This window comes from Hibiscus syriacus, unplaced genomic scaffold (assembly GCF_006381635.1).
Source record: "Hibiscus syriacus cultivar Baekdansim isolate YM2019G1 unplaced genomic scaffold, ASM638163v2 tig00110332_pilon, whole genome shotgun sequence".
Lineage (NCBI taxonomy): Eukaryota > Viridiplantae > Streptophyta > Magnoliopsida > Malvales > Malvaceae > Hibiscus > Hibiscus syriacus.
Genome location: NW_024062688.1, coordinates 869,142 through 941,230, shown reverse-complemented (window position 1 = coordinate 941,230; position 72,089 = coordinate 869,142). Strand labels below are relative to the sequence as shown.

Here is a 72,089-nt window from a genome sequence, read left to right as displayed (position 1 = left end):
ACCTCAAAGTCTGCAGGCTCTTCTTGAGGATTCTGAAATTATAAAAGTAATGTCTTTATTTTAAGTCCTTTTATTGGCAGCCTAAAGTCCTGAACTTCTATGTTGGAATCTATATTTACTTTTAGTATTTTGAAATAATGCTTGTAAATGAACAGACTCGAGTTGCAATTGATGGTGTTGCTGTCAAGATGTTTAGTGACTATAATGTATCTGTTAAAGCTCTGGAAGATCTTTCAGATCTAGCAAATCAAAAGTTTGACAGGGATCATCGAAATTGGAGTCTTGCAGCTCTCGCCAAGGAGCTTATATGCAAAAGAGGTACCATCTAATTTAGCTATTTGAAATCCTGGAGAACACTAAAGTAGGCTTCCATCTTACATACTCGTAGGATATTAGTTCTCAACCCGTAAATAGTATGAGCATTTCAACTTCCACCAAGATATTTGGTTTTGGTTTTGCTTCGAGCACCGAGGCTGAATGCTTCCATTGGGAAGTCTTATTAAAATTCTTAGTATTGCAGCTTCCGAAGCCCAAGAAAATTAGGCTAGGGAACTGGGAGTTGTATCCTTTATCCAAGGAGCAACTACAGTATGCAGCAACTGATGCATTTGCTTCATGGCACCTATACCAGATAACAACCGTAACATTACAATTACAATATTCTACTTCCATCATAAATGTAGATAGGCTTGGGTATTGTTTCGGACTTCATTTTCAGTTTTTGTTCTTAATACTGTTACAATTGCTATTATTTATGATACTTGGGCTTGGATGTTTCTCCAACTCATGTGTCCACTCCAGCACTATTTTTTATTCTTTCTTTTACTTGTAAGTAGTTTAATGTTGCACTGGAAATGCAGGTTTTAAAGAGCCTACCAGATGCAGTAAACGATCCGGCAGATAGAAGCGAAAACATTCCAAAGCAATGATTTTCGTAGCAGGTTTGATATAATTTTCTGTATAATGTCATTATTAATAAGTTAAAAGATTTGGTGCTTGCCATTGTTTGATTTTAACTCGAGGTAGAGTCTTTTTAGGATAGAGTGAGCGTGTGCCAATTGCCAACGGCCAAGAAACAAAGAGGTCAAGTTTTTTCTTAGTTGTGAATTGCATGTGTTTAGATGCAGCTGTTGTATATGATTTTAATTTATATAGCTTGAATTCATGTTAGGTTCCAGAAAAGATGCTCGGAACCTAATATACATTTATATGAAACAAATATTGTATTTTGTTAATTCAATATGACCTAATCATGTACTTGTCATGTGCCTAAGGGAGTGAGATACACATGCTTGTATGCTACTTGGGTTTGGCTCCGTTACTTGTAGAATGGAGCTCTAGTTAATTCAATAATTTACTCTAAGGTTGCCTTGGATCAAGGAAAATATCATTATTAAGGGAATAATCTTTTCCGGAATTATATAATCAAGTTTGGTTTAAAAGCATTCCCAATAGTAGGTAATGAAAAATTATCTACATTGATTTTTTTACCTTGCATTCCCGGGAATCCTATTCCCCTTTTTCTTAGGTATTAGATAATTTTCTCCCCTTTAGACATAATACCCCTAAATAATATAATTATTTCAAAACGATTATTTCTTTTGTATATATATAATACACGAGTATAAATCTGTTTTATTTATTTTTAATGGTTTATGAATATTTAGTACTTATTATAAAATAATTTGATGCATATAAAATATAAAGTAAAATAAAAATATATCAATTTTTTAATTTTATTTTGATTACTTTTACGTACGCATTTGATTCAAATTTTATTTTTTGTATATGTTTTATTACATGTATTATTTATGATTAATTTTCATAAAAGTTTTCATATTATATTTTTTAATATTTTCTATTAATTTTGTCATATAATTTGATATGATATTTTCTTGTATAACTCATACATAGAGGCGGACGTAGACCTTGGCCCCATGCCTAAGAGAATTTTTTCTATACTTTTATTATATTAAATTTTAATTAATCAAAATTAAGTTAATTAGAGTCCTATTTTATTTCAATTTAACTATAAATCTACCTCTTTAAAATTTTAAATTAAGAGTTGTTTGCTTCTAATTTATATGATATGATATTATCTTTGTCTTATTTATTTATTTTCACTATGTGCTTTTTAAATTCAAAGAATTCTTTGAAGAGCATGAAAGTAATCGAATATCTTTACTGAGATTTTGAGTTTTTTTATCTTCTTCTACATTTTTTTTAATTATTTTGCTTTATTAATATTTTTTCTTTAATTACTTATGAACTTGTGATGTTATTAGTTGTTTGTTTAACAATTTTTCAATATTACCTATAAGATTATAATAAAAAATTTAAAATACTTCTCAAATCGTATTTTATTCAATTAAAATTATTTAGTATATTTTATCTCGATCATAGATGAGTTTGATTCTATGGAAATGAGAGTTCATTTTAATTGATGAAAATATTATATTTTGAACTATGTATTTTTTACATAAATTTTAAAGTTTTTTAGGACTTTTAGTTATACCAGTTTTAATTGTTACTAAATTTTTAAATTGAAAGATTATATATGTAATTGGCCCAGTCAATAATAATTTTCTGGATTTGCCACTGCTCATACATGTGTTATAAATAAAACAGTTATAAATAAAACAGTGTAACAATTAACATATAATTACACTAGTGTAAGTATGTACATCTCCTAACCTAAAAATAAATACATAATTATATTGGTGTAAATATGTTTTAATATTTTAAAGAAATAAATAATTAAAAATAAAAAATATTGAGTTATTTGTGTACAAATTTTATTATAAAATATTAAAATTTAGAAATAAAAAAATTTATATTTTCTATGAATTTTAATATTAAAAATTCATTTTGTTAACAAAATATATCTCAAGGATAATTTGATAAAACATATATTTTTCATATATTATATTCTTCAGACAAACATATAATCTTATATTCCTACCAAACAAATCAAATGAGGTAATACAATATTCTCATAAATATATTAAGTGATGTAATATTTCGGTAATGTCATTCTCAAAATTAATCTTATCTTCCATGAATCAAATTATTCCTAAAAACAAACATTAAATAATATTTCTTCGGAAGATACATATATTTAAAAAAAATTAAATCATATTTCTTACTCCATTCTTAAATATAATAATAATAATAATAATAATAACCTCTTCAGACATTGTAATCTGCATGCTGGTAGAAAGGGTTAAAATTCCAATGAATTATCATCACAAATTCCTCGTTTTTCATGAAATCATTAAAGAAATGTCGCAATTTAAACACGATATTATGTGGGGGCTTAGGAGCTTTGATAAGTGGAGGGCTTAAAACAGAAATCTCATCTTCAAAGACCTTAAAAAAAAGCAAAAATATCACCACCAATGTAATCATTATCAACCAAGCTCACCAAATAATAGCTGCTCTGGATCTGCAAAAATGGAAATGAAAAATTTATTAATTATATTATATGAATCTTTAACGTAATCCTATGAAAAATGAAATTGCATGAGTGCTCAATTTGGGTTGCCAACAGGATGGGACGGCTTTTACTTTCCCAGAAAACCTGCTTTTATAACATCGGATCAGGTGAAACCCAACAGATTTAAGTTCTTTTGCTAACCGTAGTGATAATCAAAGTTATCAACCACTATTCGATATTGGTCGAGTTCATTAGCTAACCTCTTCAAGCAATTTTTTTGATGGATCGCCTTCTGGGTAGAATGCAGCCCATGTTCTTGACCAGATTTCGAATGCTTCGTCCTTCCACACCATAAAGCTGGCTGGATTATTTCTTTGGCTGGGAAAACTCCCCAAGTCACGGCATTAACATTTGTAGTGCCGGTGTTTGATAACAAATTCCCGCTTTTGTTGACGGCAATGTAGGTAATAGAAGACAAGGGCTTGCACTTATTGACAAGTGCATCTAGTTTTTCTTTTGAGCAGAAAAATTCAAGATAAGCCTTCTGGTAAACATACCCTCCGGGGCCGCCCCAACCTGTGAACAGCCATGCCCAAACGAGTTGTAGCAGACATAGCACCAATTTTTCGATATAGCTCCCTGTTATAATCTTCCACAACTTGTACTTACCAAGAGCTAGAGAATCAGAGTGTTCTCCATTGACGGCTGGTTGACTATTGATGGTAAGGAAACCCTTCAAATTGATCTTTCCCAGCTGTTCATGTAAGATCTTTGTCTCTGGCTGAAGTGAATCCAATTCTGACCAAGGACTACCTCTCAACTTACCCAGACAATAACTTTTAAATTTCTGATAAATACCAGTTCCAGAAGAACAATGTCATTATTATATTCGATTGAGATAAAAGGATAAAAGACCATACAGATTCCAAGCTATAAATTCTGCTACCTCTTGGATATCATCAACGCTTTTCAATGGGGTAGCCCATTCTTCTTCAAGTTTCTTGTCACGTGATCGGGGCTTCATGAACTGTTAAGAAATTAATCACTTTCGTCATACAAATGAAGTAATGACTCACGAGAGTTCCCCGACAAAACAATATTTCTTGACATGTCAACATTCAAGCCATAAAACTTTATGTACGTATTTTGACCAAAATGAAAACTTTAGGTATTTATTTCGACAAAAAAAAAATTTAGGTACTTAGATAAAAAAGATGATATACTTTAGGTACTTATTTGTTATATAAGCCAATTAATAATAATAAACACAAAAACAGGGTAAAGATGTTCAAACATTTTGTATACCTGATAGTCAGTTATTGCACTATAGGATGGATTTCGAGAATCACCCCATCGTCCATGTGGGTACTGGTCCCAACCACTAGTCCTGGGTATGTAACTCTCTGGACGTTTAGCCCTGTCACCATTAGCTAGAACATCAGATATCCACAAATATTTAACATTATAGTGCAGTAAACTGAAGACATCTAGCCAAAGACGCTAAAGTTCAACATTTATCTCTCACCAAAATATCGGTCGAACATCTTCTTTAACACGAAAAACATTTGCAGGGCGTCTCCAAGGTAAAGGCCTAGAAATTTTGGACTCTTCAATCAGTCCAAGATTCTGCCAGGATAAGCCTATTATTAGTAGTTCAAGATTTCTCATCAACCCTGTAAGTATACAACTTGAGGAAGAAAGATATTTTGAAATGCATAATTTGTTAAAGATTTTTTCTTTTTAAATATAAAAGTTCAAGCAGTCAAATGATATCCAGGTATGATCCGGAAAATCATAAGGATTTTGGGTTGTTTTATAATATAAGAAAAGTTAAGGCTTTTTTATAAATATAATAAATTTTTTAATAACTAAATTTCAAAATTACTAGGTTGTGACACGTGTCACTTAACGGGAAAACCCACGATATTGACGGTCTGGGCACATAAAGTGCTAACGTTTGTAACGTTAGGCATTCGGATGGGCAAAAAAAAGTGTAAGCACTTATTTGACACAAAATGTTATAGTTTGAATACTTATTTGGGCATTAAGCCTAATTTTAAATAATCCGATAACTTTAATATTTTGTATTTTAAAATTGGCTTAAGTATAAAACATGTGCCTAAACTATATCAATTTTCACGAATGGGTGCCTACAATATTTTTCGGCCCATCTAGGTGTCTAACGTTATAAACTTTACCCATTTAAGTGCTCGGGCCGTCAATGACGCTAATTTCCCCCGTTAAGTGACACATGTCACAATCTGATATTTTGAAAATTATTTTTTAAACAAATAATAAAAATATTATTATATTTATATAAAAAACCTAATTTATCTAAAATTATAAAATAACCTCGAATCCTCCAAATCTCCAAATCCTACCCTTAATCTGCCGCCCTTTTCGACCACAACCATCGCCGCTAGCATAGTCCATGCCATCCTTCTAGTCATATGCCACCATATTTGTTGTCGATTGGTTGTAGGAATCGCATGAGATCGCGATTTTCAACCTAGGGTTCGAGGGGTACAAAACATCGATTCGTTGTCGATCGACCACAATTTCATAGGGGTTTTGATCGCTGGGGGAGGTGAGGTCAGGTGAACCTTTGTAACATCCCAAAATACGGGTAAGTGACCAAAATTGTAAAATTTCATAATATGGTGATTAAAGTATAATAGTTTAATAGTTTAATGATTTGTTCAGAAATATTTCCTAAAAGTTTATTGTAATTATCTAAAGAGTTAAAGGGCAAATTGGTCATTAGACTTGAAAATATAATTAAATGATATATATATATGGATAAGGATGGAGAGTTTCCAGAAAAAAAGCTATTCTCTCTTTTCCTTCTTCATTTTCTCTTCACGTGTGAAGCCAAGCAAAAGGTAAGTTGTCTCTTGAGTTGATTATGTGCTGAAATTTAAGTTTTTGATTATTAGATGCTAATAAGATTAAGGAAGGATTAATTTGCTTTAAAACAACAAAATGAAGAGTTTATGAGGATTTAAAGATTAGGAGTTTGGAATGAAATATTGAAATAAAGTGTATATTGAGAATTAAAGGTGAATTTGACTTGTAATCAAGTTAATTAAGGGATAGGAAGTGTTAGAATAGGAATTTGAACATGTTGCAAACTAGTAGAATTTTTAATTACATAGGGATGACTATATTTGAAGTTAAAGAAGTAATTATGGAATAGAAATAAGTTTAAGTATGGTATTAAAGTTAGGAGTATTAAAGGAAGTGAAATAGGAAGGTTTGAGTTGAAAATTGATGATTTTCGAGCTTAGAATGCAATTTCTGGTAGGGGACGATACCCTATGAGGGAATCGATTCCCCTTCTTGAACGAAAAATTTCCAGAATGTTAAGGGGGTACCGATTCCCCTGGGGGGGGTATCGATTCCCCCCCTAAATGAAAATATAAATTCGATTTATTAAATCGTTTAAGTTTACAAGTTTAAAGTTTAGGCTTCTGATAGTTGTTTTTGAAATGATATATTTATGTAGATATTGAGCCTAAACAAGTTCCGGAATAATCGAATCAAAGCAAGGCTAAGGTGAGTGCAATTTAAATTGTACTTATGTGATTGATCAAACATTGGCTTGCGATGAGCAATGATAGAGTTACTATGGTAAGAAGTAACTTATATAATGTTATGTGATTACTCTGTATGCATTAGTACATAGAAATGGATGTATGTTTATATGTTACATGATTTACATGCTTACATGAAAATGCAACATATGATATTAGATATGTGTTTACACATACATATGGTATGTGATAAGAATAGAAGGAACATGTGATTATGAGATCAGGATTACACGTATATGATACGTGACTGAAAAGAAACGGTATGTGTTTATAAGTAAGAATATGAATAAGTAATGTGAACGGTCATAAATGATAATGCCCATGTTATGTGATATGAGAGCTAGGGGTATAGTTGGCATGCCAAGGGTCGAGGGTTACCTATGTTCTTCGGGACATATGGACTGTTTACCTATGTTCTTCGGGACATATGGACTGTTTACCTATGTTTTCGGGACATATGGACTGTTTACCTATGTTCTTCGGAACATATGGACTGTTTACCTAGGTTCTTCGGAATCTATGGACTGGTCCTTCGGGACATTGATCGAGCTGTTGTGACAGCATAGTGGTGCACACCTCAATGTACTCACATACCTTGAGTTCTCAAAGTATACATGGGCTAATACATGGTCTTTACAGAGAGTAAATGGACTAAATATGTTTTGTGAAGTAGTATATGTTCCATGGTATGTAGAGAAATGTTCGATATATGTATTATATGATAAAAGGTACTAAAGGTATTTATATTATCTCAGGTTATCATGTATACTGAATTATATGCGACTCGATTGAATTCATAGATTGAATGTTTATATTTATGAGAAATGCATTTGTTATTATTTTTTTTGCTTCACTAAGTCTATGACTTAGCGTGTAAGTGATTTACACGTAGGTACTGAGAAGCAGAAGGATCAAAGCTAAGTTCAAGTAACAACATATCTCTGCCCAAAGACCAGATCAGAAGTAAATTACACAGTATGTATTATGATAAATAGGTTGGCATGTAAATAAAGTAGGCAAATTAGGTAGTATGCTCTGATCGAGTTTTGTAATCTGTTAAACATATATATATAGTACGAATGAAAAAATGAACTGTTAAATGTTTTACGAGTGTTATGTACAATTTACGAAAAATCACTGTAGCAGGTTACTGTATTACTGTTCATAAACCGTATTTCACCGTTCATAAATACGTTTTATCTCAACTTTTATACACACACAATTGAATATATTGACTGTATTTTCTTAATATAAATTCAAATGTTTCAGTACTTTTACAAGAGTAAAGGTTTTGAAAAATGTCAATGTGACATCTCGGACCGTATTCAAGTCGGGTACGGGTTGGGGTGTTACATTTAATGGTATCAGAGCTACGGTTTAGCCGATTCTCGGCATAAACACGAGTCTAGGGTGTCTTATAATGTATACTGCCAACAAAATAGTGAAAACTTCTGATCTGGTATAGTAATGAGTAGTTGTTTTGCTAATAGAACGATATGTTTATCTTAATAGATGTCCGGACATGATAGTTATAGAAGTCAAGCGGGAGATGATCGACCCGCTGAGAGTAGTAATTCACCTGCCCTGGCCAGGCAAGGTGAAGAACAGACACCTTCTGGAGTGCCTGTAACTGATCAAGATGTGTTCTTTAGAACATTAGATGCGGTATTGACGCGTTATCACCTCCTGTTACTTCAACTCCAAGAATGAATGTTGCAAAGGAGTTGAAGGGTTTAGGAGCTACAGAGTTTAAAGGTGAAGCCGAAGAAGGTCCTGTTGCTGCGGACCTTTGGCTTAATGATGTAAAAATTATGTTAGATGGACTCCGTGTTCTAATGTAGAGAAGTTAGATGGAGTGGTCCTTGCTTCGGGGCAAGCGAGAATTGGTGGACAAATGTCACTTTGAGAATGACCGATGATCAAGTGACATGGTCTTTGTTCTTAGAAGAATTTAAGCATAAGTATATAGGAGACCAATTTATCCGTCAAATGAAGCAAGAATTTTTGAATCTGAACAGATGAATCACACAGTGTATGAGTACGAGTGCGAGTTTAATAAGTTAAGTCGTTTTGCGGCGGAGTTGATTCCAACAGAGAAGGATGTGTGTGAGTGGTTTGTAGAGGGCTTGCACCCAAGGTTGAAAGAAATGTTAATAGTATTGAACTTGTCCTCATTTCAAGAAATAGTAAATCGTGCTAAAGCTCTAGAGAGAGCTCAGAATGAAGGTTTGGGGATCAAAGAACCCAATCATCTAAAAGAACTGGGGCTTTATCGAGTTCTGCACCACCCAAGAGGGTAGAGATTCTGGTACTCAGTCTCAGGCAAGGTCTGGAGGGGTAGAATCCTCCGTTAGAGAATCAAATCAGGGGAAAGTTAGACAGACCCAATCAGTAGGATTTGGTGAGGACAGAACCCAACAGAGACATTGTCAGACTTGTGGAAAATATCATGGTGGAATATGTAGGGTAGAATCCGGAGCTTGTTTCCGATGTGGTGAAATGGGACATTTTGTGAGAGATTGCCCATTGGGGAAAGGAGAATCAGTACAATCGGAACGATCTGTTATGATACCTGGGAGAGGGAGAAGGAGAGGAAGAGGTAGGAGCCAATCTGAATCTTCTACTCAACAAGAAATACGTTCCATGCTCGAATGTATAATATCAATACCAATGAAGATTTTGATGATCCGGAGATAATAGCGGTATCTTTCTATTGTGAAATAAATACATTATGATAATGATGATTTAGGCTTGCATGTTTATATATTAGTAGTAAATTGGTGAAAGAATTGAGAATTCAATTAGAAGTTAATTATAGTAATATGACAGTGACAAATATTAGGGTACAGTGTGGGATAAGTAAGATATATGAAAGTGTCCCATTATAATTCGGAGAATTTAATTCTTACGAAATTGATGAATTGTTATTCAATGAATTTGAAGTAAGATTGGAATAAACCAGTAGTATAATGTTAGAGGATTTATATCGTTCTGAAATAGAATAGTTCTTTGCTGCATTGATAAAATAAGGTATAGGGGATGATTCTTATAAGGAGAATATTAAAAGATCGAATGATGCAGAATATTGTTATAGGAAAGTTTAAGATATGTACGTCAGTGATTTATTATAGATGGATTATTGGTATGGAGTGATGAGACTAGAGGTTACTGTCTATATAATGAGTTACATTATATGGATTTTAAGAAAGGTTAAAGTAAAATGCATTGGAGATGTGTAGACAATATCTTATCTCCTGGTATAATGAAAATTCGAGGACGAATTTTCTTAAGGGGGGAGATTTGTAACATCCCAAAATACGGGTAAGTGACCAAAATTGTAAAATTTCATATATGGTGATTAAGTATAATAGTTTAATAGTTTAATGATTTGTTCAGAAATATTTCCTAAAAGTTTATTGTATTATCTAAAGAGTTAAAGGGCAAATTGGTCATTAGACTTGAAAATATAATTAAATGATATATATATGGATAAGGATGGAGAGTTCCAGAAAAAGCTATTCTCTCTTTTCCTTCTTCATTTTCTCTTCACGTGTGAAGCCAGCAAAGGTAGTTGTCTCTTGAGTTGATTATGTGCTGAAATTTAAGTTTAGTTTTGATTATTAGATGCTAAGTAAGATTAAGGAAGGATTAATTTGCTTTAAAACAACAAAATGAAGAGTTTATGAGGATTAAAGATTAGGAGTTTTGGAATGAAATATTGAAATAAAGTGTATATTGAGAATTAAAAGGTGAATTTGACTTGTAATCAAGTTAATTAAGGGATAGGAAGTGTTAGAATAGGAATTTGAACATGTTGCAAAACTAGTAGAATTTTTGTAATTACATAGGGATGACTATATTTGAAGTTAAAGAAGTAATTATGGAATAGAAATAAGTTTAAGTATGTGTATTAAAGTTAGGAGTATTAAAGGAAGTGAAATAGGAAGGTTTGAGTTGAAAATTGATGATTTTCGAGCTTAGAATGCAATTTCTGGGTAGAGGGAACCGATACCCTATGAAGGGGAATCGATTCCCCTTCTTGAACGAAAAATTTCCAGAATGTTAAGGGGGTACCGATTCCCCTGGGGGGGGTATCGATTCCCCCCCTAAATGAAAATATAGAATTCGATTTATTAAATCGGTTTAAGTTATTAACATCAAGTTTAAAGTTTAGGCTTCTGATAGTTGTTTTGAAATGATATATTTATGTAGATATTGAGCCTAAACAAGTTCCGGAATAATCGAATCAAAGCAAGGCTAAGGTGAGTGCAATTTAAATTGTACTTATGTGATTGATCAAACATTGGCTTGCGATGAGTCAATGATAGAGTTACTATGGTAAGAAGTAACTTATATAATTATGTGATTACTCTGTATGCATTAGTACATAGAAATGGATGTATGTTTATATGTTACATGATTTACATGCTTACATGAAAATGCAACATATGATATTAGATATGTGTTTACACATACATATGGTATGTGATAAGAATAGAAGGAACATGTGATTATGAGATCAAGGATTACACGTATATGTGATACGTGACTGAAAAGAAACGGTATGTGTTTATAAGAGTAAGAATATGAATAAGTAATGTGAACGGTCATAAATGATAATGCCCATGTTATGTGATATGAGCTAGGGTATAGTTGGCATGCCAAGGGTCGAGGGTTACCTATGTTCTTCGGGACATATGGACTTTTACCTATTCTTCGGGACATATGGACTGTTTACCTATGTTCTTCGGGACATATGGACTGTTTACCTATGTTCTTCGGAACATAGGACTGTTACCTAGGTTCTTCGGAATCTAGGACTGGTCCTTCGGGACATTGATCGAGCTGTTGTGACAGCATAGTGGTGCACAACCTCAATGTACTCACATACCTTGAGTTCTCAAAAGTATACATGGCTAATACATGGTCTTTACAGAGAGTAAATGGACTAATATGTTTTGTTGTGAAGTAGTATATGTGTCCATGGTATGTAGAGAAATGTTCGATATATATTTATATATAAAAGGTACTAAAGGTATTTATATTATCTCAGGTTATCATGTATACTGAATTATATGCGACGATTGAATTCATAGATTGAATGTTTATATTTATGAGAAATGCATTATTGTTATTATGTTTTTGCTTCACTAAGTCTATGACTTAGCGTGTAAGTGATTTACACGTAGGTACTGAGAAAGAAGGATCAAAGCTAAGTTCAAAGTAACAACATATCTCTGCCCAAAGACCAGATCAGAAGTAAATTACACAGTATGTATTATTATATAATAGTTGGCATGTAAATAAAGTAGGCAAATTAGGTAGTATGCTCTGATCGAGTTTTGTAATCTGTTAAACATATATATAAGTACGAATGAAAAGAAATGAACTGTTAAATGTTTTACGAGTGTTATGTACAATTTACGAAAAATCACTGTAGCAGGTTACTGTATTACTGTTCATACCGTATTTCACCGTTCATAAATACGTTTTATCTCAAACTTTATACAACACACAATTGAATAATATTTGACTGTATTTTCTTAATATAAATTCAAATGTTTCAGTACTTTTACAAGAGTAAAGGTTTTGAAAAATGTCAATGTGACATCTCGGACCCGTATTCAAGTCGGGTACGGGTTGGGGTGTTACAACCTTCGTCAACAGGAAAGGGTTGTGGCTGATGTGGGTTTATGGGTTGATGTAACACCCCCAACCCGTACCCGACCTGGATTCGAGTCCGAGGTGTCACATTGACTTTTCAAAACATTTACTTGTATAAAATAGTGAGTAATTTAAAAACTTTGATAACATTTAACTTATCAAAACGTTTACAAAATATATCAGAGTTAACAATTTATCCTTAGACTACATGCCAACTACACTCTATAACCAGTACATATATTTCTGATCTGACATTTGGTAAGGAGAACTGACCTGTCTTGCTCTGCATTACTCTTTACTCTTCTCGAAACCTACGTGTGAAACAATCACACGCTAAGTCAAAGACTTAGTGAGGCATAACAACTTATAATGCACTTTATAACATATATCAATACATGCATGTTCTGTTCTATCATGTTATACCAATTCCATGCATTATTCGTATCATATAAAATCATATCAGATTAATTACAGTAAATACATACATACACATAATTCATCATTAACAGTTTATCATGTAATCACATACTTTAACCTTTTCAATCAAACACTATACCACACAACATCATATCATTTCTATAACATTTATCATACCACTAACATATATTTGTTCATATCTCTGGATTAGCCCATGTACATATGTGAGAACTATCGATATGTGAGTCTATAGAGGTTGTGCACTAATGCTGTCACCACAGCTCGTATAATTGCACCGAAGTGCCGCGTAGAATTGCACGTAGTGCCATAATAATGTCCATAAGGACCACATATTATTCCTTAAGAATCATATACATATACTAGGGATCAAGTATGTGTCTTACAAGACTTCACACATGTTCCACAGATATATATATATCCCTAAGGACCGCGTAGAATTGCACGTAGTGCCATATAATAATGTCCATAAGGACCACATATTATTCCTTAAGAATCATATACATATACTAGGATCAAGTATGTGTCTTTCAAGACTTCACACATGTTCCACAGAATATATATATCCCGAAGGACCGCGTAGACCCTCGACTCTTAGCATGCCACTATACCCCTAGCTCTCATGACACATAACATGGCGTTATCATTTATTTCATTTCAAATATTCACATAAACTTGTAATTCACTTTCACATAGCTTCTTTTCATATTATCACATAGTCACATAGTTCACTTACACGTAGATCATTTCCATATAATTCACATGTCACATATATCATGTTTTCATATAATTTCTATCATTTCTCACCCATCACATTTATTCATGTAAACATACTTATCATATCTTGTTCACATAAGATCATACTTCATATAACATATAGAAACACTATACACTTTCACGTAGCTTATATCAATTTTCAGAGTCCTTTCATATTACCTGATGACATATCATATAGATATATAATAACTGATATCATATTATCTACCTTATGCTCCATTTCTTTGTATTCCCTTTTTCATATCAGCATACATTTAAATATTCTTATATGTCCTATCAATATCTATAACTTACTCATATTCTCATATATCATATTTTAATAAATTTGTATAGTAATACTCTATAATTGTATCATATAATGATTTTACCCAGTACTCCTTTATAAAGTTTATATTACATGTTCAATTAGTCTCATGCTATCTTATAACTAATTTCCATTTATTTTATATCATTTTCTTTTTCCACTCACATAAACCATCTATTTATTTAGTTCAATTTCTCATGACTTCCTCAATACTCTTTAATAAAACTTTGTAGCTCTTCACTATAATACATAAACCATAGTTTCCTTTAATTTATCAATCTTCCCTATATTACTTATGTATCCTTATTTATGCCCTCGAATTCATACTATTCTCCTAGAGTCTCCTAACATTTCTCGTATAATCACTTATACCATATCATATAACTTGATTATCTTATTCTCTCATGTTCATTCATTTCATATGACTCTACATATAACTTATTTCATGTTCTTCCCTTATTACATATTAAAGTCTACATACATCATATAGCATATACTAAGCATATCCTTATCTTTAGTCATGCATACATACAATCAATGTAATACAGATAATCACATATTATAACCACATAATCATGTACAAGACTTCATGCATATTACTCTAGGAAATAGACTCATCGCAAGTCTTATTTCCATTAAACACTACATATCACTAGTATGCATTCACCTGGGCCTCGTTGTTTGAATCAATCCTAATCCTTAGTTTGTTCCGGAACAAGCTTTCATTCTATATCTACATAATAATACATTAATACTTATCAGTGTACTGATTGATATATTCGAAACTATCACTCCTTAGTCTCAAAAAAGCCAATTTCATCTTTTAATGAAGGTATGAATCGATGCAATACACCATGCATCGCATAAATCCTATTCGATGTTTGTATTTAATGGGGATGCATCGATGCACTCCTTATGCATCGATGCATAAATCCTATTCGATGTTTTCTATTTAAATTCATGCATCGATGCACTGCATGTGCATCGATGCACCTTAAACAATTTCTGGTATTTATCATCGATGCATCGGTGCACAATGAATGTGCATCGATGCACATTGCCCAGAACTGACATTTTAGCACGTAAATCATCAACTCTTCCCTTAATTCTTCTATTTTAAGCCCCTCTTATTACATTAAACTCAACTACTATAACTTGAACCAACTTATATCCATGTAAATCATCTTTAACCTCAAAATCCTATCTTCCTTATGAGATTCAAGAATCATACCAAAATTTTCACATGTTTCAAATCCAATTCTAACACTTAATACTTCTTAATTAAGCTGATGACAAGTCAAATCCAACTTTAGAACTTCAAAAACCTTTCTATAACAAAAGTTCATTTATAAACCCTTAATAGAAATTCCTTTCTAATTCTATCTCTTTGGTGTTTTAAACTTATATAAGCTTTCCTTAAGCTTATATAACCCTCAAAGACTCAAATCCAACTTAAAACTTTCAAGAAATCATAAGCTAAATCAAACTTACATTTGCTCTTGGCTTCCACGTGAAGAAGAAGAAGAAAGGAGAAGAGAATTCTGGAGAATTCTCTCCCTCTCCACGTGTATATAATTCCATTTTTTTCTTAAATGATCAAATGACCATTTTACCCTTTAATTCCTTTAATAATTACTGAATAACCTTCATCATATTTCCAAGAAGTCATTGAACTATTCAATTATCCTACTTTAGTCACCAAATTCTGAAACTTTACAATTTGGTCACTAACCCGGTATTGCGGATGTTACAGTTGAAATAAAGATTTTCAAAGCTTTGAGTTTATTTTGAAATTTACATTTTATTTTTTAAATTTTATATAAAAAATTTAAAATTATCATATTATGACATGTGTCACTTAATGGGAGAAATTAACATCGTTGACGATCCGAACACCTAAATGAGTAACATTTGTAACTTTAGGTACATGGATACTGTAGGCACTTGGATGGATCGAAAAATATTGTAAGTACCTATTCGTGAAAAATATGTATAGTTTGGACACTTAATTTATACTTAAGCCTTTAAAAATTTACATTTAATCATTTTTATGATATGGTCAAACTAAATAAATACATCAAAGTAAAATAGTAATCAAATAAAACTATATTCTACCATAAAACAACAACATATTACTGTTAAATTGCTATTATGTCAAGAAAGTAACATAAGTATAATATAATATTTTCAATATAAGAACAATTAATTTAATGAATAAATTTCAAATATGAGAAATTAAATTTATCATATTATTTTAAATTAAAACTAAATTAATAAAATATATAAATTTAGAGCCTAAAACTATTATTATACTAAACTATATCAATATGTTTATCTATTATTTAAAAAAAGGTTGACATGTTTATAATAATATCTTAATTAAATAATTAGATTATAATTTTTACAAAAGAAATGACTCGTTTGTAATTGAATTAATATTTGTGCGACCTTGATTGTATTTTACCCAATATTATTTTAAACACCGGCGTTGGTTCATGCTTAGGGTTTTGTCTGGAAGAAGCGGCTGCCTCTTTGCCAAAATTAGGAGCAGAGTACAGTTCTGCTAAACCCTTGTAAAACCCCTGCAAAGAAAAGAAAGAAAGAAAGAAGAAAGATCATAAATTTCTCTGAAAATCCTTCAACTATTCGACTTAGAGGACAAAGAAACGAATACCCTTTTTGTCTTTGTATCTTCAATGGCAACACCGTCGCATGCTCAAGGTGTCAAGTCGCTCAATAAATCTCAGGGTCGTAGGCGCTTTGTTGTATGATGTTTCTCTCTTTCACTTTCCCTTCTTTTTTTCTTTACCTCAGTTTCTTTACGAACTCATACTTTGTTTCTTTCTCTTTGCTAATTGCAGTTCAAGACTTTCTCTCAGAGAATAGATGATATTGATATTAATGTATTTAGAAGCCTTGATAAAATCAAGTCAGAGCCCTCTGAAGGTTCATCTTTCCTTCGGGATTGCCTTATCGAGTGGAGGGTATGTGCTGAATTTCATCAACTCTTTTTTTTCTCTTTGATTTACCTTGTTAGAACCCAATTTTGTTTTACTTGGTTAATTTTATAACTGAATTCTTTTAGTTGTTTTTAATGGAGTCTTTACTGTTTTGCGAATGAGTTATGCCATTTGAAATTAGTAGTTTATCATTATAGAAACAGAGAAAACTTGGGGAGCCCTCTTGTGGGAGGCATAGCTAATTCGTAGGTCATGCAGGAATTTGTTACTGGATAAGATTTCATAGGTGTTCATATTTCGGGTTTTTATTTTTAATGCAGGAATTGAATACGGCGGAGGATTTCATTTCATTTTATGGGGAAACTATGCCATTTGTACAGATCTTACCCTTGGTACTCTTGCACAAGGAATTGATATTTACTAAACTTATATCCGGTTACAAATGAAAGCAAGACTATCTCTTGAGCCTATACTCAGGTGTGCAAATTTATGATGGATATAAGCTTGGATTCGTCTTTGTAATGTTTCCTTCAAATAGAATGACTGACAAATCACTTGTTTATTGGAAGAGATAAATAGTCCTAAAAGATTTTCTAGAATCAGACTAACCTCTCTAAATTTTGTTTAGTGCAACAATACTTTTACAGCATATTGATCTAACTTTTCAGAAAGAATTGCCTCAGTAGCGAGTTTGCCTCTATCATATCAGGCTGCTTTGCTGCTACGTTTAATTGATTCTGCTCAGTGATTTAATAACTACTTGAGTCTGATGTTGCTATGCTATTTTTAGTTGAGTTTGTCCCTTGGTGTGTCAAGTATTATTTAGGCGTGCCTGCACCATGCAATAAAAACATCAGACTTGTATGAGTGATTTTTTTTGATAAGGTGCACATCTTATGTGTCAAGTATTATTATTTAATTTCATGTATTGACCTGCTCTTTCAAAAAATAAAAAATCAACGAAAAGTTTATAGCATTTAGATAGGAAAAATAAAAATTCTAGAATGGTGTAGTTGGTTCATGGCATGCTTTTGTTTGTAGTGTTTTCTGTTCACATTGGTAGGGAGTAACGTTTTTACTGAGGAACCTGGTTAGATTATAGCCTGGATCACTTACTCAGGTTGTTTCCTTGAATGAGTTTTGTTGTTTTCATACTTTGGCTCCTGATGTTTTGGGATCTGACTTATTTGTGGTATCTTCAAATTCCATTTTTCCTCGGGATGTTCTGAATGGATTTTGGGTTGTGTTTGAGGATATCGACAAAGCACCACTGAATACATCTTATGTGCCTAAGCATGCTTTTCTATAAGGAGACAGACTCCGAAAAAACTGACTGACAGAAGTTCTTGTTAATTTCACTTATTTGTAGTTTTTTCATTAGTACTACATAAGGAAGGGATAACTCGAACTTCCCAATGTTTGAGTATTCAACAATAGAAATGGAAAGATAAGAAATTCATGCATATTGGCAGACAAAAAATTGCACAATCTTAGGATAAACTAGAACTCTCTATAGAGTCTAGTACCATAATTATGCATCTTTAGCTTATCACACACACACATAGATACAACTAAAAGTCTAAACACAGACACACACACATACCACGTCTTTAGAAAGATTAAGCAATCACTTTTTTTGTGCCACAGGCAACACAAGGATTCTAGCTCCTAGAGTACCTTACACCCTTGACAACATTGGACTTGTTGGTTGCCAACTTCATACATGGATACTCTATTTGGTTCCTAAAATGAGTCCTTAATAGTTTCACTTGGGATAAAATCTTTTTTCTATGATGTTAGAGCATACTTTGTTATAATATTGGTATCTATATTGTGGTTTATGTTTAAAGGAAAATTGTGTAGGATTCATGTTGTTGGTGCTGAGTATTAAAGTTTTGGTTTCATGTGCTCCACCCAGTGCTCACATTCTTTGCACTAGTTTGAGATAACAAAATTTTTAACTTGTGCAGATTGTTGGCAGCCTTCTCTAGGGATATTCTCGAAGATTTTCGTCCGTGAGTCTCTTCTTTCTTTCATCAAATGCATGCTTGCCCTCCTTTTGGTTGAACTTGCCATAGATGGCTGCATGATGCTTATTGTTGCTCTCATAGCTCATTTTATGGCTATGCTATAAGTACTGCACATATTTGGGTGGGCTTGATACAGTTGTGACTTGTGAGACATTAAATTGTGGTATCCTGTTTTATGCATTGTTGTTTCTGGATTAATAGTTTAATACATAGTTTAGTAAATCAAGTGGAACAACCACAATAAATAGAAGAGAAAAACATCTTCAAAACGTTCATTGTTATGGCAACATCTGGTCTATGATGGAGAGAGGAGATTTGTCTTGCCAAGGAACTTCATAAAGTGGAAAGGGAGCCCACTTTATTGACTGCCGGTGTTTACAACTTATGCTATAGTGGTGCATATTGGGGAGATGTAAACTTATGCAATGCAACACAAGGGCTATTATGAATGTCAGATGGTTGTTTTTTTAAGTCAATAGTTTGTTGCATGCACTGCTGGGGGTAATCTTGGATCTACTGTTAAATTTAAGATGGTTTACACTTTTTCCCCTCACATTATGTCACTTCAGGTTTTATTTGTTAAGGCGGGTCTGGTTCTTAAGGTTTCTTCTGTTGACTTTGTGAAAGGAGAAAATGCTGATAGCATAGAGTTTTTCATCTTTTCACTGAAACAGGTCTTTTTTTTTATATAGGAAATGGAAGTGTCATTAAAAAAACCCTTCATGCTTTTTAGAATACTATCAAGTATCTGAAAAGTAGTGGAAGGAGGAAAAGAGTACCTCGAATTTTATTACCATTCAAATAATTACAGGTGATCCATTACACCACCACCTATAGAGTTCCTTAGACAAATATTCCCACACCCTTAAAGGCCTTATAACATCTCCTAATGTTGCACATCCGCCTTAAGGACAAATTCTTCTACCCTATCCCTTGTTTTGTTAATTCATCTGCTTTGACATTTACACTCCTAACACAACGGAGTACTACTGCCCTATCCTTGATGATTGATACAATATCTTTTATCAACTCCGAGAAGGGAACTGGACACAAATTAGGATCTTTTAACCATTCTGCTGCTATCTTACTATCACTCTCCACTATCAACCTGTTCTTCTTGCTAATTTCCATATCCAGGAACATAGAGATGCCTTGTTTAATGGCTAGTAATTCTGCCAGGATAGGAGGACCTTACCCAACAGCCTTTGAGAACATTGCTAAGCAGAAACCACTCTGATCTCGAAACAATCCTCCTACCCCAGGAGTGTATAGTTGCTCCGTCAACATTAACCTTAATGAAACCAGGCGGTGGTGGCGACCATCTCTCTGATGTCGTAATTAGGCCCGTTGAAACTGTCGAATTATCGGCCAGAGAAAGGTCACTGAAACAGGTTATATTGACATATTTTAACTCATTAACCAAAGAATCTCAAATGGTCTATGTGGCAAAAACAATGTCTCTGGGTGGTTTCTTAATTTGAAGGAACTAGAAGGGGTGGAAGTGTAAACTGGCTTATACTTGTTATTTGTGTTTGCCACTTTGACTCCTAAAAGGTTAGCAATAGGAGCATTTTTTTGATGGCAACCTGTAATTCTCTAGGCTAGTTGTGTTTTGAATTCTATTTCAGTTCTCAACGTTGGGATCTTTTTAAATTTTGCTAGTCACTTTTGTACTGTTGGCGTTTAAGTTCACCATTTGTTATATTTTCTCTTTATTTAATTGCTTACTTTTGTTGCTTGTTATAGATTTCTTCTTCTTCTCTTCCTCCATCATTTTAGATGTGTATAGGTCTGACTTGCATATTTTATTGGTCAGTTTCCTGCCTAGGATTGCTGATTCCTTAGTATCTCTCCTCAAAAGTGGTGCAGATAAGGAGCCAGATATCGTTGAGCAGGTTTTGCTATTCTCTTCTGAGTTGTTCTTCGCGTGTTAGAATTGTTTTTCTTGTTTGATGTTGGCCTTAATCTTGTTAAATATTGATTGGCTCTTGCCTCCTCCTGCTTTTCATGCAGATTTTTACTTCATGGTCGTACATCATGATGTATTTGCAGAAGTATCTCGTAAGGGATGTCATACATGTTCTCAAGTGAGTGTTTTCTCTACTCTTGCTTTTACAAAGCATGTGGGATACATTGGTAGCTTATGTAGTTGGATGTTTATTTTCATTTTCAACTTTCTTTGGAAGCGAAAACATTTTTATTTTATATTCTTTCTGGTTGAGGAGAACAGAATGTTGAATTAAGGAATTTTTACAGTTGAACAGTTTTCTTAAAAATATGATTTCCTCCTTAACGGGGGAAAGAAACCATGTCTGGTTAATGGTAGGGCATAAAGATGGTTTAAGATGATTTTTTATGCTTCATCACAATACTGAGGTAAGTGTTTAAATTCTATGTAGATATTTATATTTTCACTATGCTGAAGCTGAACATTATCTTTTGAACTCTATATCTTTAATGCTGTATGTTTTTGATGTTGCTTGTTGCTTTCTATCTTGACAAGATACCTATTAGTTAAACTGTTTTTCAACGAATTTGACAAGAACACAATGGAAGGTTTTGTTTTCTGGGTTGAAGAGGCCAACTTTTAAATAATGAAAAGTTTGTAGCAAGTTATCTGTCTTATGTTCTTTGTTTATTGTTTATTGTTTTGAAGGGTTACTGCGAGGCTGCGATATTACCCAAGGGATTATGTCCAAGAATTTATGGCAGAGACTACATCATTCTTGCTGCGGAATGCGCCTGTTGAGCAACTTATAAAAGGTATCAGCTTCATGTGATTGAAATTTGAAAATTTGTTTCAGCTTACCTTTTTTTATGACCCTTAGAACATGTTTTTAATGTTGTTATTGTGTTTAATTTTCTTTTGGTAAGATTTTTTTCCAGTTGGGATTACATTCGCCTCTTCATTTTTGACAAAATTTCCTTAAATAATCCAAGGTTAACCAATTAATATTTCTAAGGTCTAGAGCTTTTTTGGACCTGTCCCCTTTTTTCCCTCATAAAAAAATCACAAAGATGACACCAAAATTCCTTTTTTATGTTGGAGTAGTTGATTATTGCATTTTGTGTTTTGGGCTTTTATGGTATATTGTTATGTATCATGATCATAGACATTCTTGATGCAATTTTCTTGCCAGGTACTCTGTGATCCTCCTCCTTTCCACTTAATTTGTTTTTTCTTGCATTTTGCATTTATATGATACAGAACCAAAGAATGAATCCCGTTGAACCAAGAAAGTGTTTATCACATGCGTTTGTTGTTTTATGATGTGGTTGTGTTGCTTTGTTGAATCAGATTTTGATTTTTCTATTTGATGTTGTGGCTTATTCTAATTTTAATTTAAAACAGGTATTAGGAAGACCATGTTTGAAGTTGTGAAGAAACCATTACCTATCCGAAAGTCTGGAGTTAGTGCTTTGTTATGCTACATTATGTTAGGAACCTCATCCAGGTTCCATTCTGGAGCAGAGAGAGTTTTGCGGTTATTGGTGGATAATTCAATATTTGCTATTGGTGATAAGTTCCCTGAAGGTATTTCATTTATTATTGATAATGCTTTTTTATAGTCTGCTGATGTGTGTGCAGATGAGTTTCTGATCATTTTTTCTCTCATGGTGTTAGGGCTTAATTTATCTGTGAAAAATTTGAAGATTGAACTTCTGTGCACGGCTTAAGCTTACATTAACAGATCCCCACACAACCCCAAAAAGCATAACCCACTGCATATATAAAAATGGTGCAGGGGGAGGGGGATACGTGGGACTAAAATAAGCATGACAACAACAAGAAAATCATCATTGCGCTTTTTTTTTTGGATAAAAGTTGGAGGTTTCATTAAAAGCCCCCTTCATAATTGTTCCTTTCCAAGAGATAAGGGACAACTAGCGGAAGGAGGAAAAGAGTACCTCATTTTATTGATATAGAATTCATACAACAATAAGCCTTCGCATTACAATAGATAAGACTAACCCCTCGAAAAGCAAAAGACATCCTCAATAAAACTACCCATTCAACCAACCCCTTCTTTAGCTAACTTATCAGCCTCCCAATCACAACCTCTAGGAATTAACTTTACTATCAATGCCCTAGACAATACAAAAAGCTCAATATCCTTAATTAGATTACTAAAATACATAGGTGCAGAAGATGGCGAATGTATCCAATCAACAGCTGTTTTTTTTTTGGATAGAAGTTGGAGGTCTCATTAAAAACCTCCTTCGTAATTGACCCTTTCGATCAACAGCTGTTTTTATTAGGCATTTTATCTGTAGATGAGATTTGAGCCCTGGACTTTTGTTTGCCTGACAATAATCATTGTAGTTATGATTTCCTTGGTGAATGTAGTTGTAGGAGAAACATGTTTACGCTAGATGGCTGCTCTGCCTTAGTGCCTCTTTCTCCAAGAGTTTATTTTCTACTTTGCATCAAATGGTGTCTTCCAGCTGTGTATCCTGTATCCCTTTTTGCAGACTAAGTAATGACAAGATATGAGCTTCAAAAGTTAAAGAGCAATGCTCTGTTTTCTTTGTTAGCTCACCCATCTATCCAACCTACATATATATGGTTGAATAAGTCTGGTATACTTATGTATTTCTTTGTGGTATGCATTAATGATTATGGTCAAGTTTCTTTGTCTTGTTGACTATTGTTATTTATATGCTGGTAGATCTTTTTAGGCTACAGATTTTGTTGACTTCATGCTATCTTGTTTGGGTTTTGATTGTTTGATCATAAGTCCCATATTTTAGCTTACCTTTGTAGTACTATGGCTTATCTTGTTTCTAGAAGCTATTGCTTATGACTGGTTTACCTTTTTATCTAGTTTTATTTGGTGCTTAGGGTGTGCTGTTCTCTTGCAGGTTCAGATGCTATTCTTGAAGTTGTGACTGTTACCTTTCAAAAATTACCTGAGGAGCTAGAACCTAAGGAGTTGGTTCTAATGTGGGAGTGCTTGTATCAAGAAATAAGCGAATCCCTAGCTAATGAATCTTTCTTGCATCTAAGCCGCGTTTTATCGGTGCTAATATCCTCTATTCAGGTTAACAGTGGGCGTGGTGTATCGGGTGAGTTGATAATGGTCTTCATATACTGGTTTCTTTTTTTTATATGTTTGGTGTTATTTTTGCCATTCTCTTACCATTTACCATTCAATTTTATTGTTAATGCGGTGCAGACTATCAACAGATGCTTGAAGTTGTAGAGTCCTTGGTGCTGAAAGTTGTACTTCCTTCTAGCAAAAGAAATGGTAGTTTGTCTGAAGTTGTTGATAAAGTTCTGCAACTAATGCTACACATTCTTGATGGACTCTATGGATCTAATAATTTGTCTACCATCTCGGGCTGTGTGTCACAGTGGGCTCCTGTATTTGAGTTAAGAAACTCAAGGTAGTGTCTTTTCCAGAATCAATCTGATATGCCCATCTTTTAGCTCAGTTCCTTCTATTTTCTTACATGCTGTTGTTTCAATTTCAGCTTGTTGACTTTTCTTAGAGAGCTACTGCAGAAGGACCAACACATTATATATATTTTCAGAGATTATGCTTTAAGGTAATATTGGCATCTAAGTTGCAATTTGAATCTTCCTTTACTCTTTCTGCTTTAGCTGCAGTTTTTGAAAACATTTTCGTGAATTTTCAGTGCTTTGAATGATCTGTTAGAATCTTCGGAAGAAGAAGTTATATGCCTGTTACTTCCTTTCTTTGAGAGACTGCAAATGCATCCTCAAAGCACTAAATTCTTTGATGAGATGTCCGGAGGGAAATCTTCGAAGATATGTGATTATATGAAAAGGGTCCTCAGTAACTGGATCAGGCTTATAAATGACATAGCAAATGGGAACTCATCAGCTGCTCAAATTGATGGCGCCAAGTTGGCTATCTTGTGGGGAATTATAAGCTGCTATCCATATATGTTTGATGTCCAAGCAAATGAGTGTGTGCTGATAGAATTGATAGATGCACTTCATCGGCTTCTAATGATTGTGGATGGTATGTAATCTTGCATTTCATCTTCCTTTTCCTGTGTGTACTCTGAAACATTGCTGTTTTTTGTTGCCTGGAATATACATATCTGAGTTGTTAAGGAAACACTTCTGTATTTTTATTATTCTTCAATCTGTATCTATATCTTATGCTGTTTTCCTTTGGTTTTCTCGTATTCTTTCAGAAAGTATTGCAGGTGTTTCCAAAAACAGTTTGGAGAGCCTAGTTGGTGCTGCTTTAGGTTCTCAGAACAAATGGCATAATGCAAAAGAGGTTGGATTTGGAGAAATGAGAAAAGTATTAGACCTTTCCAAGGCCTGCAAATCATCCTCACAAGTACTATCTGCTGTCGCTGATTACTTGGATAATGTGTACGGGTATGCTATCATTTCACTCCTCTCTCTCTCTCTCTACACACACATATATATGCACATTTCTCAACAAACCCAGGGTTGTGTATTGGTTTTTCACTCCAGTGGGGTCAAAGCCCATCTGGTGATTTCCTTCTTCCCAACTGGCATTGTAAAAATTTCCAAATGCAGACAGAACACATGAGCATATGTTCGTTCTGGTCTTGTTTGTTTTATTTGTAAAGAACACAGTTACACATGCTCTTTCTGATCATGTCAATCTATTGCACTTGTTGATCACTGGTTATGTCTGAAAACATCGTACAAATTATAGGCCCACATTGCAAGGAGATAGTTGCAAGGAAATATACCATCCCTTGCTTAAAGGGGAGAATATGATGGATGCAGTTGGCATTTTTGCTGATAATTTGTGCCACCAAGATAAAGGGATTCGTCTCCCTACTCTAAGAATTTTGTGCCACTACGAGCATCTCAGTTGCGGAACTTTTGCTAAAGATCAACCTGCTGTGAAGAAAACAAAAACAGAGGATTCTCAGGCTGGTATTGTTGGTACCGATGAAAGCAATGTATGTGCACTATGTTCTGCTGCATTTATTCTTTGGCATGTGCACTTACTGGATAACTTATATGAATATACTTCCTTTTCAAACAGGTTCTTCAGCTATTAATGTCTATCGAGGCTACTACTCTTTCAATTTCTACCAGCAGGAAAGTTACCTTATTGATTTCTAAAATACAAATGAGCCTCTCTGCTGGCAGGATACCTGAAACATATGTACCTCTTGTTTTGAACGGGATAATTGGCATCTTCTATAATCGTTTTAGCTATCTATGGGATGCAACTTCTGAGTGCCTTTCAGTTCTGATTAGCAAGCACACTGGACTTGTATGGGATAAGTTTATTTCTTATTTTGAGCGATGTCCGTCCATGGTACAGGCATCTGATGTTCAACTTGGCAGAAAAAATGCAAATTTATCTAATGCATCTAGTGGTATGTGAAGATTCGGTTATTAACTTGATTTCGATTTGTCGTTTGATTTCTCTTGTCAATGGTAAATTTTCATGATTGAAAGCATGGTACAGGACATGCCATTTGAAAATTTCTATCATTATTAATATGGATTTCTAATTTCCTTCCTGGTTTTGATGGTCAGATCTCGTAAGACAATTCGATTTGTTTGTGAATCCTTCATCTGATAACACGCCAGACACAGCAGTTTTGTCCTTGTTCCTCCAAACTTTGCAAAAGGTTTCTTCTGTCGCCGAGTCTCGGTCCCGTCAAATTATACCCCTGTTTTTAAGGTTTTTGGGCTACGATAGCGATAATCTTGTGAGGTAGTCACCTTCATTGATTTGTTTTTATTATTATGTAAAGCATCAGCACAAATCATCTTATAGGAGTTGGTTTTTTTTCTCTTTTGGATTGCAGCTCAGGTTCATTCAATTCTGACATTTATGAAGGGAAAGAATGGAAGGGTATCCTTAAAGAATGGCTAAGCTTGTTAAAAATGATGAGGAACCCCAGAGCATTCTATCGATGTCAGTTTCTAAAAGATGTTCTGCAATATAGGTCAGCACTTTATAGTGTCTCAGTTCTTGCTTCCTTTTTATTGTTTTAGTCGTCATCTCTGGTACGTGAACTTGATAGTTTAAGGCACCGTACTCATCTCAACATGACACGACAACACATATATGGGTGTTGAATGTGAATCCAAATCCTTGATCAACATCTGGACTTGGCTACTACTTCAGATGAGTCTATTCACAGATCAGAAAATATACTAATTAAGATTAGAGATTATTCTATTAGATTGTTGGCATAAAGGAGATTGCCTCTTGTAGACCTGCAGTTGGATGAAATCAACTTAGATCCAAAAAGATCCTAGCCACGAATTGAACATTAAATTACAGTTAACTGCTATTAAGAAAAAGAGACCGAGATGAAGTACTTGAAAGCATAGTGTATAAATGGAGAAAGAGATAAAATTTTCAAAGAGGAAAAACAGAGAAATAATGAAACAATAAAAGTAAAGAAAGAGATCTAGGAAGCTCGGACACAAAATATTGATATGCATGGGCGTGGCAACCTAATTTTTAAAATAAGGGTATGATAGGTCACAAGTCAACAATAAAAAAGTATTTATTTATTTTATATGCTACACATAAAAAATGTAAAATTTTCAATTTCCTTTATATAACATGCAAAGAGTTTTAAACTTATTTTAAAATTTAAAACTTGAACCTTAAAAACCTGTTTGAATCCATATTTGAGAGGAAGTAGAAACATGTATTTTTAATAAAAATATGGAAGGCCTCGTTAAAACCCCCTTCATAATCTTCAACCTACTTCTGTAGCTTGAAGGACATTGGAAGGAGGAAAAGAGTGCGTCAAATTTATTAATGAAATACTTATACAATACCAGCACAATACAACCAATACCCACACAATACATAACCCGACCAAAACATAAAACACCCAATACAACGACCACCATAAAAACAAAGACTAAACATAAATACCTTGTCCTATGGGATAATATCAACCAATTCCAGCCTCTGCCAACCATCCGCCTCCCAATTGGCAAATCTCAAAATATGCCTAACTACAACACCCTGTTCAACCACTATAGAAGCAATGTCTTTCACCAATGCCTCGAACAACGGAGTGCAGCGACCTGGATTCTTAATCCACACCAAAGCAGTAGAACAATCCGACTCTAAAATAAGCCTCCCCCTTGAAATGCAACCAAACTCCACAAATAAAAGCGACCCCATTTTAATTGCTAATAATTCAGCTAGGATGGGAGGCCAAGAACCAACGCTTTCTGAGAATGAACCAAACATCACAACATCACTATCCCTAAGCAAGCCGCCAATACCTCCTCTTGACCACCCTTTAACCATAGCACCGTCCAAATTTAGTTTGAAGAAGTCCAAGGGAGGAGGAACCCAACACTCCAAAGAGGAAATGTCCTTCTTACTCACTGTGAAATCAACTACTTTTGGATCGCCCACAAGATAATCGAAAGGAATAACCATATCAGGAAATCTAGCTATATACTAGGCTGCAATCCTATACCTTACCCAAAACAACAACAACGTTAAGTCCAACTTACCGTTTTCAAAAATAATTTCATTCCTATACTTTCAAACCGACCATATCACCGCCCTAGGAATGAAAGTCCAAATAGTGGATCGCGGAACTAAATCTGCCCAACTAGAGATCAAAATAGCCATACTCTCCGGAATAACAAAGGAAACATCCCAAAGATGAGGAATCTCGACCATAAGCCCTAAACCACCTCACAATGAACAAATAAGTGAGGAACAGGCTCCAAGAACTTGCCACACAACGGACACAGTGTTTCCTCGATCCCTGCGACACCACGCTTAACCAACTCTTCTTTCACCGCCACCCTTTGATGAACGACCTGCCAGACGAAAGTTTCTACTCGAGGTGGGGCTATCCCTAATCACACATATCTGTCCCAATGAACAATATTACTTGTCCTCTCAAAAAATTTTCTAATACACGACTTTGCTGAAAAACATCCCTCCCCATTCCCTGTCCACACCCAGTAGTCTTCTGACGAAACCGAGAAAAAGAAGTTATTGAACATAGAATTAAGCATAAGCCATTGATCTAGCTCCCAATCAACAAAATTCCTTCTCATTTGTAAACCCCACACCCATCCTGTCGGAGTATTCGCCCTGAATTCAGCTGCTTTGCCCTCTTTATTAATTGAGAGAGCGAATAATCTCGAAAACCTGACTTTTAATGGAATTGAATCCAACCAAAGGTCATGCCAAAACACCACAACTCACCATTACCGACTCTTAAACTCATATTCTCCCTAAGGCAGTCTCCAAAAACATCGCTTGAGTAAAACAAATTCATCACCCATTTCCAAATCCAAGAAGCACGAGCGAAAAACAAGTTATCAGCCCTACTTGCAAGAAGATCCAGACTATTGACACATCATACAACCCTTTTCCACCACTAATCTCTCTCACAAGCAAATTTCCACATCCATTTTCCCAAAAGAGCCCTATTCAGTAAGTCCAGGTTAGGAATACCCAAACGCCCAAATTCTTTGGCCTACACACTGAAGTCCAATTCACCCAATGGATATTTCTCTTATATATCGAACCCCCCAAAGAAAAGCTGCCATAATGGAGTTTAACTTGTTTAAAACACATGTTGGTAATCGAAAAATAGAAAGGAAGTAAATGGGAAGAGCAGACAACACTGATTTCACCAAAACCACTCTTCCTGCTAAGGATAAAGACGAAGCCTTCCAACCAGCCAGCTTTTTATGAAATCTTTGAACAATCAGCTCCCACATAGCTACCGAATTCCTCTTAGTCCCAAGAGGTAACCCTAGATACCGAATTCTGGAACACTGTTGATGCCCAAAATTCTGTTCTTTGTAAGATTTAACTGCATCCCGACCATCATTTCAAAAATTAATAGCACCCTTTTTACATTCTTCAGTTCTCGTAAAGAGGCATTACAGAAAATTATGAGATCGTTCGCAAATTGCGAATGCGACAAAATGAAGGAACGTTCTTGAGAACCTAACTCAAAACCTTTGAATAGCCCAACATTCACTGCTTTAGTAAGTAACAGATTTAACAACTCTCCAACCAAATTAAATAGTAAAGGGATAATGAGCAACCCTAACAAAAGAAGCAAGGGAGGAAGTAGGTTTGGCTTTGTACGTTTCACCAGATTGGAGGACGCAAGGAAGGCTATCAACTGTGTTGACAGATCTAGGATTCGCGGTAATGAAGTTAGAGTTTTTTTGGCCAGATTTCAACCCCGGGAAGCTTTTTGGAGAAAGAAGTTTTCGGGTTTAAAACCAGCCGAGATCAAGAGTAAAAGGGAGGATGTTGGGCATTTAGAGGCTCCCATTGTGGGTTCTGTTGACGAGGACAAACTGCTAACTTGCAGAGGCAGCTTGGTAGGGTGGTGCAGAAATTTTTTAAAGATGAATGAGTTGGCTGCCATAATGCATAAGGAAGGCATTTTAGGCCCGAAAATCATGAGGCTAAGCGGGTTAGCAGTTCTAATCATTTTTGAAGATGATGAGAGTAGGTATTTCATGCTGAATAATCAGATGGGGGCATTGAATAAATGTTTTGGCAAAGTAGAAGTATGGTCGGAAAACTTTCATTGCAGCAGCCGTCGGGCGTGGCTTTCGTGCAAAGGGATCCCACCGTTTTTGTGGAATCCCTCCACCTTCAGAAGCATTGCAGACAAATGGGGAGAACTTATCTCCATTGACGAAGGATCTGTGAATCCAGGTTCTTTTGAAAGGGCTTTGTTTCAAATTATTACAAACCGTCAAACACGTGTGGAAGAATCCGCTGTTTTGAAAGCCGGGGACTTGTTATTTACAGTTTGTATTTCTGAGTTTGAGCCTTGTTTCAATCCCGATTCAGTCTGGGCAGACTCGTTCTTGATGGATGAGGCAGTAGCCTCCCCGTTATCTTTGGTGGAGGAGCTCGTCGGTGTCTCGCCAGTTAATTCTACCGTGGTGGAGGTATGTCTTGAGGGAGCTGGCAGAAACGAGGACTCTTCGGTGGAGAAGATTTCTGAGCGTTGTTCTGTGGATGAAGAAAGTCTATTATGTTATATGGGGGAAAGAGTTAGTGGCTGCTTCTCGTCGGGTGGGGAAGTAGTGGAAAGGAACATAGGGGAGGATTTTATTATGGGCTTAAGGAATTATGCTGCTGGTGTGGGGATTATTCCTTATTCCATCGGAATTCGAGGATGTGGTGGAGCACGAGAATGTGCTGGATCAAGGGGCTAGAGAGTCAGTTTTTGAAAGCAGCGAAAGTTGTATGTCTGCACGTGATAGAGAGAGAATATTGGATTTTTTTTATTCATCCAACTTGGATGGTCGGTTAAAGGCAAAGGTGATGGAAAACGTGATTAACATTATTAAGAGGCGTGCTATTAGTAGTTCCAAGGGTGTGGAGGCCCATCAGGATGGGGATGCCCAACAGGTTGGGGCGGTGGTTGACAGGCTGGATGGCAGAGATATATCGGGGTTAGCAGAGAAAGTTTCGGGTCCCCAATTAATGGCCTGATACAGCCAAATCAAGCAGCAGTAGAAGGTTCAATGTGTGGGAGATTTGAATGTTCTGGGAGCCAGATTATGATTCCATTTTTCCAGCTTTGGAGCCAGAGTCTATAGTTTGGTTTTCTGCCCTCTTCCTGTGGATGGAAGCTCCTGGATGTCTGTGTTTTATTTTGGATACTATGGTTTGAGTCAGCTGTCATTTTTTTCTCTCTTTTTTAGGTGTTCTGTTTTCTGGTGCTCTCAGAGTCAAGAGTTAGACTTTTAGTTGGGTTAGTCCTTTAGAGGCTGTTGTGGTTGATATTAGGTTGAGCTACTGTTGCTGCTATGGGGGTGTTTTTTGGTTGTTTTATGGTGTTTTGTTTTATGTACGGGGTCGATATCTGGATGTATTTTGGTGTTCTTATGTTCAATGAAATCCTAAGGCACTCTTTTCCTCCTTCCGCTGATTAAGGAGCTTCTCTTTAAGTCTCTATAATCAAGAGGAAGGTTTTTAATGAGGCCTTCAATTCCTATAAAAAAAACATGTTATAGAAAGAGATGAAAAGTTTTACAAAGGTATAAAAAGTGAAAGATCAAATAAAATAACCAATTCATGGATACAATTACAAGCAGGGTTTTAAATAGCGTTCGTCGTCACGTTTTCAGTCGCTTCACGTTTATCGCTCTTGTGGACATAACGGATGCGATTGTGTTCACCGCGGGTATCGCGGTTGTGATTTTTTTAAAAATTTTGAACAACTTATCTTAAAATATAATAAAAATAATTTTAATTATAAGGAATAATTTTTAAAGATTTTTAAAATGATTAAATCAAATAGAATTAAAATAAAAGTGTAAAATTTAAATATTTGAAATTTTGATTACTAAAATTAGGACTAAATTAAATGAAAATTAAACTTTACTATCTAAATTAAGAATTAAATTAAAGAATAAAAAAGAATTAAGAATTAAATTCTAAAATGCTAACTCATAAATCTTAAATAAAATATATGACAATATTAGAAGTTTAGATTCTTTAGAACCTATCTTGTAAAACAAATTTTCTTCATTGGTGCATGAAATAATTTTACCTGTTTTTTTAATATAAGTAATTGACCGACCCTTGTTTCCATTTCTCTCAACTTATCTTCTTCACTAGGTCACTTCAGTTCTTCGTTTCTTTCTTCCCATCCCCATTCCCCAGTTCAATCTTCTTTGTTTCATTCCCACCCATTTCACTCTTCTTCAACCTTCACTGAATGGAAGATTGCATATTCGAAACCCCAAATCCCCGAGTGAAGATTGCATCTTCAATCTTCCTAAGCTAAGCGGGAAATACAACTTTTACAGTTTTACCTTCTTAAATGGAAGCTAGAAGCTTGATCTACTCCTTCACCGGCGGCGGAACTCGACGGACAGAAAACTTCCTACTGACTGGGCTTTGTTTTTTTGGCTCTTCCCCTTCCCGATTGGTTTTTGGTAATATGTGTGGGTAATGGTATTTGATTCTACCGTTCACTAAATAGTTTTTGTCTATATTCCATTCATTTTGATTTTTTGTTTTTGTATACGGTTGGTTGAATGCTTGATTGCAGAGGGAATGTTTAATTTTGTTTTTGTCTTGGAATCACGGGTGAATAACGGTCGTTGCGTCCCGTTATCGGCGTAATTGTCCGTTTCCCGTTATATCGCGGACGCAATTGACCGAAATTGGTGTGAATCGGTGACCCACTGCAAAAACCATGAAAAGCGGTTTCAGACGGTGGCGCGACCGTAATATAACAGCCGCTATAGCGTTTTCGGAACGCTATTTGATACCCTGATTACAAGTGCATGACTCCTTGATCTATGTTTTGGGGTTTTACTTTTTCTTTTGTCTTTTGGGACAAAAATAAATGACTTCTATGTGTCCCTAAAAGCCCAATTACTATTTTTTCATGGCCCAATTATTTAAGAGCTCCATCTTTCAGCTTCAATGCTGAGTTAATTTGCTTGGAGAAAACTTTTGATACAGGCTTGGGATTGAGGTCCAAATTCCATTCCAATTATCTTAGCTTAGCCGGAATTCAGTTTCAACTAATACATTGTTTACAGTACATTATTGTATTAATATACTCCTGTGACATGTGCTGAAATCAAGAGAATAGATCGCGAGAGAAGAGAAAAATAATGGAGTTATTGCAAGAACAAAATCTGATAATTGAATTAGGAGATTACAAGAGTTTAAGTAAATTGAGTCGCCTACTTTTAATAGGACTTTTCTAATAAATATAAACTTCTATCTAGATTATAAATACTCCTAACGTCTTTCTTTTCATAAAAGACTTCTAAACAAATTATATTACTACTACTACACGAATATTTCTTACATGTTGAAGTAACGTCCCCTCATGCCCTTTTCACGTACGCTTTTTAGATGATGACCCATATCAAACACCCGAACCCAAGTCATTGCCACGAGTTATCAGAAGTCAGAACTTAAAATCTAAACTTGAACGTAGCATTCTTTTAGGATGGGCTTAATGGATTTTATTTGTCTTTTCAGGCTTCTAGATGATAATGATGCTGAAATACAGGCAAGGGTTCTTGATTGCCTTTTATTGTGGAAAGACAACTTCCTACTTCCGTATGACCAGCATCTGAAAAATCTAATCAATTCAAAGTATCTGAGAGAAGAACTTACAACATGGAGTTTGTCTAAAGAAGATGGTCTAATTGAGGAAAGTCATAGGGTTCATTTGGTGCCTTTAGTTGTTCGCCTCCTGATCCCAAAAATCAGAAACTTGAAAACGCTTGCGTCACGAAAGGTATGCCCATAATTTAAATCTTGCTTCTTCTCCAATCCTTTCAGCCAATGAGGATTTTATGTTCTATCAATATTTCATTATCATTTTTCATTCTTATCACCTTGACTGTTAATGGTATGACATAATTTTGACAGAATGCAAGTGTACATCTTCGAAAGGCGGTTCTAGGTTTCATAGCTCAACTGGATTCTGATGAGCTCCATCTTTTCTTTGCATTGTTATTGAAGCCCTTGCAAATTATACCAAATGAAGATGATTATGCTTCTAATCTGTATTCAAACTCTTTCCATGAGTTTCACTCCCTAAAATTTCTGACATATTTCACTGTGGAAAATATAACATCCTTTCATGGAAGAAAAGATACGGTTTTCTGCATGTAATTGCAGATGTTATTGGTGTTTTTGATGAATTCCGGGTTAGACCTTTTCTTGATCTATTGATGGGATGTGTTGTTCGTGTATTAGCAAGCTGCAGTTCGAATATTGACACTGCCAGGGTTGCTGAATCCTCTCCAGTAAGTGATCATCCCGGTTTTGAGATGATATCTGATGACAAGGACAGTGCAGAGGCAAACTATGCGAAGGTAATATTTCTGGCTGCATTGAGAGAAAAAACTCTTTTTCTCAGATTTGATCAATAGATGTTTCTCTTTTCAGATATTTTTTAAGCTCTTTGAATTTCAAATAAGTTAAAAAAGCATTTGTCGTTGAACTCTAGAATTCTGATAAGGATGCAACAGTATCTTGCATCATTTTCTTTTCACCTCCTTTTCTTTCTAACAAACATTTTAAAATAAACTGATTCTTTATTGATGACAGTAATTATTTCCTTTTCTCAGACTGGGATGGGCATCAAGCAATTCAAGGATTTGAGGTCTCTCTGTCTAAGAATTGTTTCTCTTGTTCTCAATAAATACGACGACCATGATTTTGGTACTGAATTTTGGGACCTATTTTTTACATCCTTGAAACCCTTAATTTATGCTTTCAAGCAGGAGGGTTCTAGTAGTGAAAAACCAAGTTCCTTGTTCTCTTGCTTTTTGGCTATGAGTCGGAGCCTGCAGCTCGTGTCCCTGCTCTGTATGGAAAGGAATCTTGTTCCTGATATATTTTCAATTCTAGCTGTTCCAACTGCTTCAGAAGCTATTGTATCCTGTGTTCTGAAGTTTATTTCAAACCTGCTTGATCTTGATTGTGAGTTGGATGACAAAAACAGTCCTATGAAAAGTTTGATATGCCCAAACCTAGAAGCACTTGTCTTCAGCTTGCATCACCTGTTTCAGAGCGATAAAACACCCAAAAGGTATGAGTGATTACCTTACCTGTAAATACACGTGGAAAATTTTGCTTATATCTGAAGACTGTAGAATCATAAGATAATATACACGATGGACCAGTGGCCATATCATGTGAATATTCGATGTATATGTGTTTATAATTTGAACCAACTGCTTTAATCAAATGTGAGGTTAATAATTACTTTGTAAATGTCCTTTTGGTTTTAATTTTTCCTTTGCTTTCTATTCTGCTTCACCAAATTATTGATTCGTTTCCATACTGGTGTTCATCAATCTGCTGCTACTGTAGAAATAAGTACTTTCCTTCTAATCATCAATGAAATCTTCGAAGTGTTGGTGATTTGCACATACTGTTTCCAGTTCTTGGTTTTGCCTTCAAGTAAATTGCTGTTCACTTGGTGTATATTGATTATAGAGATACATAGTCAGATATTTTGAGGGGATGACATTCAAAAGAAAAATAAAGACAACTGGTTATTACAGACAAAGGGGGAGGGGAGGTGGAAGGGGGGGATTAGAGAATTTCCAAATACAGTAAATGTCAGACCTGTTCCACTTAAGACCTGCCAGAGGACCAATGAGAAACATGGGGTGGCCTCTCTTATTCTTGGTGTGAAACAAAAAACTAGTTCCAAGTTTCAACACTCAAGTTTAAAATTTATGAACCCTTTTACCCCTAAAATTGAAGTTCAAGTCCATAAGAGTCATATATAGGGTGTGTAGATATTGAGTATAACAGCAAATGTCAGTTAAAATGTTAATTGAGACAACTATCTTTTATCTTCTTTCCTTTAGACCTTTATGACTATTGGTAGCGAAAATCTCTTTATGTTGTAACTAATGTGTTCTTTTCTAAGTTTAAGATTTAGTTCTATAACAGATGCTATGAAAAACTTGTTCTCTCTTTTTTCTTTTCGCATTATATGATTCTGTTGTGACTCTTTTCATTCTGAATTCCCCCTTTATGGTGTCTGCGTTGATTATTCATAAACACTTGAGTTTGATTTTGAGTTTTAAGTTATTAGGGACTGGAAATGCTAATCACTGGATTTTTGTCGCAGAAAATTGGTCAGATGTCCTGGGGAAACAGAAATTAGAATCTTCAAATTGCTATCGAAATACATAAGAGATCCATTGCTGGCAAAGAAATTTGTCGATGTCTTGCTCCCTTTCTTATCAAAAAGAGTTCAAGATTCTGGTAAGAATCTTATAGAATTAGTATTGATACAATTTATTCTTTTCATTTGTTGTGTTTATGTATGTTTTGGTGCTGCAGATACCTGTCTTGAGGCCATACAAGTTATTCAACACATCATTCCTGTTCTAGGGAATGAGAGAACTACTGACATACTTAATGCAGTTGCTCCACTTCTTATTTCTTCTAAATTGGATATTCGAGTGTTTATTTGCGATCTTCTTGAAGCACTTGCTAGAACTGATTCTTCTGTACTTGTGGTGGTAATATTTGCCTCTTTCTATTTTTCATAATGGAGTTTCTTTGTTTCGCAAGTATCCTAAGTTTTAACACTGGTGATTGGAGTGCAGGCTGGATATATCAGACATTTAAATGCAACCTCAGTTTTTGAGTTGGATGAGCTTGATTATGATGCCATTGGCAAGGCATATGAAGGAATTGGAATTGGATTCTTCAGTGCTATGCCCGTGGAGCATGTCTTACTTGTTTTGTCACAAAGTGTATATGATATGTCATCAGACGAATTAATTTTAAGGCATCATGCTTATAGGTTGTTGCTTACTTTTCTTGATTTTTCTGCCCAAGTTCTTGACCAAGAGGTTGTAGATCACCGTGGAACTGCTGATCAGATGATGACAGATGATGAAGGTTGTTGGACGCAAGCATGTGTTCAGCGTATCATAAACAAGTTTCTTTTGAAGCATATGGGGGATGCAATCAGTTGTGGAATTTCTGTGAGAAAGGTATCAAGCCTTTTCTCTGTCCTCTTGGAAACATAGATGATATTTTACCTACCACCCAATCTTACTCACATACTCCAACTATACACATGTAATGATGTGCACAAGCAATTCTCTGTTATACCACCATTGTAACACACTACATATTATTTATCCATTTGTACCCCAGTGGGGAGCCTGGTGTTGAGGTGCCTCCCTCTGTGGATTCTAATGGACCCGCATTCTATTTTACTTTGTACATGTATTTTACTCTGGATTTGGGGTCCATTTTTGGTTGCAAAGCTGCAGTGTATTGAGAAATATGCTAAAATATGTTGCAATAAAGTTTTATAAAACAAATAAAAAAATTATGCTGCATCTATGTGGTATTCATAATATTCAGGAGATTTTCTAATGGATGATATTGGTTTCAGGAATGGATTGATTTACTGCGAGAAATGGTGATAAAGCTTCCGCAGTTAGAGAATCTTAATCTGTTCAGAGCTCTATGCTCTGAAGATGCTGATCAAGATTTTTTCAACAATATCATTCATCTACAGGTTTGTTTGCTTCTTTGTTCGCTTATGATTGTTCTGATAACTGCCTCTTGCAAGTTCATTTATTTTTTCTCCTGAATTGGACCTTAAACTCTTCACATGATTTCTTCATTTGTTCTGCTTTTACATTAACAAAATCTAATTTGCTTTAGCTATAAACATAAATGGAGCCTCAATAGCACTTATGAATATTTTCTCAATTTCAATTTCTTTTTTGGGTGCAGAAACATAAGAGAGCAAAGGCTTTGTCTCGCTTTGCAGAAGTTATCAGTAAAAGCTATATATCTATGGTAACTATGTTTGACTGTTGTTTTCTGGTGGTGGAAAGTTTTTTGATCAGCACTGAAGTTTTATATGCTGATTTTCACTTGCAGGATATCATGAATAAAGTGTTTATTCCACTATTTTTCAACATGTTGTTTGATCTACAACATGGGAAGGATGAACATGTTAGAACTGCATGCATGCAAGCACTTGCTTCAGTTTCGGCTAAGATGGAATGGAAATCATACCATGGGTTACTGATTCGCTGCTTTAGTGAAATGAAGAAGCATCCAGACAAGCAGAAAGTTCTCTTACGGTTAATTTGCTCTATCTTGGACAAATTTGATTATTCAAGATTTTGTTCTGGTCAAGGGGCAATAGATTCCTCGGGGAACATTTCGGGTTCTGAAGCCAATAGTATTACTTCTCCGGCAATGCAGAACAGTGGTAGTTCTATTATGGTTGCTGATATACAGGCTTCTCTTCAAAAATCTATTCTGCCAAAGATACAGAAGTTATTGAGTTCTGATTCTGATAATGTCAATGTTAATATCAACCTTGCTGCACTGAAACTTCTAAAGCTTCTTCCAGGAGATGTAATGGAGTCTCAGCTATCTAGCATCATTCATCGCATTTCAAACTTTCTAAAGAACCGTCTAGAAAGTATTCGTGATGAAGCTAGATCTGCATTGGCTGAATGTCTAAAGGTTCTTGGACTTGAATATCTTCAGTTTATAATCCGAGTTTTGAGAGCGACATTGAAACGCGGATTTGAGATGCACGTACTGGGATATACACTTAATTTTCTTTTATCAAAGACCCTTTCAACTTCTGATGATGGGAGTTTGGATTATTGCTTAGAAGATCTCCTCAGCGTGGCTGAAAATGATATTCTTGGAGATGTTGCTGAGGAGAAAGAGGTGGACAAGATTGCTTCGAAAATGAAAGAAACAAGGAAGTGCAAGTCTTTTGAAACCTTGAAACTGATTGCTCAAAGCGTAACTTTCAAAATCCATGCATTGAAGCTTCTTTCTCCAGTTACAACTCACTTGCAAAAGCATCTGACTCCAAAAGTGAAATCAAAATTGGAGAATATGTTGAAGCACATAGCGGAGGGAATTGATTGCAATCCATCAGTAAATCAGACTGATCTCTTTGTCTTTGTATATGGCCTCATTGCAGATGCAACCAATGAAGAAAATGGGTTCAGTGCGAGTTTGACTAGTGAAGAAGCAAATAAACATGGAAAGGTTGTCAGAGAGAAAATTGTTTCTCTAGCTGAGGCGTTTAGAACTAAGTCTGCATGTTCTCACCTTATTGCTGCGTTTGCACTGGGAGTTTTACAAAATAGAATTAAGAGCATGAAATTGGACAGAAATGATGAGCAACTGTTATCAATGTTGGATCCATTTGTCAAATTGCTTGGCAACTGTTTGAGTTCCAAATATGAAGATATTTTATCTTCATGCCTTAGATGTCTTACTCCATTGGTGAGGCTACCTCTTCCATCTCTTGAATCCCAGGCTGATAAATTGAAGGTGACACTGTTGGGTATTGCACAAGGTTCTGTAAGCCCCGGAAATCCTCTTATGGAGTCATGTCTAAAATTGTTAACTGTTCTTTTGCGAAGCACCAAAATCACATTATCCACGGATCAGTTACATATGTTAGTGCAGTTTCCAGTGTTTGTGGATCTTGAAAGGAATCCATCCTTCATTGCCTTATCACTTCTAAAGGCAATTGTTAACCGCAAGCTAGTGGTTCATGAGATCTATGATATTGTAGTTCAAGTTGCAGAATTGATGGTAACTAGTCAGGTAGAACCAATTCGCAAAAAATGCAGTCAGATTTTGTTGCAGTTCTTACTTGATTATCATCTTTCAGAGAAGCGCTTACAACAACATTTAGATTTTCTGCTAGCAAATCTAAGGCATGTATTAAAGTATTTGAAGTATTTTTTTTGGGTTATTTAATTATGGATGTCCTACAACAAATGTGCTTTTCTTGCAGGTATCAGCATCCAACTGGGAGAGAATCTGTGCTAGAAATGCTCCATGCAATCTTGATAAAATTTCCGAAAGGCATTGTTGATGAGCAGTCACAGACCATATTTGTCCACCTTGTGGTTTCCTTGGCTAATGATCAAGATAACAAAGTCCGCTCTATGACTGGTGCTGTTATAAAGCTCCTTATTGGTCGTATAAGCCAACATTCACTGAATTCCATTCTTGAGTACAGTATGTCCTGGTATTTGGGCGAGAAGCAGCAACTATGGAGTGCAGGTGCACAGGTATTACTCTGTAATGGTGTCTGTCTGATTTATGTTTTAGAATGTCTCCTACAAGCTTGGAGTTTCAGAACTATATAAAATACAAGAAATGATTAGGGTCTAGTGGGGAAATTTCTTGAAAAGCAAGTATGACATTCTTAACAGTGAATACTGTCTGTTCGTGTTATGTGACGTTTTCCGTATTTGTTGCTGTGGTTACATATTCATTTCTTTGATCTTCTGTATAAAGAACCCTTAAATATTTTTGTCTTCCCATTTTGCATGGTTACAATAGATTGACTACAGTTATAGACTTTGCTATTTCTTCTTATGACACAAAACCTTTAAATATAGTAATGGTTTTATTTCTGCTGTTATGCTCATTGTCTGCAGAACCTTTCCAACTCCTGATACCGGTTTCAGGGTATAGAGTTAGAATTCTTTTCTCTTCTAAAGTCTCTTATTCTAATTATAAGCAAAAAAAGAATGCGGTTGGAGTTTAGAATACTAATGTTTAAAATATTAATAAATTAATTTTCTAAACAAAGGGGGCATGTAGGATGTTCAAAGCCTCTTATGGAGTTCGAAAGCTCCACAGGAGATGTTGAGAGTAATAATCCTATTATGAAATGAATTTGTTGATAGATATACTGCTCTGCAAAGTATCTGCAGTTGACATTATCAAGTTTACTAGTATTATTATATAAGTTTGTGTCCCACATTTCTCGTATTCCCTTCATGATGATATTTGATTTCTCTGTGTAGGTATTAGGATTAGTGATTGAGGTCATGAAGAAAAATTTTCAAAAGCATATAAGTAGAATATTGCCAGTGACTAAAAGAATTTTGCACTCTGCTATTGATGCTTTCACCAACACAGAGATGGATCTTTCTGATGAAACTACTATTCCTTTCTGGAAAGCGGCATACTATTCAATAGTTATGTTGGAGAAGATGCTACATCAGTTCCGTGATTTAAGCTTTGAAAGAGATCTTGAGGTTTGGCCTGTCTGTCTTGTTCTTGGTTAAAATGTTATTTAGACTGTCATTTTAGTCCTTGTTGGATTCGTCACCATTCTGTATAACGATTGCTTCGACTCTTCTTTTTTTCTTGAAATATCCATGTCTGATACGGGGATGGAGTAGGACCCTTCAAATACATGGAAAAACCTTAAAATTGAACATATTCATGTCGAACACATAACTCATACCTGAGTCCAACTAATATTAGCTCTATAAAACTCAGGTCCGTCCATTATGAATATCTAGTAGTAACCCCTATATATGTTAGGAGACAGGGTCACTGACTATTTCTAATTTATCACCAATATGATCCTCCCAAGTATCTGTCAAATGCATGGAAAAACTTTAAACAAAAACAACATATTTGGGTTGAACACATATCGACATCTGGCACTTAAATCCAATTCTAAGTGACATGGTTACACGCCTTTCTGTCACATGTATGTGTATTCATTTATTTTCTTTAGAAACCTAAGTGACGCTTCAATAAAAAAATTATGAAGAGGTACCAAACACTACAGTAATTGGACGTATGATACTAATCTGCAGTTTCTCCATATTCGTAATTTTCTATGTTGCTTTGACATTTTTCTTGAAGTAATTGGATCATTGTTTGACTCACTGCGGGTATGGAAAAGCATGTTTGATTCATATGAGTGCTTTTCATGAGATGTTTTGTTTAGACAACTGTCAACAGAAACGAAGATGGTAGAAATTGTACGTCAAACAATAATATGCCCATTTTTATCTTAATGGCAGAACATGCTGTACCCTTTTATGAAGTCCATGTAATTGAACTCATATTGACCCTTACTCTACTGTTTTCAGGAGATTTGGGAAATGCTCTGCGAGTTGCTTTTGCATCCGCATGCATGGTTACGCAATGTAACAAATCGCTTAATTGCCTTCTATTTTACTTGTGCAAATGAGTTGAGACGAGGAAGCCTTGAGAAGTCACATGGAGCATTATTTCTTATGACGCCAAGTAGACTTTTTATGATTGCTGCTTCTCTTTGCTGCCAACTGAAAGCACCTATTGATGATTACGAGGCTGCAACGAAGGATGTAAAGCTTGGTGCTAAGAAAGAAATCGAGAAAAACAGTTATCCCCGGAGCAGCCTGATTATAAAAAATCTTGTGTTTTCAATTTGTGGTCTGAACTCCTTGATGAAAGAGTGGGCCGGTGTGCACCTAACGAAGTTCTGGTCTACCCTTGAACAGCATGAGCAGGAGCGGTTTCTTAAAGCCTTTCGGTTGCTTAATTCAAAGAAAGCAACCCGTATACTTTTGTCCGTTACTGATGCCACAGATGATCAAAATGATTCTGACCATTCCGAGGGCCTTCGATATATGCTCGTCTCTAATATGCTTATGGAGCTTGGCAAGCTAGCTTTTCAAATGGAGGCTATTCAGGTTGGTCCAATTATTGGTTTTTATTTTAGTTCTTGGAAAACATTAAACTGAACCCTTTTTCAACCCAACTCTACTTGCTGTTATGGCTGAGCCAAAAACTGAGAACCGAACTTAAAATTGATTTGGTTCTGGTCCAGATATTATAATAAATGAAAAGAAATAAGGATCTTATGAAAAAATAAATAAAGAAAAGATTTTGTTTCAGTTTTCGGTTCATAAGGTAAAGAAGTGTGATTATTCAAACTAAACTGACTGCAGTTTATATTTAATTTTTTATCAGGTTTTTCATTTTTATAATATAAAAAGGAAAAAAACTATTCAAAAGACCTGTGAATAGATTTTTTGAGAACCGATTAACCAAACCTCTCCGAGCTGAAGGAATTTGGTTCAGTTATCCGCGGCATTCATTTCGGGTTTTTAGAAAACCAGAGCGTTGCTTATCAGTTGTATTTTTTTTTTTCAAAATCAAACCCAACTGTTATAATACTTGTTAGCTTGTTGGTTCCATGTCTGTTATTGAAGCCATTGTACTGATATCTTTAAAATGCTGTATGCAGATGAGGATAGTCTTCAATAGTTTCCAGAAAATTTTACCAGAAATCGGTCAGGATGATTCTCGACATTATGCGTCTCTGATGATTTTTCCTTTATATAAAGTCTGTGAAGGGTTTGCTGGAAAAATTATCATCGGTGAGTTCAGACATTTCCATACTAGAATTATTCCATATAACTTTTGGGCAGTCTGGTTTTGATTGAAATGTTCACACTTCATCAAAATCCGACCTTTCTTTATTTTCGTTGTGTGACAGATGATCTTAAGCAATTAGCACAAGAGGTTTTGGGGAGTATTCGAAAGAGTATAGGCAGCCAAGAATTCGGACATGTTTACAATGAGATGAAGAAGAAACTAAAATCGAAGAGAGATAAGAGAAAACGGGAGGAGAAGCAGATGGCGGTTATCAACCCGACCCGCAATGCTAAGAGGAAGCTGCGGATCGCAGCCAAGAATCGTGCTAACAAGAAGAGGAGGATAATGGCAATGAAAATGGAAAGATGGATGCGGTAAAATCCCATCCTTTTTCTCTCCATTAGGCAATTTTGCTGTATAGTAACATGACTATCAAGTTTGAAATTCCTTTTCTATGCGTTTTTTACCGAGAAAATGTCACCCGTTGAGGAATCTGCTTTTACTTGTTACAGTTTGGTATATTTTTTATTCTCTCCACATTTAAATGGAAATTAGGTCACTTCATCTTTAACGATACACGTAATCTTTGGTTTAATATTTAACCAAATAATTGAAGTATGGAGATCACGTTAACCAGGATACATGAAATTGATTAAAATATAAAATTAAAAATAAGGATAAAGCATATAAAAGATCACTAAAATTTGTCGAAATGATTTTTGGGTATTCAACTTTTGATTCAGTTGTAAAATGGTTATACTGTCCTTTTAAAGATGATGATGTGGCATTAAGATAATGGGTAATATCTAATTTTGCCTTTTAATTGAATTAAAATTATAGTTTTTATATCTTTAAATTTTTTAAATAATCATTTTATTTAAAAAAAAATAGAAACTTTTGAAAATATATATAAATTTATAATTAATTTTTTAAAGTACAAAAATATGTAAGTTTTTGAAATATTAAAACCTGTGAAAAAATTGTTATTTATCTTTGGGAACTTGCATTTTTGTTACTTATCTAATCTCTGCTTGACAAATACCTCTGGGTAAGCTAGCAAAGCGGAGTGAGGATTTATCTTTGAGCGGAGAATTAAATAGCAGTCCACACTATGGGATTGAGATAGCGATTGTTATAAAGCAATAATTCTATCATTTAAAATTGTTATTGTATTATCGTGATACCCACGATCTTTATAATACTTGTTATATTTATAATTGTGATAAACATAATATAACCGAAAATATGATTACATATACAATTTAAATCAATGAGTACTTGCATTTTTGTTATTTTTATGTTTGTAGCTCTATAAATGCTCCTGTCAACCGTTTTGTTGCTTTGTAAAAGATGGTATGGTACAGTTGAGCAGTTCAAACTCGACTTGGTCAAAATTAGATAAAAGCTCGATTCGAATTGATTCGATTTGAATTCGAATTCAACTCGAGACCTTAACGAGCTGAGTCGAGCAAACTCCAATCTGACTCAATAAGTTTACGAGCAGTTCATTAAATTTTTTTTTTTAACTTTTAGTATTTATCTTAAAAAATTATTCTATTAAAAAAATTATTAATTTACTAATAGATAATAAAAAGATATATAGAACTAATCTATTCTTTTTCTAATAAAAAATAAAAAAAATACTAAAATAATAATTAATAATTATTATTTTACTACACCAAAAAATCAAACCCTAATTATTATTTTAATATATTTGTGGATTGTTATTTTGGAGTTTAGACTTTCAATTTGTTCCATACACTCTTTTGATATTTTTTTGTTAAATTTATTAATTTATGTTTATATTAAGTTCTATATAATATTATTAGATTTTACCTACAATTAAAAATAAGATAAAAATTTTGGTAAGCTTAACGAGCACGCGTTAAGTAACAAGTTCTTTTAACGAGCACGAGTTGAGCAATAAATTTTTTAACGAGTACAAATTGAATACTGCCCAACTCGCGATCTACTCACTCGATAATTACCCTAGTGTGGCATGCCCTAAATAATGCTTCTGATATCCATGGATATTCAGCGTAGAGCATTTCAGACATCAACAAAATAACTGCTCTTTGGTTTCTTTTGGATTTGTATTCTAATCTTTCTAATTATTTAAATGCAAACTGATATTTTCCTTAGAAATCACTTGATCGAGTTGCCGTTTGGTGTATTGTTAATTATTCTTGTTTTGGTCGGATGACAATTATTTTATTATTATTTTTATTATGACACAATAATTTAGAAAAAATAATATTAAATAGGATTTAAAGTAAAAAAATAATAATTAAACTTTTTGATCTTAATTATTAATCTCAACCCCAAACTCATTCAACCTAATAAAATTACGATAGCATGTGTCCGCCTTAACCTGCATGGTACACTCCAACACCCTTATCGTCTCAAATATACAATCCCCTATACAACTACCTTACTTTAACATCAAACCAAAACCCCAAAATCACTCAACTTTAAATTATTAACCTCAAACGTTTGAGGTTTGTATATTAGGGATTGATATAAGGTATAAAGATTTTATATTTATTTTAAATCTTACCTGGGTAAAATATTGATAAGATAAGCTATGTCATAGAAAATATTAATAAAATAAGTCATGTCATGCTAGAGTAATAAAAATAAGAGCAATTCGAAAGTTAAGTGATTGAATTGAAAGTTTTTAAACTTTAACGATCAAAATAAGAATAAGAAGACAATTAAATAATGAAACCTATAATTTTAGCCTGATTTGTATTACTATTCATTAGAAGATTACAATGAAGCAAAATTTAGGAAAATACGTTATTTTATTTGATGCATCATCCGACTATACATTTTGTATTATATTTATACAAAATAATTAACATCTTATCATATGAAAGTAATTTATATATCTTTTACGTGCATTGGGTCAATAGTCTTAATTAAATACATCATCGATTTATCTCGTACATAATAACTATTTCTATATTATTTATATAAACATCAAATAATGTTTGAAGATTTGAAGATATTGATCTTGTAGTACTTAAATAGTACTTTTGAATCAACTAAAATATGATACTTTTAAACTAGTTAATATAATAATTATCGTTGCAGCAAAACTGTTCTGTAACGGTGTTTAGAAAGTAAACGCCACAAACTTTAGATATATAGGGACGTTTACAATCCAAACGTCACAAAATGATACTTAAGTAGCGTTTAGAAAGTAAATGCCACAAACGTCATTATCACCATTAATTTTTTAACGGTGGGTGAGCAAAATGAAACAAAAACGTAACATTAGATATGGTATTGAAACAAAAAAAGTCTAATAATTAAAACAGAATAAAAATAACAGTTGAAGTACAAAACGCGTAATTTACCCTCTAATTAGTTATGTCTTATGCATCTTTAAAATAACCCAGTTTTCATATATAAACATCTTATGTTACTTTTCATTTACGAGAATTTTAACCATCAGAACCAATTTAATTATTAAGTGTCAAGCATGTTTTACATTCATTCTCTCTAATATGTTTAGAGTTGATAAACATCATTTCAGTGTGGTTGTTATGATGCCTAAAACGATGTTTTAGAAATTGAATTTTAAGGATGTACTAATATTATCACTAAACTTTTAAATATTTTACTTTTTTGACATTGCATTTTCCTGTTGTCGTCAACAATCAATCAACGCCTGTCATCAATAGTATTTCACTAAAATAAAGTGGTATCAAAACGTCCACGCTTCACTTCTCTTATGATTAATTTTTCACGAAACTTACTCAAAATCGATGGAATTAAACAAAATATCTACCATTTTTAGATGTTTGGAGACTTTCTTAGATTTATGGGATTTGAGGTATTTGTTCAAAAATTGAAATAGTGAGACACATTATTTCGAGAAAAAACAACATGCTCAAACTTTTTAATATGTCAAACTTTTTAATGAATTTTCGTTGCTTTTAAGTGGGTTTCGTGAAAATATAATCGAGAAGAAATGTGAGTGAAATTGAACATTTTGATATCAATCTTACTGTAAAATATAATTAGTGACGGGCGGTGTTTGGTTATGGGTGATGGCCTGGAAATGCAGTGCCAAGAAAGTAAATAGTTTAAAAGTTTAATGGTAAAATTAATACATCCCTTAGTGTCTAAAACGACATCTTTTTGAGAACCAATAATTGTCCCAAAATTATATCATTTTAAAGTTTAATGGTAACATACTACATTAGCAACCATTAGTCATGTCATCATTATGTTACTAACCTAGTGGAGGAGTAACATAATTGAACATAAAATTAAAATTCAATGTTATAATTGATAAAATTAAAAGTTTAATAGTATAAATGAGTCAACAAACAAAGTTTAATAGTATCTAGGGTAATTTACGCTAGGCAACACGTGTCAAATGTGCAAGGCAGAATCAAACCGCGAAGCCAAAAATCCTGAACGAACTAAAACAATCAACTAAATTACAAAACACCGGGACATATGTTTTACCAGCCCGCGTTTACCGCTCCTTTGTAGTGATATTTAAATAATAATTATAATAATAAATTAGTGTGTATTTCTTTTTAAAAAATTATAATTAATGTTAGAAATTCGATAATGTGTATTTTAGTTAATTATTAAATATAGTGTACTTGCATTTGTTCGATCTTTCTTTTTGTACCTTCAATTTTTCTCAGCTCTGAGTTTTAAAGCCGACACTCAATAAAAAAAGTACTTACTTTCTCACAGATTCCGTCGCTTTCTCTCCCAAAATTTCCCCAGAAAATTTCCCATCTTTACTTCGAAGAAAGAAAACCCCAAAAAGTCAAAGCTGTTTTCTTTTCCTCAGTCTCTTTCGTAGCTTAAGGTAAGGCTCTTCCAAGTCTCATCTTTTGGGTGTTTCGTTGATTTAGGGTATTTTAATTTTGGGTCCTTTTTTATATGCCATACAATTGTATATTAGATGAATTTGAAGTTACCTTTATAGAGAAACTTCGTTTCTTTTTTTATTGTTTTATTTAAATAAATTGTGCCCAAAAGATGATACCGAAGAGAAAGAAATGGACCGAAGCTGAAGAGAAAACCCTAATTGATAAATATGGTGAAATGGTTGCTGATGGAACTCTTGCGAAAATGAAAACCCGAGAAAAGAAGTATAAGCCTATTGCTTGTTATGTGAATTCTGCGCATCATGTGCGTGATTCTATTGCATATCCATGGCAGTGGTCATGGAAGGATGTCTCCACTAAGGTGCAAAATATGAGGCACCAATACTTGCTTGTTAAGCAGAAGATTAAGAAACCCGACACAGTTGTTGATAATCCGGCCGGTGGAGAGTGCACTGGGGATGAGGACTTTGATTGGTCAGAAGGGCTTACATATTGGTCCAACTTTTGCGATACAAAGAAGTGTTTGGAGATGTGGTGGCTTCGTGTACTATAACAATAATAGCAATACCAGTAGTGATATGATGGCGGCGGTTGCGATTGAGGAAAGGGAAAACGGGGGGGATTCGTTGGAGGTAATGGGATGGATATTGGGGAGTTGGCAAAATGGGTCATATGGGGATGGGGATTTCGCAGGAATTGATGGGGGAGAGAACAAGGTGTTAGCTTTGGGTTTCGAGTACGGCGATGATGAAGGAGAGGGCAATTATAATGGTAACGATCAAGTGAGGGAAGAGGTAGATGATGGATTTCTGTATGAGGAAGTGGAATTGAATGAGTCGAATCCGAAAAAGAAAAGGAAAGTGTTGAAGGGTTTGGAGAAGAAGGCCTTTGGATTTCTTGCGAACCAGTTAGGGAAGTTAAGGGAATTGGAGGCTCGGTATGAGCAGCGTGAGGCAGAGAGAGAGCGTGAGAGGAAAAGAAAGGAGAGTGTTCGATTGGAGCTTGAGAAAGAATGGGAAAGAAAGTTGGAAGAAAGAGAAAAGGGGAGGGAAGGAAGAGAGAAAGCTAGGGAGAAGCTGAGAAGGCAGAGAATCAATGAGTGGAAAGCTATGGAGAAGGAAAGTGAAGAGAACGAAAGAAGAAGAAAAGAAGAGGATTCTATACAAGAAGTGAACGGGAGGAGAGGTTGAATAGAAAGAAATCAGAATGGAAGAAAAGGATGGATGAACGCTAAATCAGCACCGAGCAGAAATGAACCAGATGCAGAACGTTTTCTTCACGAGCACAAAATCTTACTAGCCAAATGCTCGGGATTGTTTCTCAATGGACTGGTCATCCAACCGCGCTTGCAGACCATGCTTCCAGCAACCATATCTTCACAAATGATGCAAAATTTACACCATGTCAATGGTATGATTCACGGAGGTGACAGGGTTGATGGGGATAATCAGATGATCAATTCATTGTTGAGGATGATATTATATCGGCAACATCAACTCCTTGGACGAGAATAACTGGAGGTTGAATGAGAATGTTTTCTAGCATGAGAACTGTAAAGGTCAGGAATTATTAATTGCATATTGTTAAGAACTTTCTACTGGATTTGCATGCATACCAATCCATTTAGTTCGAAACAGAGTTAATAAGGGTTATAAGACTCTGTTTTGGCTTCCTTCTGCACATCTTGTTGTAACTCTATTGTTAAATAAAAATGAAATCCTATTCTAAATGGTATAATTTTGTTTGTTTTTCATTTACTATATTAATATCTGAAAACAGCTTGAATGAAATAGAAGATCTTTTGCAGCTGACTGCAACTATGATTAAAGGTCCATCAAGTGAGATGATTTATATTTGGCCTTGTTATTGTAGCTAAAGGAGATTGAAAAGGCTGTAACAATTGAAAATAGCTAGTTTTATATGTTGTGGAGTTCTTGGTGTGACCAGAGAGGAACTTTGATTTCTGGGAACCAGTAGAAAGTTACCTAGGAAACTATGCCATGAATCTTGCCTCACTGGGCTTTTGCAAGTTAGGTTCATATTTAAAACATCAGCATCTCGAAAATCGATTTCTTAATGTTTATGGACACATTACTTGCAGACTGAAATGAGATATGCTGATTGAATGTTAGAGCTTATCAAAACATCTTACTTTCAGGGAAAAATTGTGCCGATATTCTTGTTTAGTTAAAGGCTTTTTAAGTCATCATTTTTGTAAGTTCCGAAGACTGATGAAGCACATGTACTGATGATATCATTTATATAGCTATACTTGTTAGGAAGAGCTCAGAAGTCCATAAATTCAGCATATCTTTGAATGAAACTTTACTGGTTTTGTTTTCTCGGTCGCATTTTTGTTTTGTTTTTACTTTGCAACCAGTTGATGATGATAACCCTATATATATGTCACCATTTAGGGTTTTTTGCTTAAGGTTATATGCTTGTATGATGAATGAGAGAGTACTTTGCCCATTTTCATGCAGAAAGTTCCTATTTAAAATAAGAACACAAGTCAGATCCTCCTAGTTGAAGCCGTTAAATTATGCTTTTATCTTACTCGGCTATCGGATGATGAGTTGTCTGACAAATTGTCCAAGTTTTTGTGTGTATTAAAGTAGTCCTTGAAGGGTTACATGATCTTTCAAATATGTGAATTTCAAATAAATGAAAACTCAGAGCTATTAGGTGTTGCACATATTGTAGTTGTAGAATGAAGGAATCAAGTCAGGAATACATGGAAATTATATTTCCCATACGATTCCTCCCATTTCATGCAAACTGTTCTTCCCAATCTCAAATCATCAGATTCACTCGCTCTCCAGCATTTCTTCCCTCTCGCGGGTAATCTAGTGTTGCCTCCACCTTCTCAGCTGCCTATATTCAATTCGAAGACGGCGATTCCATTTGGTTTATCACACCCAAGAGTCCACCGCAGACTTCGACCATCTTATCGGTGACCATGAACGACATCTCGAGGAATTTCAAGCTCTCATCCCCGAGTTACTGCTGGCAAATATGAGTTCAAAGAACTTTTAGAAGCAGAAGCCTCTAATGGTATTCAGATAACACTGTTTCCCAGTGCAGGGATTGCATTAGGCATCACGTTTAACCATGTTGGTAGCCGACGGAAGGGCTTTCATTCATTTCGTGAAAACATGGGCATTCCTCAATGGATCTCAAGGGGATTCGAGTCTTCTCAAAGTATCCTCTACCAGATTTCAACAGGGGTTGGATCAAAGACATGGACCCTCGGGAGATAGCATCTAAATGCATCAAGGATAACTCGAATTGGGAGGATTTGGTTCCTACTCCCACCAACAAGAAGTTTCGGCTCACCTTCGTCATCAAACGATCACAGGTTTAGTTATTGAAAATTTGGGTTTCAAGAAACTTGATGGCAGAAAATGGATCTGAGAAATTCAGGGTTTCAACGGTCGTAGTAACGTGTGCATACATGTGGGTTTGTTTGAACAAATTACAAGAAAATCGATCTGAAAGATTGTCATTTCCATTTTATTTCGTAGCAGATGTAGGCACCCCCTGGACTGCCTGCAACATACTTCGGGAACTGTCTCGAGCTACGGTTTGCAGCAGCTAAAAAGAGCGAGCTGAGGAAAGAGAATGGAGTTTATTGTGGCTGCAAAGGCATTGGAAGACAAGTGATGGAATTGGAGGAGCTGGGAGCATTAGAGAGGCTGAAAATTGGTTATCAAAGACAAAGGAAAGATTCAAATCTGGGAACCAGGTTATAAGCTTAGCTGCATCACCGAGACTGGGTGTTTATGAGATAGATTTTGGGTGGGGAAGACCCAGGAAAACAGAAGTGGCTCACATTGGTTCACTGGGATCCATTTCCATGGCTGAGAGTAGAGAAGAGGAAGGTGGTGTTGAATTTGGTTTAGCACTTTCTCGTATGAATGCTTCTTTCAATGCTAGTTTTCAACGGGGCTTGCAACAGCTTCATAATGTAATCCTCTTTTCCGTACTAGTTTAAAAATTAGGACAAAACTACTATATATTATAATGGCATTGTATCAAACGATTAGGACAAGGTAAGATTGGTATGTTTGTAATTTGGGTCTAGGGAGTCCTCAATAAAATAGAAATTTATAGAACCCGTATCTAATAAATATGTTGGATTCGAACAAAGTGCTAATGATTTAAAATGAAAACTTGTATGTAATGTGTGTTGACATTTACAAGCAAGAGGTAATAACGCATGTGTATGTGTTATTGGTAGTCATGGTTATGAGTTACTCAGCATGATTATATTTGTAACACCTCCAATTAAGGGGCTAAATTTTAGAATTTATAAAGTTTTAAATTAAAGTGATATTTTGTAAAAAAAATAAAAGATCTTAATTGTAAATTGTCCTTCTTTAGTTTTGGAATATTCTGGAATTCACGTGAAATTTTATCTTTTGGATTGATGGGAATTTTATAACCTGGAAAATAGAGAACCACACAAATGGAATATTTTTTTTTTCAAAGATAGCCCAGTTATAAAACTAAGAAATGGGAGATTAGAAAGAAAAGCAACTCTTGGTAGATCGGCCTTCCTCCAACACCGACGATACAAATCACCACGAAGCTCATTCAAAATCCAATGGCCAACATCGTGAGCTCTACTCCATGTATCTTTTCTTCACCTACGAAACCACCATTAACGACTATAGGAACATCAACCCAAGATTAGAAAAAAAATATATGAAGAAACCCCATTTCCCTTTGCTTACAGTGCTTCTCCTTGTTTTCATAACTTATTCGATTCTCTACAATGAATTCAACTTTCAACAAATCCATGAAAGCCTGGATCATGGTTCTGCTCACAGCACTCAATGAACTTCGTTTACTTGTGAATCAAATATTCCCAATGGAGCGTCAGGTTTTGGTAGATCAATATCTACAACTCCATTAAGGGCTACAATGGGAAGAAATCTGGTGAGCGGATCTGGACGCAGAATCAGGTTGGCGACGGAGTACAAGGCAAGAGAGATGTAATATGTTCTTCGGCAAATGGGTATTCGATAACCAATCGCACCCGCTTTACCAAGAGTCGGACTGCCTGTATATGTCGGACCAGTTAGATTGCCATAAGCATGGACGGTCTAATATGCAATATCAATATTGGACATGAAAGATTCACAACTACAATTTGAAGAGGTGTAATGTTTATGAAATGTTAAAGAAATGGAATTGAAATGTAGGGAAAATGGGGTTATGATACCAACAGGAAAATCACGTGGGTGGGACTAGAAAATAAAGTGGAAAAATCACATCATGAGTCCTCCAGGTTTGGTAAGAACTTGGCCTAGTTTCCATTGATTTTAGTTTATGGCCCAATAGTGCAAATTAATTTGTTTCAGTCCATAATTTTAGTGATTAATTTTTAAAGTAGCCCTACAAGTATTCTATTATACAAATTGAGTTTCTAAATTATTATTTCAATTCTAATAAATTATCTTTATGGCAAGAGAAATTATTTGGATACGAGTTAGTAATTTTGATGGTCTGGATTGTGAGGAATTATTGGAAGTTGATTTCAAGATCGAGGACGTTTGAATGGAGTTTAAATGGTCGATCAGTATGGCACGAAAATCGAAGTAATACTTTACTACCTTTTCATGCTTTATAGAACATTTTGGTATTGGTAAATGCATTAATAGAAATGTTTGGTCTCATATGTGTAGATACTCAATTTATCTGGGGCTAGGTCGGAGCAGACCCGAAGCATACTAGTTGAAGGCCCAACTCAAGCCCAGTGACCCTACAGAGCAATTTCCAACCCATGTGAATACTCCCTGGAAAACCAAAAAAAATTGGTTATCGAGAGTTAACAAAAAAAGGGGTTTCGGTTTTCATAGGATAGAGGAGGATTTAAAATTGGAGAGTGGGCAGTTCTAAAAAAAACAAAAAACAAAAAAACGAAGCATTACTGGCATTGGTAATTTTTCAAGGCATCATAAACAAGGAAAAGAGGAGAACACACACAGAGAGGGGGGAACTGGCAGAGACTAAGAGCCAATCTTCTACTTCTCAAGAGAAACCCGAGTACTCTTTTCCATCTATTTCTCTGTCCATTATTTATATTTCTTAATCTATTTTAGCTTCGATTAGCTTTCGCTCTGCTTTTATGAGTTGTGTTTGTTACGATTTCATTTCTTTACGATGAACATTCTTCTTTCTTTTCGATGTTTTAGCTACTGGAGAGAATGGATTTGAGTTTTACTTGTTGGGTTTTGTCTTATTTGCTATATGACATTGCGTTTCGGTGATATGTTTCCTCATCGTTTTATCGATTTACATTTTGCATGTCAACGATCAGTGTGATGTATACTCGTAACCACATAAGGCTGGGAAATTATGAAATCTGTTCATTTATATTCTTTATCCCTCCCGGTTTGTTAGTCCAGTAAACACTTCGAGCACTCTTTACCAACTTGTAAAATATGGCTTGAAAACATGTTCTACTATATTCTTTCACTGTTCAAAAAATGTGCATGATTTGTCTTATATAAACGCATTTTGTTTTGATCTGTGTTCTTTTCTTCCCCACCTTGCGTTTTTCTGAGTCCATTATGCATATGGGTTCAACTCTAGAGATCTAATAAAACCTTAATGAGTCAGTGTCACTAGGATAGCTTTGTTAAGCTTTCAGTCAAAGAGTCTATATTGGGACTAGGGAGGTGATGCCTAGGCTTTTGAACTGTTATTTCTTCAAAGAGTATTACTCGAGTAAAAACACTGGAGCTGACGGGTCTGTGAACAAGAATGAAAGTAAGAGCTGAGGCAGGATAATGAGGTTTAAAAAGTACAGTTTTCATCGTCTATTCTAGTATTTGGAGGAACAATGCTTGGGAAATGGGAACTAGCTATCATGGAGTCTGCTATTGTGGAATCTCGTTCATAAACCATAACATTTGGGTCACTCTTTTGGTATGGAAACATGTCAGGACTCTCATACTGAGTTGGTTTGGGGCTTGGTTCTTTCTCTCTTACTATCTCTCTTTATATATATAATATATATATATTGTAGTTACTAAAAAGTAACAGCTTAATTTTTTTTCTCTCCTCGGTCATTCTTAGTATGTGATAATAAAGTATTAGTTGACACTTTGTGTTCTGATTTCCTTGCTTGCCATGCAAGTTTCATATTTACATTGATGAAAGCAACATATCATATTTCTACAGACATGCTGTGGGATCTTTGTGCATATGGTTTATATATTTGCATATGTATATTTACGAACTGCATGCATCATTTGCACAACTTGCATCATTTTTAATCATAATATTGTTTAATTAATTTTGCATGACATCCTTTTTGCATAATTTGTATGATCCCTCATGCGCAACTCGACTTATAAATACATAATCAGACTAAGGGTAATACCCTTTTAATTTAAAATTATCTTGAGTGGCTTGTCTTAACTGATTAGAGAGCCGTTTTGATGATTTTAAATTAAAAGTGTATCCCGAAAGTGAAACCAAAAAATTGATTTGTCACCTAAAATTTGGGAACGAAAGAAAAGGAAATGTTCGTTTATTTAAATTTATCGAGAAAAGGTTGTTATAGCTTTTAAGATCTGGTCTCGATATTTGTAAATAATCGAACATTCTTTATCTTTCTAAAACGACTTGGTAATTTTAATTTAATTCATTTGAATGCTTTTGAATGTTTTTAAATTTACATCTTTGTTTTATAGGATCAAAAATCAAATTGAATTCGAATTTGTAAAGTTCATTGCAAAGACATTAATTAATCGACTAGGTACCGTTTTAGGGCGTTGTGGGGGTGCTAATCCTTCCCCGCACGTAACCGACTCTCGAACTCGGATTTTGGCAACGCAAACCTTAATTTGTTGTTTTAATTAAAATTATTTTTTATTTAAAATAACAAACATTTTTTGGGTGCCCAATCACACCCTAATCAAGGATTGGTGGCGACTCTTTGAACCATATTTTTTCGATCGTAAAGGAAATCCAAAAAAAATCGAAACGAGAGGTCTTTTTAATCACATTGCTTTTTAAATTAAAAATCAATTGAAAAAGGTAAATTAAAAATTAATGTGGTTTTCAAAATCTCACTTTTAAGAAAAAATCGTTTCCACAGCTTGGCGACTCTGCTGGGGATTTTTTTTAGAGAGTCAGGCTGATAGTCGATTAATTAATTGTCTTTGCAATTGGAAATTATAAATTCATTTTAATTTGGTTTTTGATCCATTGCTTTGTTTTTAATAGTTTTGTTGTATTTTGATTTCTTTAATTTAATCGATTGACAATTAAATAGTTGTGATCTGTTTGCTAATGATCAGAATAATTGTGTTTTTGGGAATTGATTTGAGTGTTTTTATTGATTGTTTTTTCCGCTTTTCCTCACACACTGCACAATTGCATTATCATAACATGAGCTAAAACTCCGCTCCGTCCTATTTAAGTAGGAGTGAGAGACTATGCCCTCGTGTGGTTTTCACCTCCGCATGGGATAGTGGATCGCTCCTGGAGCTCACGCCTTATGGTCCTCGTGATGGTATTCACCTTCGCATGGACATAAGGAGGTGTGTTCCCTTGAAATTGAACTCGATCCTCTAAAGCCTGTGATGGGCCAGGATTGAGGGTTCGGCAACCCAAGGGGGCACCGACAAGGACAATTCGAGAACCTATTACTTTAGAACCGAACCCAACATATAGTGAACATAGAGCCCGAACTTAGGTCGAGCCTAACCCGAACCTTAAGAGTCCCGTGAGAAGGGTACCCAAGGAAAAGCTTTTTGAGTCATTTATTTTCACTTTTCGAATAAATGCATGCGAACTAGAAATCATGCGGTTAGGTTTATTGTCAAGCAAGCATGTGAATTAGATATTATGCGGTTAGGGTTTTAATGTTCAAACAAAGCATGGGGGTAGATATCATGTTGGGTAGGATCTACTAAAACATGATTGGGTAGCCAACATGTAAGGGTAGGTTTATTTAATGATTTATATTTATTATCTTGTTGTTGATATTAGTGTACTAACCCATTTTTTTTATGTCTATTTATTTTGATTTTATTGCATTCGCATCTTCATCATCACAAGGTGTTAATTCGCAAGTAATTGACTAATAAGAAGGCTGGTCATACTGAAACAAGAAATTCTTAACCATGTAGTCAAAATCAGGAGGTTCAAAGATATTCAGATGATCCATGAAGAAGGACATCCGATGAATGAAGAAATCTGAAGCTGATTGAAGACTTCCTTTAAGAGTGAAGGCCAAGATATTCTCAGAAGATAGATACAATTATACCAAGACAAGAAGACCCTTCACAAAGACATGAAGATCACTTCGTATTGAAAGTAAAATGGAGACATCAGATTCAATTTAAAGACATCTGGCGTCATCAAAGGTGATAAAGTACGCCGACAACTTTGAGTGCAATATTAGATTCCATGAAGAGTACGAATCAAGGAAATGAAGAAATGAAGAATCACATTTATATTTTGACTACATGGGGTACTAAATTCTTGTTGTCTAAATGAAGGTTGTTCTATGGTGATCACTTTTAGAATTAACACCTTGTGCATTTGCATTTGCATTTTCATTCTTATTAGCATTAATTATTATTTGTTATTGTTGCTTTTTGTCATTTGTTATCTCATTTGTACTAACTTGTTTCTATATTGTTTTTTTTTCTCTTTGTCCGCATTGCATGATCATGACATATTCAAAAGGTGTTGATTTATGAGTGGTCATCATAGTAAAAGGTTTTCATGACGGACAAGGGGTTTCGTGATCAAACACACTATAACACAGTCAAGAAATGGCATCTTGAGAAAGCTTCGAAAATAGTGAAGAGTTGCGCACATAAAGATCATATGTCTGACAAGAGCACAATGAGATAAGAGAGAAAAGAGAAATGTCCAAGATGATGGATAGAATAGATGTTTTGTCCAAAGGAAGAGAGACTTCTACCAAAAAAGAAGAACTCAATGAAAACAATCTCGAGGTGTCAGATACACAAGGGACTACTTTAGAACCTGCTGATTCTAGCCAAAATGAGAAACCACGCACAATTATTCGTATCAACAAGTTGTTTGGAAATGCCAAGGAAATAGTGGCAACTATAGAAGTTCAGAAGGATGAAAAGAAGACATGCAGTCCAAACTCGTTGGTGTTTGATAGCCTATTCCCAAACAGGGAAATAAAACTGGAAACTCCATTCAACCAAGTTGAGAGGTGGATCTCATTGTGATTCCATCCCAATATTATATAAGGAATTGTATGATGAACTGTTAGAAGCCCGAGAAGTGGCACCGCATTATGTGAAACCTTTGCAACCTCCATATCCAAGTTGGTATGACGTCCACGTTCGTTGTGAATATCATACTGGGATTCAAGGACATTCTATTGAGAATTGTTCCACCTTCAAACGTCGAGTCCAACTTTTTAGATCATGGAGTATTGGAGTTTGAATTGAAAAGACAACCCAGTTTGAAAACAAATTATCCTGTTGAGTTTGAACCCAAAGTGACCAAGGGTAGAGTATCAGTGAGGACATCCATGAAGAAAATTGTTTGCCAAAATACGAAGCTTGATTCGTCATTTAAGAAGTGAAAATAATAAATTGAGCAGAGAGATGGAAGCCATGCGAGATGATTTTCGAAGGATCAGTCAACTTTTAAATTTGTTGGTATAGGAAATGTCCTAGAGGAGTGGATAATAGGGTCACTAAACTTAAAAATGATGTTGAACAGTTGGGAAAGAATTGCAAGATGCACGAAGGTCAGTTGAGAAGTTTTCTCATGTTTACAAATTGTAGAAAAGACGCAATATAGTTGTTGATAATTTGGGAAGATATCAGACCGAGAATTAGATGTTGAATAAGTCCATTGCCAATATGGAAATTTCATATCAACGCCACAACGGGAGAATGACGAGCTTGAAGCCGTTAGAGCCAAGAATGAAAGTTGATGAAGATTGTGGATGATTGCGTGATCTCATACAGCTTCATAACCACAATGACTTTCTTACAAGGAAAATCCAACAGCAGTGTTTACAGCTCCGAGAATCGGCACTCAAGATAGAGAAAAGAGACAATATCATGAAAGAAACTATGACACAAGTAGCGATGTGGCTCACAAATGGGTTGATTTAGCTTTGCAAGAGATTAAAGCAGATTGACAACTCGACCCCCGAGCATGAGTGGAAATTAAATTGGCTTTTGAAGGAGATAGAAAAGTTCAGAGTGAAAGCTGTCCATTATATGTAAAGTTTGTTTGATGTATCAAGACCTTTGTGTTCAATGAAAGTTGTTTTAAGATGGTCACTCTAGAATGACACCTTTTGTATTTGCATTTGGCATTTGTATTTGCATTGCATATTTTTATTTAAGCATTTTACATACATTAATTATAAAAACACAGAAATAATTTATGGAAGGTTATGTGACAGTAATAACAAGACCATTCATTCATTCTACTTCCTCATCGTCATGAATAAACAAATGGAAACAATGGAGCAATCTCATAATGAATCACAAGATCAGTTGCAAGAGCAGTTCATCGGGTCACAACAAGATACGAGGAATCAAGCATCGGGTTCTTTGCAAGGCGTATCGAATCAAATGATCCAGGTACTGGTACCACAGGCTGCTAGTAAAGAAAAAATAGAGGATAAAGGAAATCAATCTCATCAGACGGGTACATCAAGAGTGATAATTTGCCCTGGAGCGTTTAACTCAGACCTAAGGATGAGCCTCGTCAATTTTGAGCAATTTGAAGACAAATTCAGGTGGTTGAATGAAGCCATTGAAGATATGAAGATTGTTAATGCCCCTCACAAGGAGTTAGAAGCTAGAGAACTTAGTTTGTTCCCTGATTTGGTCATCCCATATGAATTTAGGGTGCCTAATTTTGAGAAATATGATGGCACTAGTTGTCCCATAATTCATCTAAAGATGTTTTGTAGAAAGATGGAAGGGTACCTAAATAATGATAATATGTTGATTCATTACTTCCGTGATAGTCTTGTTGGGCCATCTATAGTATGGTATAACCGTTTGAACAAAGAACAGATTAAGACATGGGTCAACCTAGCTGATGCTTTTCTGGGACAATATCAATATGTTAAAGGCTTAGCCCCAAAACGTCATGACCTTCAAAGGATAAGAATGAAAGCTACTGAGAGCTTTAAAGAATATGCCCTAAGATGGAGAGGAGTGGAAACACAAGTTCAACCTCCTTTGTTAGAAGAAGAAATATCATATATGTTTCACGATTCTCTTCCAGCTCCTTTCTTTGAGTTAATGTTAGGAAAGTCGACGAATAACTTCAAGGATCTTATGACAGCTGGAGAGTTAATTGAGGATGCAATTAGCAAAGGAAACTTGAAAGACACTTCTAAAAACCCAACCGATCAAAAGGAACAAACTGATGAGGTGAATAAATGTTACGTCCAGAGCTCTCAAAGCCGTAAAAGAAAAGGGGCAGGCGGTTACTCGAGATATCCAAAGAAAGTCCCAAGATCGAAAAATGCTTTGAAAGTGTTCCAAACTCCTATCTCAAATCTATATCCCCATTTGATTGAAGGTCAATACCTCACACCGAGGCTAGTGAAAGTGCAACCAGACCCTTCTGCTCATAGCTATGATCAAGATAGTGTCTGTGATTTCCACTTGGGGGCTTTGGGACATTCTACGGGAAACTGTAGGCCGCTTTTAAAGGAGATAGAGATGCTTGTGGAAAATGGGACGTTAACAGAGGAATTGGTGGAACAGTGGATGACGAGCTTGAGTGGGGCATCAAAGAACAATATGTAACATCTGTTTGAGTTAAGTACCACGACATTAGATGGGTAATGGGGCATCCTAATTAAGAAGAGATCATTTTATTCAATATGGAGCTTTATTTCATTTGCAACATCATGTTTGAACTTGTTTTTCATCATTTCTCAGTTTTTTTTATATAATGATGTTTAAATAAATTCATGTTACTTTGAGGATGATGAGCATTAAATCAAATTTGCAACTTGAAATTCTTTGAATACCTACTGAATTAAAAACTCTGTAAATTATTAGAGTTATAAATCTTTGACAAGATGACAAGGTTGAAACCTGATAATAAAACAAAGACATTTACCTTATCTCCAGAAGATACAATCGAACACCATACCCTTCTATTGCAGGGACCGATATAGCCTTCTTCTATCATAAGGAGATGAACAATAGGTTTGGTATTCAGGTATGTATAGGAGCGGACAACATGGGGCATCTTTTGTGTATGATGTTACAAAACCGACTAGATTATACTTCTGTTGATGACGTTCAATGATGATTATGATCCTTACAGATGAAATAGTCGAGTAGGTGAATCTAGTTTAGGTCAGTTGCTTGGAAATTGAACTCTAACGATGGGATTTTCTGACTTTCAACAACACCTAGACTATGACAGATTCTTCTTGACAAGCTTAAGAAATTGGACCCGTATATCCAAATTATAATATTATATGTATACAATAAAGCTTGAGCTGTCCCTCTAGAGCAATTGGTTAAACGCCCCAGCTTTATGGACATAATTTAGCTAGCCTAATAAAGGTGATGATATTCCGCTAAAGCAATTGGTTATAGAGGAAACTCGAAAGCCCTGGCTTTATGAATAGATTATATTCAAACCATGACCTTGATCGGGTACCTGGCAATTTGGTGTATGCTCCACTGTGATTGTCAAGTCAAAGACTTTGTGATGAGATGAACCCTTCAGCTAGCCCGATAGAGGCAAATTACAATGAAGCTGATTTCAGCTAGCCAGATAATGGCAAATTAAATCAATTTTATGAATAAGGAGTTTCGGTAAAGATGGACTAAGAGAGTTAAGGAACACCTGTTATAGTCAATATCACACACGAGCACTCAAGAATTTCATTTTTAGACATATATTTCTACACTGCCTTTGTTAGAGGAGTCTACGAGGCTTGAACAAATGGAAGATTTCAGAGAACTGAAATAAAAGTGTTCTATAAAGTCTAGTAATTGATTATGAAAGTTTCTTTATTTTGTCCGTATCCGATTAAAATACCAAGCCAGAATGAGGGGCATGTTGTGATATTCACAAGGACCGAGAAAGAGATGTAAGTTTGTTGGCCGAAACCTTAAAAAATAGAAAGCCAACCTCAAGCCAACCCATCAATTTTGACACTTGTCAAAGAGTTATAACTCTGAAAAATTAAATAGTTATTGATTCTTTTGATATTCTTTGAACTCATGTTTATGATTTGATTTGATTGTAAGCCTGAATTAAGAGGCAATGTTTTATAAAATTCTTTCATTCTTTGATCCCTATAATAAGAGAAAAGGGAAAAACATTTTCAAACATGACAGTTTCAAGTGTGAAAGGTCCTTGAAGCTTGTGAGACTCATTATACCTCTATTGGAGAAAAGGAATAAGCAATGCCAAAACATGAAGCATTCCACGATCTTGAAGTAGATGGTCTAAGAGAACAGAATGAATGAAGAATGTAACTTATAAAATTTCCTTGTGACGTTGTCAATTACCCATCAAGAAGAAGATGATCTCATTATTCAGAAGGGGCACATATTACAACTTGTATAAAATGCAAGACATTTTGTTAGAAAAATTGGGCACTTCTTAAGTGTTTATGACAATGTGAAGAGACACCTTCAAACTACTTGACAACACTACTATGTAGTGACACCAGAATGAGAACATTCAAGTTAGGATATGTTGGGCACGAAGAAATCTATGAGTACCCACTTTGGGGCATGACCAGAAACCCAGATCATGTTGGGATGACAAGATTTAGAATAAGAAGACATTGAGAATGAGTCTCACAACTTGAGTGTCAGGGGCAGACTGTGAATTTGAGCAGAGCTTACCCTGTAAAACAAACCAACCGAGCATCAATCAATGGCAGAGTCATGAAAGAACCACTCAGAAAGTGTAATTGAGTCAAGGACGTAAATGGGGCAATACAGTGGTATTTCTTATCATAGCAAGAAGTTGAGAGTTTAAGCAATTTCTCCAAAATGAAGATAGAAAATGAAGACAACAAGAAGATAGAAGAAGATCAGAAGGCTCTTAAAAAAATGCAAGTTGGAAATTATGAGTTGTTATACGGATATCTAAAGCAAACCCCGGAGAGGAATGATCAAGTAGAAGAAGACTAAGTTTGCCATTTTGAGGTCAAATAAAGATGAAATCGACATTTATGCATTCATGAGAACATCATTTGCATAAAAAAAATGCATTACACTGGTACATTTAATTGCATTCGTGTTTCATGCATAAATACATGATTTTAACAGATCTTCCAATGAAAAGAGAAGATGCAGGATGTTAAAATCCCGACGATTGAAAGGTAGAAGTCAAACATCAAATACAGGGAATCGTGTTTAGAGAGAGAACCTGAGAAACGCAGGGGTCAATCCACAGGGGAAGCGTTACTTTGAAGCGGGGCACGTGGCCCGACCGTTAAGTAGTTTTATGAAGTGATGCGAAGAATTTCTCATTAAAATATGAAATTTGAGATTTTAAAATAAGAAAGGTTTCTTACCCAGTAAACGATTTAAGTCATTTGGGCTATCCGTAAATCCTTCGGGTAGGATGTTTTCACACAAAGATGATAAGTCATTCGGGCCATCCGTAAACCCTTCGGGTAGGATGTTTTCACATGAATTTGAAAATGAAAAACGATGTTTTGAGAAGATTAAATTTTTGAAAACAAAGAATGCGATTTTCAAAATTTTACAATTTATAAGTCCTTCGGGTCATCAGTAAGTCTTTCAAGCGTGATGATGAAATCCTTCGGGCCATCAATAAGTCTTTCGAGCATGATAATTAAATCCTTCAGGTAATTTTTAAGCCTTCACGGAAGAGTAGTGAATCAAATCCGTCAGTAACTCTTTCGAGCATGATGATGAAATCCTTCGGGTCATCAATAAGTCTTTCGAGCATGATGATTAAATCTTTCGGCTCATTTGTGAGTTTCTCGAACAAGATGATAAATCCTTTGGGTTATCCATTAGACCTTCGGGTAGGATATTTTTACACCAAAATGATAAGTCCTCCTGGCCATTTTAAGCCTTCTCGAGTACAAAGAAGTTGATCAATTGATTAAAAGGAAATGCGCACGAGAAGTCATTAACCGATTCAAAGTCCCAGGAAACGATAGGTTCAGATGGCAGTCGAGTCCAAGAAGATTCTTATATCTAGTTGTTGCGAGACAAGATCCCGCAAGAGAAATGGATTCTCAAAGATTCTCTTAAATTTTAAATTTTTCGAGTATAATGTTTTTCAAATCTTCAAGCATACATTAATGAGTGGCAACGTTTGATTTTCAGGTTTAACCTTCGAAGTTGAGCCTTCATGGAAGAATAGTGAAGCAGAATCACACCAGAAGATTGTTCGAGTTCTACTCCCTGAAGCAAGAGGGAGCGAACCTGTAGGCAGAAGATTGTTCGAGTTCTACTCCCTGAAGCAAGAGGGAGCGAACCCGTAAGCAGAATATTTTTCGAGTTCTATGCTCCATTAAGCAAGTGAGAGCGAACCCGTAGGCAGAAGACTGTTCGAGTTCTACTTCCTGAAGCAAGAGGGAGCGAACCCGCTAGTCGAAGATTGTTCGTGTTCTACTCCCTGAAGTAATAGGGAGCAAACCCTTTTTTTAGAAGATTGTTCGAGTTCCTTAATCCCTGAACAAGAGGGAACGAACCCATCATTTGAAGATTTTTCAAGTTTCAGTTATCCCGAAATAATAATGGAATGGTTTAATCTTTTGAAGTTCTCATGACCGGACAAATTCGATCATCTTTTGATCTTTGCTCTATTCTCATTACATGATAATGAGCAAAGAGGGGCAGTTGTAGATACTCGATTTGTCTGGGGCTAGGTCGGAGCAGACCCGAAGCATACCAGTTGAAGGCCCAACTCAAGCCTAGTGACCCTGCAGAGCAATTTCCAACCCATGTGAATACTCCCTGGAAAACCAAAAAAAATTGGTTATCGGGAGTTAACAAAAAAAGGGTTTCGGTTTTCATAGGATAGAGGAGGAAAAAATTGGAGAGTGGGCAGTTCTTAAAAAAACAAAAAACAAAAAAACGAAGCATTACTGGCATTGGTAATTTTTCAAGGCATCACAAACAAGGAAAAGAGGAGAACACACACAGAGAGGGGGAAACTGGCAGAGACTAAGAGCCAATCTTCTACTTCTCAAGAGAAACCCGAGTACTCTTTTCCATCTATTTCTCTGTCCATTATTTATATTTCTTAATCTATTTTAGCTTCGATTAGCTTTCGCTCTGCTTTTATGAGTTGTGTTTGTTACGATTTCATTTCTTTACGATGAACATTCTTCTTTCTTTTCGATGTTTTAGCTACTGGAGAGAAATGGATTTGAGTTTTACTTGTTGGGTTTTGTCTTATTTGCTACATGACATTGCATTTCGGTGATATGCTTCCTCATCGTTTTATCGATTTACATTTTGCATGTCAACGATCAGTGTGATGTATACGCTCGTAACCACATAAGGCTAGGAAATTATGAAATCTGTTCATATTATATTCTTCATCCCTCCCGGTTTGTTAGTCCAGTAAAACACTTCGAGCACTCTTTACCAACTTGTAAAATACTGGCTTGAAAACATGTTCTACTATATTCTTTCACTGTTCAAAAATGTGCATGATTTTTCTTATATAAACGCATTTTGTTTTGATTCTGTGTTCTTTTCTTCCCCACCTTGCGTTTTTCTGAGTCCCATTATGCATATGGGTTCAACTCTAGAGAATCTAATAAAACCTTAATGAGTCAGTGTCACTAGGATAGCTTTGTTAAGCTTTCAGTCAAAGAGTCTATGTATTGGGACTAGGGAGGTGACTGTGCCTAGGCTTTTGAACTGTTATTTCTTCAAAGAGTATTACTCGAGTAAAAATACACTGGAGCTGACGGGTCTGTGAACAAGAATGAAAGTAAGAGCTGAGGCAGGATAATGAGGTTTAAAAAGTACAGCTTTTCATCGTCTATTCTAGTCTTTGGAGGAAACAATGCTTGGGAAATGGGAACTAGCTATCATGGAGTCTGCTATTGTGGAATCTCGTTCATAAACCATAACATTTGGGTCACTCTTTTGGTATGGAAACATGTCAGGACTCTCATACTGAGTTGGTTTGGGCTTGGTTCTATTTCTCTCTTACTATCTCTCTATATATATATTGCTAGTTACTAAAAAGTAACAGCTTAATTTTTTTTTCTCTCCTCGGTCATTCTTAGTATGTGATAATAAAGTATTAGTTGACACTTTGTGTTCTGATTTCCTTGCTTTCCATGCAAAGTTTCATATTTACATTGATGAAAGCAACATATCATCTTTCTACAGACATGCTTGTTGGGATCTTTGTGCATATGGTTTATATATTTTGCATATGTATATTTACGAACTGCATGCATCATTTTGCACAACTTGCATCATATTTTTAATCATAATATTTGTTTAATTAATTTTTGCATGACATCCTTTTTGCATAATTTGTATGATACCCTCATGCCCATAACTCGACTTATAAATACATAATCAGACTAAGGGTAATACCCTTTTAATTTAAAATTGTCTTGAGTGGCTTGTCTTAACTGATTAGAGAGCCGTTTTGATGATTTTAAATTAAAAGTGTATCCCGAAAGTGAAACCAAAAAATTGATTTGTCACCTAAAATTTGGGAACGAAAGAAAAGGAAATGGTCGTTTATTTAAATTTATCGAGAAAAGGTTGTTATAGCTTTTAAGATATGGTCTCTATATTTGTAAATAATCGAACATTCTTTATCTTTCTAAAACGACTTGGTAATTTTAATTTAATTCATTTGAATGCTTTTGAATGTTTTTAAATTTACATCTTTGTTTTATAGGATCAAAAATCAAATTGAATTCGAATTTGTAAAGTTCATTGCAAAGACGTTAATTAATCGACTAGGTACCGTTTTAGGGCGTTGTGGGGGTGCTAATCCTTCCCCGCACGTAACCGACTCCTGAACTCAGATTTTGGTAACGCAAACCTTAATTTGTTGTTTTAATTAAAATTAATTTTTATTTAAAATAACAAACATTTTTTGGGTGCCCAATCACACCCTAATCAAGGATTGGTGGCGACTCTTTGAACCATATTTTTTCGATCGTAAAAGAAATCCAAAAAAAATCGAAACGAGAGGTCTTTTTAATCACATTGCTTTTTAAATTAAAAATCAATTGAAAAAGGTAAATTAAAAATTAATGTGGTTTTCAAAATCTCACTTTTAAGAAAAAATCGTTTCCACAATATGTGTAATTAAGGAAGTTCTACACTCGATAACTGAATTCTGGTTCAGATGACTTTTATAAGAAATTGAAGGATTGTTAGAATTAAATTACAAGTTATGTGGTTAGTGATAAGGAATCAACCCTGAATGTAACTTATATTTATATCATCAAAGGTTAAACGTTAATGGTACTTGGATGAGAAATTATGAGAATACTCTGGTTTGGTTAAATTACGAAAATACCCTTATATTATAAAATGTCAAGAATTATCCCTGAAAGTTAATTAATAACTCTGAAAGGATATATTGATATGATAAAATTACTGATGTGCATAAGAAATGCTAGTTTTGCTTGGAAAATTTAGATAATCGGTTTTTAAACCCAAGAGGATTTGGGCAAGTCTGTTAAGGAATCATTTCAAGATCAGAGAATGTTCGGGAATACAATTGACCATATGATCTCTAAATTATAATTATTTTCATTAAGAGTTAATACCGAAATTTAATTGGTTAAGAAATTACAAAAATGCCCTTGAAAGGTAAAAATAGTTCGAGTTGACTTTGAATGGGAAAGTAACCTGAGACTTTATACTTAAACCGATAAATTACTGATTTGATAGTTTAGATCCTACCTTTGTATGAAAAATCTCTGATAATTCGTCAGTAGCATCTGAAAGGACTTTTAACCTGGAAATCTCTGATTTGAGAATAAATTATCAAGGGTGTTCTTTTGTTAGAACTATTAAAAAAAGTACTAGAAAAGATGATACGTTTGAATTAAATAATAAGATCAGATGGATGGAAATGATTAAAATACATCGGATCTATCATAATAGTTTGATGGGACTGACATAAATGATAAGTTTGAATTTAATAATAAGATCTGACGGAATGGATTATTGGACTACAATGGATCTGTAAAATGACCATAATACCCTTAGAATGTAAATGTCTCTAGAATATCATCAAGCCCAAGAATGAATGGATATCCTCAAGCTCTGAAATAAATGGAAAAACATTGAGCACCAAAATGACCAAAATGCCCTTATGGTATAAACTAAATAAATGTCTTGGGTTAATTAAGGAATTTAAATAAACATAGGGTTGTATTACTCTTAAAAGTAATGGAACTCAATTTAAGTGAGTAGATCAACTCTAATATTATGTCAGTACCTGAATAGCATTGATATCACTTGAATGTGTGTTCGTCTTCTCAAGTTTGGATTGATGATAATTCTGGAAGTATGTTAACTTCCTAAAAATGCTACTTTTAAAGCCTTTTTCACTTAAGTTATTGTTTGTTTAAAAGCTCATTTTAGTCATTTTAGGATCATGTAGTTGTATATAGTTGCATTTGTGGTGGTTGTGCTATTTTATTTCTTAATGGTGCTGTTTGAGGGAAAGGTGCAGTTTGTCTATGGTGTGCAGGGAATAGCAAGAAAAAGGATTGTTTGGGAAGTAATGTCGCGGCATCACACGTTGCTAAAGCAGATTGAAATGCCTTGGCATTTCTGGCGCAGAAAAAGACAAAAAGATATTTCTGCATAAGGACAGTTGGAACTGGACAGCTGTCTCTGCACGTGAAGGACTGCTGTAACCGCCTGCCAGAGCTTCCAAAGGACCACTGCCACTTGGAGGATAAGGTTCATGTACAACATGTTATTCTAGGGGTATGAGGGGTATTTTGCACCCAACAACCTCATTATTACCCCTAGATATTTTTATTATATATGACACCTCATGGGAGAGAAAAAAAAGAGAGGGGGATATAGAGCACACGCATAGAGCATAAAAAAATCACATTTTTATTTTCTCTTTTCCTTTCTTCTTCCTTGGGATATTCCTCCATTGATAAAGCTCCAAGGAGTGGCAAGCTAGGCGCCGAAAGGAGCTAGTGAGCTAGGTGGTTCGTGGTGGCCGAGAAAAGACCTCCGGTGGCGCGTCGAAGGCTTCTTCCCACTTCCCTTTTGCTGCTATTTTTCTATTAATTTGTGGGTTGTTGGAACGAATATTTTCATGGCTTTGTGTTTGGATATTTCGAACCCCACCATGAACTAACTTATTTGGTGGTGGTTGGTTGAACGATTGTTTAAACTTTATTTTTTAGGGTATATTTAAGTTTATTTTGGGTTCTTTATTTGCTTTTCTTATGAATGCTTCACCATCTAGGCTTGTAAGAGGCATGGAAATGTCCATCTCTTAGATAAGGTTAGGTATTCGGAAGAATCCTAAGCTAAAAATACTTGTAAGTATTCGGAAGAAACGCAAGATAAGATCCTCATAAGCAATGGGTTATGGTATTTTCAAGGGGCTTTGAACCGGCCTAGGAATATTATAACTTAATCCCTTAGATCTCGGAAGAGACTAGGATAGGATTTCAACGACTAAAAAGGGTGTCTTTATCAATAGGGTAGGCTGTCCAACATCGTTGAGTGAGAGCAGATGCCTTGGCATCCTATTCTATTAGGTTCTTTTGAACACCTTAGGAAAGCCCTGTCGAGTAAGTAAAGTCAAGATAGCTTAAATATACTTGAGAAATAAGTTTAGCAACCTTAGACCAATCCTTACCATTCATTTCATTGGAAGCTTGTCACGTGAGGATTATTTTCTTCTTATTTTATTTATTTTATTTTTATTTATTTACTGTCTTTACCATTTCTCATTGCCTCAACATTTCACCATACTCAACATTAAACATCCATCATTGCCACTGCATTTCCATTTGCTACACCATCACACCATCAATCCGCATCCACCAGCATACACATATCCATTGTCGTGACATTTGTATATATCAAGACTAACTATACTTAGATAATTTAGTGCGTTGCTTTGGTTAGACTTTCGTAATTTCACCCAATCCCTATGGAGACGATACTCACTCATCATTATATTACTTGAGCGATTGTGTATACTTGTACATTATTTGCATATATTTTATAGTACTCAAAACACGCGAACAAGTTTTTGGCGCCGTTGCCGGGGATTGACAGCCTGAAGTTATTTAGTTTTGCCAGAGCATTTTATTTTGTTTTGCATTTTTATTTTTTTGTATAGTTTACTTGATATTTTTGTTTTATTTTTCAGGTTTATTTAGTGTATGCCTAGAAGAAATTCTGAAGAGCCTTTGGAACCAATAGAACCTGAGATTGAAAGACTCTTTAGAAGAAGAAGACGTGCTCAAGGAAATATGTATCAGATTGGAAACCAAGGCATTGGTCAAGATGACGGAAATCAGAATGCCGCGGCATTAAACAATGCTGAACCTGCTATCAGGCCTCGTGTTATTCGAGATCTTTTAAATCCGATGCTGGATGATCTGAATCCTGAGATTGTGGCACCCGAAATTCAAGCTGCACATTTCGAGCTGAAACCAGTCATGTTCAACATGTTGAATTCTATTGGGCAGTTTGGGGGTATGCCAACTGAAGATGCCAGGCAGCACATTCGCAATTTTCTGGAAGTTTGTGATTCTTTCCGCCAAGAAGGAGTGCATGAGGATTTTCTGAAATTAAAGCTTTTTCCGTATTCATTGCGTGACCGAGCAAGAGCTTGGTTGAGTGGTGTACCAGCCGGTTTGATGGAATCATGGGCCGATCTTTGCAAGAGTTTCTTATTGAGGTACAACACACCAAACATGAATACGCAGCTAAGGAATGAAATATCATCTTTTCACCAGGGCGACGACGAATCCATGTATGAGTGTTGGGATCGTTACAAGAGTTTGCTTCGAAAGTGTTCAAATCATGGTTTTCATGATTGGACTCAAGTAGTCATGTTCTATAATGGAGTCAATGCACCCACGAGGATGTTACTGGATGCCTCGACAAATGGGACATTGCTGGACAAATCACCTACTGAGGCGTTTGCTATCTTGGACAGAATTGCTAACAATGATTATCAATTTCCTTCCTCAAGACTTGGGAGTGGGAGGAGAGCACCTGGAGCATTCGAGTTAGAAGCCAAAGATTCGGTGTCCGCTCAACTCTCCGCTATTACTAATATGTTGAAGAACTTACAATGTTCCACTGATGTTAAGGAAATGAAAACAACTAATCTGGCATGTCTGTTATGCCAAGGCAATCATCACGAGAGCG

General features: G+C 35.0%; 1 protein-coding gene and 3 pseudogenes across 1 annotated transcript; 3 read left to right on the top strand and 1 right to left on the bottom strand.

The window, feature by feature from the left end:
- Nucleotides 1–1,003, top strand: part of LOC120119291 — a 5,354-nt pseudogene extending 4,351 nt beyond the window's left edge.
- A 2,303-nt stretch (nucleotides 1,004–3,306) lies between these two features.
- LOC120119197 lies at nucleotides 3,307–5,869 on the bottom strand (annotated as a pseudogene).
- Nucleotides 5,870–16,776: 10,907 nt separating this feature from the next.
- LOC120119356 (small subunit processome component 20 homolog) lies at nucleotides 16,777–44,257 on the top strand. The gene is given in 33 exon segments (XM_039139166.1): nucleotides 16,777–16,974; nucleotides 17,071–17,193; nucleotides 17,490–17,598; nucleotides 17,601–17,646; nucleotides 19,140–19,184; nucleotides 21,016–21,094; nucleotides 21,213–21,286; nucleotides 21,856–21,962; nucleotides 22,552–22,734; nucleotides 24,063–24,266; nucleotides 24,377–24,587; nucleotides 24,675–24,749; nucleotides 24,840–25,189; nucleotides 25,368–25,560; nucleotides 25,868–26,120; nucleotides 26,207–26,546; nucleotides 26,710–26,890; nucleotides 26,985–27,125; nucleotides 34,169–34,430; nucleotides 34,565–34,769; nucleotides 34,772–35,013; nucleotides 35,269–35,732; nucleotides 36,789–36,925; nucleotides 37,004–37,185; nucleotides 37,273–37,665; nucleotides 38,076–38,201; nucleotides 38,423–38,488; nucleotides 38,573–40,392; nucleotides 40,473–40,752; nucleotides 41,497–41,730; nucleotides 42,583–43,167; nucleotides 43,725–43,857; nucleotides 43,977–44,257. Coding segments are annotated over 33 exon segments (8,169 nt in total). The 5' UTR covers nucleotides 16,777–16,905; the 3' UTR covers nucleotides 44,234–44,257.
- Nucleotides 44,258–49,940: 5,683 nt separating this feature from the next.
- On the top strand, nucleotides 49,941–52,711 carry LOC120119191 (annotated as a pseudogene).
- Nucleotides 52,712–72,089: the final 19,378 nt, after the last annotated feature.